General features: G+C 38.7%; 7 protein-coding genes across 13 annotated transcripts in view; 3 read left to right on the forward strand and 4 right to left on the reverse strand.

The window, feature by feature from the left end:
- The window catches only part of nhsl1b (NHS-like 1b), a 97,101-nt gene extending 94,939 nt beyond the window's left edge, over window positions 1-2,162 (forward strand). For all 4 annotated transcript variants that reach the window (XM_068576923.1, XM_068576924.1, XM_068576925.1 and 1 more), the window contains one exon: window positions 1-2,162. This exon is cut by the window's left edge and continues 446 nt beyond it. In XM_068576923.1, the coding sequence (XP_068433024.1) occupies window positions 1-230 (230 nt within the window). In that variant the 3' untranslated portion in view covers window positions 231-2,162.
- A 1,632-nt stretch (window positions 2,163-3,794) lies between these two features.
- Window positions 3,795-7,741, reverse strand: hebp2 (heme binding protein 2). The gene is made up of 5 exons (XM_068577075.1): window positions 7,661-7,741; window positions 7,274-7,387; window positions 6,466-6,601; window positions 5,523-5,703; window positions 3,795-5,349 (listed from the first exon to the last, which is right to left on the reverse strand). Exons 2-5 carry the CDS (start codon window positions 7,358-7,360, stop codon window positions 5,166-5,168), a joined length of 588 nt encoding a protein of 195 aa, XP_068433176.1. The 5' UTR covers window positions 7,361-7,387; window positions 7,661-7,741; the 3' UTR covers window positions 3,795-5,165.
- Window positions 7,742-8,817: 1,076 nt separating this feature from the next.
- Window positions 8,818-18,474, reverse strand: cmtr1 (cap methyltransferase 1). The gene is made up of 24 exons (XM_068577734.1): window positions 18,314-18,474; window positions 17,278-17,382; window positions 16,830-16,981; window positions 16,475-16,633; window positions 16,016-16,108; window positions 15,824-15,895; window positions 15,446-15,540; window positions 15,115-15,187; window positions 14,816-15,014; window positions 14,601-14,719; window positions 14,347-14,443; window positions 13,613-13,745; window positions 13,082-13,261; window positions 12,945-13,001; window positions 12,770-12,827; window positions 12,598-12,666; window positions 12,264-12,395; window positions 11,819-11,944; window positions 11,495-11,586; window positions 11,237-11,305; window positions 10,704-10,751; window positions 10,490-10,602; window positions 10,252-10,360; window positions 8,818-10,086 (listed from the first exon to the last, which is right to left on the reverse strand). The coding sequence occupies exons 2-24, from the start codon at window positions 17,375-17,377 to the stop codon at window positions 9,951-9,953; spliced, it is 2,481 nt and encodes an 826-aa protein (XP_068433835.1). The 5' UTR covers window positions 17,378-17,382; window positions 18,314-18,474; the 3' UTR covers window positions 8,818-9,950.
- Window positions 18,475-30,849: 12,375 nt separating this feature from the next.
- Window positions 30,850-43,360, forward strand: si:ch211-225h24.2 (uncharacterized protein LOC564539 homolog). 2 transcript variants are annotated; one of them, XM_068576796.1, is made up of 4 exons: window positions 30,853-31,286; window positions 35,920-35,985; window positions 40,777-40,892; window positions 41,770-43,360. In XM_068576796.1, the coding sequence occupies exons 1-4, from the start codon at window positions 31,200-31,202 to the stop codon at window positions 42,203-42,205; spliced, it is 705 nt and encodes a 234-aa protein (XP_068432897.1). In that variant the 5' UTR covers window positions 30,853-31,199; the 3' UTR covers window positions 42,206-43,360. The 2 variants fall into 2 exon arrangements, with proteins under 2 accessions (XP_068432898.1, XP_068432897.1); XM_068576797.1 differs by lacking the exon at window positions 35,920-35,985 and having other exon boundaries at window positions 30,850-31,286.
- Window positions 43,361-45,518: 2,158 nt separating this feature from the next.
- On the reverse strand, window positions 45,519-54,793 carry fbxo25 (F-box protein 25). 2 transcript variants are annotated; one of them, XM_068576794.1, is made up of 11 exons: window positions 54,686-54,793; window positions 53,659-53,836; window positions 50,001-50,095; window positions 49,415-49,464; window positions 49,198-49,290; window positions 49,016-49,109; window positions 48,267-48,451; window positions 47,685-47,867; window positions 47,229-47,372; window positions 46,148-46,174; window positions 45,519-45,714 (listed from the first exon to the last, which is right to left on the reverse strand). In XM_068576794.1, the coding sequence occupies exons 2-11, from the start codon at window positions 53,781-53,783 to the stop codon at window positions 45,625-45,627; spliced, it is 1,086 nt and encodes a 361-aa protein (XP_068432895.1). In that variant the 5' UTR covers window positions 53,784-53,836; window positions 54,686-54,793; the 3' UTR covers window positions 45,519-45,624. The 2 variants fall into 2 exon arrangements, with proteins under 2 accessions (XP_068432895.1, XP_068432896.1); XM_068576795.1 differs by lacking the exon at window positions 46,148-46,174.
- Window positions 54,794-58,654: 3,861 nt separating this feature from the next.
- fam110c (family with sequence similarity 110 member C) lies at window positions 58,655-59,704 on the reverse strand. The gene has a single exon (XM_068576576.1). The coding sequence runs from the start codon at window positions 59,702-59,704 to the stop codon at window positions 58,655-58,657; it is 1,050 nt and encodes a 349-aa protein (XP_068432677.1).
- Window positions 59,705-68,147: 8,443 nt separating this feature from the next.
- acp1 (acid phosphatase 1) overlaps window positions 68,148-70,821 on the forward strand; it is a 10,646-nt gene continuing 7,972 nt past the window's right edge. The window contains exons 1-3 of one of the 2 annotated variants that reach the window (XM_068577593.1): window positions 68,148-68,204; window positions 68,974-69,047; window positions 70,141-70,254. In XM_068577593.1, coding sequence (XP_068433694.1) covers window positions 68,162-68,204; window positions 68,974-69,047; window positions 70,141-70,254 — 231 coding nt within the window. In that variant the 5' untranslated portion in view covers window positions 68,148-68,161. Of the gene's footprint in view, window positions 68,205-68,973; window positions 69,048-69,955; window positions 70,070-70,140; window positions 70,255-70,821 lie in introns of both variants that reach the window. The other variant, XM_068577592.1, reaches the window with a different exon arrangement.

Here is a 70,821-nt window from a genome sequence, read left to right on the forward strand (position 1 = left end):
GCGGCTTTAGGTACGGGCGCTCTCGCACGCCGCCCTCTGCCGCCAGCAGCAAGTACAATGCACGCAACCGAATCCTCAGCAGCCCGATGACGGTGATCTGTGAGCGCGAGGGTGAGCTGGCTGAGAGCGAGTACGGAGACACTGCAGGGAGTCTGTCAGCACCTGCTGCTCAGACGCTCCCTGTATTCAATAACTCCAATGGCACTTTATCTGATGAGAGCAGAAGTTAAAAAGCAAGGACCGCCCCTTAGATACAAGGAGCTAAACTCACTCGTCATAAACTGGCAGGGGGCAGGAAGAGGAGCCAATAGGAGGCCCCCGAGAGACACCTTCCTGAGCCCCGCCCCCTCAGCGTCACCTCGCAGGCAGTCAAATGTCAGGTGCTGATGTGAGGTCAGAGGTGGCCCCGTCATGGACCAGGCTGAACTTAGTCTGAAGTGGAGATCTGCTGCATCTTTTCATTACTCCGATGAATTCTCAATCTGTCCTTTGTCTGGTGACCCGCCCATTGTGTTCAAAGAATGGTGTTGCTTTTACTCCTGGTGTTCTTAGTTTGTTTCCATTTGTTTTGCTATTTTAATTTTTTTTTTACTTTTATGTCATTAACATGCAGGAATCTTTTAGTTTCTTCGAAGGACCAGGATGAGATAGCGAACTGAAGGAAGTGAAAAGTCACAAGTTGTAACTTGTGCTGCTGTGGTGCTACATAGCTAGACATTTGGAAAGAGTGGAATGTAGAGCTGGACGCTCACCTCGTGGATCTTCTCAGCTTCGGCTTCTCGTCCGTTGGCTCTGGAAAGTGTTTGAGAGCGCCGCGGTTTGCAAGTGTTGGCTTCAAGCCGTTCACAATATTGTGAAAAGAACCCGAGGAGGTGGCACAACAGACGGCTCCTCAGTACAGCTTCAGATACGGTTATTGGCAGGTTTTGCTTACTGCTCTTAGGTCAGAGGTTTAGTTTGCAGAGCTGGTGTGTTCAGTGTCCGTAGGAAGAGCAGGGGACTCAGTGCTGCCACCTAGTGACGGCCAGGAGGTAAACAACTGGAGAGCGTAAAAATAATTAACCAAATCAATAGATTTACTCTATGAAAAAGGCTCATAAGACCTCTATTAATTGAATTTTAGTTTGTAGATTTTGCATTTATTGTGCATAGATCTTTTCTTTGTTTGTGACTTAAAAAACTATGTTTTAAAGATTGTTTTAATAAACAAGTGATGTCATGACGTGTTTGGGAGTTAAGTTTAAATCTATAAATGTAAAGACAGAAATGACACTAGAAGAGAAACTTGTTCTCCTGTCTGGGTCTTTTAGTGACCATGTTAGGTACCAAAGAGCTGACAAATGAACCGCTGGCCGTTAAACTGGAAGTGAAGACCTTCTAAGAGTGAGAACGCTGGTCCGACACCCAGCATACAGCCCAGTCGTTGCGAAATTTGCTGAAACCTGCTAGAAGCTTTTTAGGACTTAACAGATTTCTATAATGCTGTTAATCTTTCTGCTAAGTTTATCCTTTTGCAGTTTTATATATGATCCTGTATGTAAATACATAGAGAAAATGAGTTTTAAGTAACATTTTGACTTATTTTCAAAGACTGTACATTTTTAGAGTCCTGTGTTTGCTGGAAGGGAGTGGTTACCTTTTTGTAGATTATTTATTTTCACATAGCGGGGCTGTAAAAGGTGTCGTGATCACAGTCAACCAGCGAGGTGATGGAAGCACAGGGGAGAGTTAGGAGGGCCACATTCACTACGCTGATCCCACCAGGACATTTCTTTTTCATTTAAAGGTGCTTTAAGTAACAAAATGCCATAATGTCAAGATTTATGCTGAAGCCTTCTACTGCCCTTCATCTTGAGTCATGCAAACCCCACGCTGCTGCTCACAGCTGAGTAAATGTGGTGTCCTAAGAGTCGTAAACTGAGGTGACAGGCGTACGACTTAATAGCCTCCTAACAGCCATAACACCCTGTGGTTTAATCACCTGTGACCAAAGTGGGTCCAAGCTCCGACAATTGAGCACTTTGGGCCCGAGCTTCGTCTCATGACAGGAAAACGTCTCAATTGCAGAAGGCTTGTGAGGAGACTGGACAGAAGAAGAAGTAGTGGGAGTGGAGCTGCTAATGCTCTTGTGTCTGTATAATAAAAACAAGGTAATATTTAAAGAGCTGGGTTTCTGTGTAATTTTTCTGTGTGTGTGTGAGTGATTTGCGGTCCTCTGACAGTCCCAGCACCCTAAATCGCAGCCTCATTAGCTCCGTCGCCATGGCACCCATACTCGTCCATCATCTGGAAAGCTCCAGACGTTCACCCCCCCACCCCCCAACTCCTCCAGGGGTCATCAGTTTTGTCTTTTTCTGGACGTCCTATTAGCACACACTGAGTCACAAGCCCAGCCCACAATGGAGCGTTTCGCTGACTGCAGGACAACTTCCTGTTCGTGGCCCGTGACTCAAACGTCTGCACATACATTCCCCGAAGGACCTCGCTGCCTTTTTCAACGCCTCGGCATGTCCAGAGTTCGCTCCCAAGGGCGCGCCAACACTGACCGCCTCTCTGTATTTACAATGAAGCCCCCCCCCACCTCCTATTCATAAGAGTCCCTGGCTCTCTGACACTGCGTCCACCGAGCTGTCAGACACGAATCAATAGAAACTCCTCTCTGCCATAATCACACTATCGACACCTCAGTGCGTCCCCTCTCGTGTTGTAATCAAGACCCTCGTTTTAGTAGGAAACTAAAGGACTGTGTGGACTTGAGCAGCGTGAGAGTCCAGAAACAGAAGCGTCACCGCCTGTACTGACGCAACTGTGAAGTCATTGCTAGTTTCAGCTTGAATATTCATAGTGTGCTAAAATGGGTTGAAACCAATGGCAGCCTGGAAGGAATTCAATTCAAATAAATACTTAAATTTAACACACATTCAAACCAAACAACACCATATAATCATGTATAATAAATCACCCCTGGCTAGATCCTGCATCAATTGAATCAACATCAATAACCCGAGCACCACTTTCACTGTTTATACTATATTTACACACTTCATATACTTTGCATTTTTGCATTTTTATTATTTAATTTGCTTAAATGTCTTATATAAAACTCTGCTTGCTGCTGCCACAACCAAATGTCCCCTTGGGTATGAATAAAGTATACATCCTATCCCACAGTTTTGGTCATCAATTCTGCCTAATTTACAATATGTGATGTGGAAACAAACAAATAAAACACAACAAAAAACAATCACACTGCTTGTAAACAGAATGTCCAGCTTCTTCCAGTTGATCTCTGTCACCAGAAATTGAGTTTTGGCATAGAAGTATTTCTACAAATGTCCTGCCTGAAGGTCCCCACCGGGGGAACGATACGGTTAAAGCAGCGAGCCTCGTCTGTCTGCAGCAGTGCATCGATCTGACTGGGGAACAACAGACCGAGTGTCTTTGCCTCCAGAGGATAAAAAAAGACGTCTTTTCTGCTGAGCTTCTGAACATGATATTGGGAACAATTCTGCCACGAATAAAAAAGGAACGACTCAGCAAACATGAAGCTGACGACGGGAGACGGTGAGAGAGGATAAAGGGCGAAGAGAACCGTGGCGAGAATTTCACCCGGCTGATAAAAAGGTCACAAAGACGGTTTCTGCTACAGATCAGATGAACCAATCACACGAAAGCTTCTGGCTGTTCTGGAGTCTAACTACTTTAAAGAATCCCATCACAAAATACAGATGACTAAAATATAATCACACAATGAACATGAAGGTAATAAATGTTCAGAATCATTTGATGCTGAGATATATTTATTATTGATGAGATCAGACATTTTTCATTCTTAAACATTTAGCGGGAAGTAATATCTCCCATGATTAATACACAAGTACAATGCTTCTTTCTTCATTCCCTCATAAAGTACTAGTGGTAGTCTCCCTTCTTCATGATTTAAACACAATTTCATAGACATGTTCTCGAAATACGATGATTAATATGATCAAATGTATAAAAGGATGTAAATTTAAAAAAGTGTGTTTGTCAGTTGTGTCACTTTGTTATTGCACCACCAAGCACCACAAATGTTATATATTCCATCTTAAGATCACAGGCAGATAACTACACAATCATTAATTCATTAGAGGAATGTTTTGTTTTGTTGTGGCTGAGACTTGAGTGATGATATGACCGGTCCAGCTTTACGATGACTCAGCCGCTCACCTTAATGAGTGTGATAGTGGTGACAGTGATGTTTGAGATCAGATAAAACCGACATTTGCCAACATTATGACAGACTGAGTCACCTTCACGACAGGAAAAGTATTGGACAAGAGACAAAACCTGCCGTCTGAGTTTAATGTGGAAATCGTTATAGTCTCTGTATTCGTTCCTCCTGTCCAAACTGATCACAAAAAGACATCCTGATATGATTAAGTAAGTGAGGCTGAGCTACAGTCACACAAAGACAGAGAGAAGTATGCACTTAACTCGACTACCAGTAACTCTGACTGTTACCGGTTACTCTGACAGCCTCATAAGGGTTCAGGCTCAACTTGGAGAGCATTTGTACACAATAAGGCACCGAGGACGTTAAACAATTCTTACTTTGAAACAGACTTGAAAACATGTGAACATCCACTTTATTTCTTTATTGTGCCTACTAAGTTATTATGTTAAGGTTTAGGTGAAAACAATCAGAATAGCAATGAGAAAATGAGTGTATTTTCATCAAGTCATTCATTAAAAAACAGGCACTTGTGGTGTTTGTCAAGATGCACCAGCGACAGACAAGATTTCTGACTACTTGGCTCCACCTGCTGGTAATATTGTGCCACTGCATCCAGTTTTTCTTGTTAAAGTCAATGACCTCTTCGAGCTCTCGCAATCATGTGTGTGGTCTTTTTGTCAAGATTTTCAGTAAAGTACAATTCAGTAACATTTTATCAACAAAAAAAATAAAGCAAAAAAGACAGTCAGATGTAAAAGTTTTTTTATAAAAATGTTGGTATGACGAACTTTAACAGCATTTTCCCTTCTTTCTTCTAGAATAGAAAAACTGTTGATTCCTATAGACATTTAATTTAAGTGCTGTCCTGAGTGTTATCAAATGATAATGTAATTTTATTTATTCTTCAATAGACTTAATTGACATTTCTAGTCGGTGACCTTTAAACTTGCTACTCCTGCTCCTTCTTGAGGACCCAGACCTCGTTCCTGCGGTTGGTGAGTTTGAAGGGACTGTCATACCCGGCTGCGTAGAACGGCTTGTCGACGTAATGGACGCCGTCTCTCTGCAGGCTCTCCATTAGTTTCAGGAGCTCTTCACGCTTCATATTCTCATTGGAAAAACCACCAAACGACCTGAAAGAAGAAACAAGAAGACATACCATTGAGTTCTACATATTAAAGATTTTAAGTCGTCTTTATAAACTCTTTTTTTGTTGTATGGTGTGTGCAAACAGTTGGATATATTAAGTGAAAGAATGAACCAAAGCATGAATATAAAAGGCTCTATGTATATATATATACTCTACCTGACATAAGCTGTGAACTCCTTCCTGTGCTCCACAAACACGTCCGGGTCGCTCGGCTCCGGTGGGTTTTCCTGATGCGCCTCCGGGATGTAGAAGGACACAGTGAACTGAGATTCACACGCAGGGCCGGCTCCAGGGTCCACGCGGCACGACACGGGAGCCGTCATCTCCACTTTCACCTCTGAGGAAGTCAGGGACTCATTTTTAAAAATGCATTTGAGAAAGAAAAAAAAAAAAGAATCAACACAAACAGCAGACGTGTGGGGTGTAAAACGTGAAAAAAAAAGTGTAGATGCAATAAGCAAGAAATGAAAAATGAAGGTTGACCACATGTAATCAGCTTACGAAAGATGGACAGATATTACATTTTCTAAACTAACCCTCCGTTGACAGCCGGGGGATCAAAACTTCAGTAAATAAAGGAACCTGAGCAGATGGCAGATACACAACTACAATGTTTGGCAGATGTAGAGGATTAAACAGCAGGTTTACACGTCACACTCTGCTTACACTGCAGACCAGGGCACAAACAATCTACTGTATATTCTTATGAATAATGTGGCTGTAAACTGCTGAGGAAGACAAAAGGCAGCAGTGCTGTTGCAGACTGCTGAGCAAGAACTAAAGTGCACTTTTTTATTGACTCTTGCATTTATTCATCAACTCCCTTGTCTTCACTGAAAGTTATCTGTAACTTCCTTTTGCAACATTTCAACATTATAAACCTGACTTATCTGATTAATTATTTTTCATTTATATATTATTTATTTATTTATTTTACAACACCATATATACAAAACAGCACCTAGTTGACAACGTCTCTAAATTAAGAATATTACCAGCTTCACAAAAGAAAGTTATATCAGATTGTATCTGTTGTTTTTTCACCCGACACGGACGAGATCCATTTGGCATTTTAGGAGACAAAATGGATGAAACTCACTGTTGTGATTGTTGCCTTGAATGTAGTTGAAGAGCTTGCGGAAGCCGGTGTTCATGGCCGTATCCCACTGCATCCCACTCAGAGTGGTGCTCACCCAGTTAGTGGCATGGTAGGTGCGAATCTCATAATCTTTTTCCTGCAAAATATGCATACACACTGATTTTTAATTAATCCATTGATTATTTAATCAATTAAACATTTTGCATCATTTCCTATTAACTGATCAGCTATTGTGGTTTATTTACACATCACAAACTGAATATGTATGAGCCTTACAAAAATCATTACGCCACAGTATTTAGGTCATAGTGTTTATATGGGCATTGTATTTTGGTAAATATATATTCATATTTCTTATTGTTTGACATTATTTGTACTACCGTATCATCTGTTTGTCCGTCATCCATAAAGCACCCTGAATTAAATTAACCTGATTGAAAGATTGCATAAAAATAAAGTTTGATTGATTAATACTATGAAATATTATGAAATTCAGAACCAAATCATTTCTGTTGATCGACTAATCTTTTCAGAACAGAAAACTTTGAAGAATGCTTCAGATGTCACTATCAAAGTGCCATCCTCAAATGTATGTTTGTCTCGTTTTAATTATTTTTTCAAAGCCCATAATAATCCATTCATGATGATAGAAAATATATATTTTTTAAATCCCCACATTCGAGGGGTATAAGATAAGATCTACTGTAAAAGTAACATAAACTCACTTCTCTCGTTACATGTCACGGGGACAAACAACCACCAACACCAGGCCGAAGGTTTACTGGCCATCTATCAAGAGGTCATCTACCTTTTCCTTGTCCTTTTCCTGGTCTGCTGTGTATTTAGGATTCTGCAATCCAGTTGAGAACAGCGCTTGTCCCACAGCTTTCAGCATGGTCGGTGTGGAGGAGATTCTAAGTCTCTATTTAAAGTAAAATATCAACACACTCAGGACGTCTGCCAACCATTACTTAGTATGAATCGCAGGTAATTATACAACTGCATGAACCTGCTACATCAGGTCATGAGACTACGTATTACACATTTTTGCGTAAAAAACACCTTTATAAAAATACAGGTACTACTTCAGATTCGACTCGGCCATTCCTCACCGCAACACGTACGTTGAAACAAGGAAGTCACTTAAAAATTGTAACGTTATTGAATACAGAGAGAAGGAAATGCATAATTTTACCTGTCAACTATGGCTTGTGTAAGTGCCGTCGGGGTGTGGAGCGCCTTCGTGTTTGTTTTCATAGAATCGCGTCTGTTATATAAACCGGAAGTCAGACTGGCTGAGCGAGTGTCACTTCAAAATAAGAGCTCGGTGCTTTAAAGTCAGCGGTCGCTGAGTCAATACGGAGACAGAAAAGTCCAATTTGGCTAACATTTCAAATTAGTTTGTGTGTGTTTAAGTTTCCCACAAAATGGTCCAGGAAATACGCTTTGAGTTTGAAGGTAAACCAAAACCAGAAAACAAGTTTTAATTTTATTTTTATTGTTGTATCCGGAAAAGGGACAAAGGGCAAAAACACCGCCTGACTGTATTTTACTATTTGGTGCTCTGCCTGGACTCAATACAATTATTACACTTGTGTAAAACGGTAGCATTGAACTATCTACATTTACTTTTAATTACCAAATACTTGAGGATTTTATACTTCACTACAAGATGTTAAAAAACGTTTTACTCCACTACATTTTAGTAATTTACTACTTACTATCCAGCAGTATATGAAGTCATTACAATTACCCCCAGCTCCAACATTAAAGCTATGAACACACTCATATTCATAGTGCCATAATATAATATGCAATAATCTGAAATAGGCCATTCTGCAAAAAGAGTTCTTTTACCTTTGGTATTTAAAGTATATTTTGATTCTAATAGACATACTACTTAAATATTGAAGTGAGGATTTAAATGCAGGACTTTTAATTGTAGTATTTCTACAATGTGTATTATTTGCTACATTTACTTGAATTTCCTGACACAACATAGTATGTCAAAAAAAGTTTAGTATAAGTTTGTCAAAAATGTAATTGGATAGTATGTCTTTTTACCCGTTTAAATATATTTGATAGGCTATATAATGCAATTATTTTGTCACAGAAAAGTGTCTTAACTAAAATAACAGCAAATCAACAACATTTTATATGGTGCGCTAACTTGAAGATATTTACAAAATTATATCAATATTCCAACATGATCTCAAAGAGAATATTATTATTTACAGGAGATTATATATCTCCTAAATTATCATCGTCAGGCAACGGTGGCATTCAAACAGTTTCTTGCAGCCATGGTGATCATCCCTAACATGACAGTCTGAATCAAATTTCACCAGGCAGTTGAAAGTTATTTTTGGGAAGAACATCTCCCATTTATTTACTACATTATAAGTATTTACATCATATGGATGGATAGCTAACTTTACAGGAAAAAAATAAGTCATTTGCGGAATTTAAGAAAAACACAATCCAGGGGATATGAGGCACAATCACAAAGAGGAGTAAAAACAACCTAAAAACCTACAGGACACCTTCCAAATGCTTAACAAACAAATACACACACACACACACACACGAATGAAAGATAACTTATGAGTGGAACCAAACTGCTACACCTGGAACCGATATGAACGTTGAGGCGATGGTGGGGTAAAGTCAGAACATGAATAACGTGTTTGTTGTCTTTAGACTTCAGCTACAGGTTTGCAGGAGCGCCAACAAGGTGCCAGTTTTTGAGTTGTGAGTTGTAAGAGACCGAGCAAACAGATCATGGTCCCTGTGGAGAAGAGCAGATGTAGAGCAAGGCAAGCGAGACTGTGCTTACAGCTATGGATGCATAGTTTAAGATTTTTGTCACTCTATCCAGCATTGTCCAAATCACAGATTCAGCTCTCTCGTCATTGCTAATGTGATGTATGTATACGCACACATGCGCACACGTAACTGTACAGGGACATGCAATCATACGAAGAGACGATGGCGACAGCTTTTTGACGCCATATTGTTCAGAGTCGAGTCCTATTCATTACAATCCATAGAGCCATCGAGGGCGGTGGAAAAAGCGGAAAGACAAAGTGGTTTATCAAAAAGTCCGTCCAAACGTCACCGCTGGAAATAGCAGCAAACAATTCATCCCTTGAGCTCCATAACTCCAGTTACAACCTGGTAGTAATTTATCTTAGCGACATAACATAGAGGACTGAGAGGGCCTTGGTTATAAAACAGTTTACCAATTGATATTTAAGTGGACAAAAAAAACAAAACAGGGATTAATAAAAGCTGAATTCTTTTGACAATCATGATCTATATATTGGTAGATGTTTTTATCAGGCAGTATTTTATGAATCCCTCTTTTACTAAATATCAATTAATGCATTGTATGATAACCTTTTCTAAAGCTCTAAATCCTCCAAAATTTAGTGCATTATCTGTCAATGTTGTAGCTGATGAAGCTCCGGGGCTCTGTGAGCATTTCAGTGCTGGTAATTCTGGTGGACGAAGGACAAAACATCATCTTTGGACAGTTTCTCAGGGTCCATTCGTGTCTGAGAATCATGAACTATCACCCCGTCCACCCAGGCCCAGAAAAGCCGCTCGGCGTGGCAAACACTGCAGGCGAAGACAAAGAAAGGATAGAGTTCAAGCGTAATATCATCAAGACAGCTATTACATGCATGTCCTACAGAACTGTCAATTTCTCATATAAGATTTTAGATTGAATTGATTTAATCAGAAATTGATCAATTCAATATGTGCAGAGAAGACGCTACATACTTGAAGGGGGCAGCAGAGTTGGGTGGCATTTCATAGGTGGAGGTTTTTGTGGTCTTATTATAGAAGAACTTCATCTTGGAGTTTTTACTGTAGGCCATCGTCCACGGCTCTGAGGGATGGAGAGGGAGGAGAATGCACATTTTTAATTGAAATGCAAGTCATTTAAGTATTTTGCCCCCATATCCTTAACGCTTTGACATGGCTAAAACAAATACAAATACAAAAGACAAATACGCACCGTTGACAGTCTTAACGATGTAAAGACCGGTGGGGAGGAAGTGTCGGTCATCTCTGCCGGTGTAGGACAGACGTGGGATTCCTCCTGAACTCTTTGTCAACTTCATCTCAAGCCTGGATGAGCAAAGAAGAAAACACTGTAGAAAATCCTCAACATTAAGTAATTGATTATTTAAAACTTGGCCTGATGATGTCACATATTGGTCCTGTCATACCTGACAAAGATTTTCTCCATTTCTTCCAACCTGTAAACCTCCTTGACTCTGTTTGGGAAAAGACAGAGGTTACATTTAAGAACTCCTCTAGACATGTTTTTAGACATAAAAAAACATTCACCGTTAAATATTCATTTGTGTCTGAGACATGTTTATTATTTATTTTTATTAATAAAACTGCTTAAAATTACATCTATTCTCAATTTATGTGCACTGGAAGTTTCAAGTTTCTACATCAGATCTTCATTTTGGACCATGATTGGCCTCCAAACTCATTGCAATGTCAGAAAATCATGCTCATCTTCTAGAGTATTTTGATGGCATATTGACTGAGAGATGTGGATTTATGTGATCAGAAAATGTGACACAGGGTATAATGGCTAAACTTTGTTTTTACATTTCCACAACAATCAACAATATCGTATTATGTGGTATTAAGTTTGTGTGTTTTGCTTCTCATGCTGTCTACCCTTCCAGTGCATTCCACGAAGATAAGCGTCATTGAAAATTGTTAAATTAATTGAAATTAATACCTGATTGGATTCATGTCTGGTCTGCTGGGTTTGGCCACTGCCTTCACAAACTTCTCAGCCATTTGGATCCTGGACATTCAATGGACATTATTTACTAAACTTTCGAAACTTGGTATTAAAAGTACATTGTATTGCAATACATTTCAATGTATTCCTTAATATCTAATTGTAAAGTATACATATCTGCCTTACAATGAGATGATTTTGCAGCAATTTATAAAAGCCTAAGAATCAGTGATGAGGGTGACGTTGTCCTACCGCTGGTTGAAGTGCTGCCATCTTACATCAGTGCCGTTCAGTACCAGCGCGTCCATGACGTGCACTGCGTTGATTCTGCGCTGAGCTTTTCCCTGTGGACCCAATTAACTATATTCATACATGTAAACCATAATCACAAGCAGCAAACAAAGGGGGTTTATTCAGGCTTATTTCTGACGGGATACAATGATATAGAAAGCATGACACACAACAAAAGTACACATCTTATGAGAACAATTATTATTTCACAATTAAAAGAAATGGAGCCAAGCTAAAAGGTATTGGGACATTGGCTCACTTATTTAAGTCTGTTTTCCCACTCACCTCGCCTTTCAGCTCTTGGACAATCTCCACACTTAGAAGTGTATCTCTTGGCAGCTCTAGCTTGAAATTCTCCAGTTTCTTCCAGCGCATGACCATCTTCCCATCCCAGACGTATATCTGAGACTTCTGCAACCAAAGAGAAGAGGAGAGAACCAATGAAAGACATGAAATCAGCTTAAATCACAGGCTACCGTGCTTTTTAAAAAAAAAGGTCACAACTCTTCACCTTAATAAATATAAAGCATTAGAGGTGAATAGACTGAATAAATAGATAGATAATTAACTGAATTTGATAATACAGGCCTGGGTGCCCCATTACTGTGTGTAATATTGCATGCAGGATTGGAGCTGCTACTTGATTTCAAATGTGGAACATTTTGAAAAGACAAATTATATCTACAGTTCGAAGCCTTCATTTATTGTTTTGAGCCTCTTACTGACTCACCCCCAGTGCGAGAAGGAAGATCTGCTCTCCACCTCCCACAATGCATCTGTGGTCCAGGATATGACGCAACTTCTCAAGTGAAGTGGCGTTGAGGGATGCGAGCTTACACTGGAACGGCTCCACATCCGAGTGCTAAGAAGCAAGAGAGCAGGAAGACAGATATGGAGTTCACACTTCAAGAGGACAGAACTATATAATTTTCAAATCACAGAAATCTCAACCTTTGGGAGATACTGTTTCTTATTTTTAATGTATTTTCATTATTACCAGATGGAATTATCTGACCGCACACATTTATCAGAATTGTAGGGTTTCTCCAAATATATTAACTGACCTTGATCAGTTCGTAGAATTTTGTCTTTGGGTCTGAGGAGGCAGGAGTGACTCTGGCCTTGTCTGGGACCTGGGAGTAGACATACAACATATAATCAAGTGGAATAACGTAGAATGAAACTGCTTTTTTCAACAAACTCTTTCTGTTAGTTCTGTTTTAGTTCTCCACTCACCGACCACAGTTTCAGACACTTCTTTCTAATGCCTGCCTGCTTCGACTCTGTAAGGGTCCTGGAGAAATAAATGTCACTCAGTCAGACATGAACACAGACATGAACACCATCACTCATGGCTGTACTGCAATAGAGAGCAACAAATACCTAGATAAGTGCAAACAAGGTTACTTACGGGTCGATGACAAAGGCGTGGATCTTAGCCAAGGCCTTGATCTGGACTACACAGAGGCTGCAGTGAGAGTTAATTCAATTTCTTTCAGTCAATCAGTTTGATTTATTATGGCTATTAGTGATGTTGTGTGTCTGTACCTCTCATTGGAGTTGACCATAAACTGGTAGAAGTCGGTGTCTTCCTTGATGATGCTCAAGGGAACCACGTCCGTAACGTCGTCGTCGGTGTTCCTCAGCTGGTTCAGTTTCAGGTTGACTCTGAACATGTATTCCCTGACGGCCTCTGAACCGGGCTTCAGACCACGACACACTACGTACCTGTGGATGTGAGCGGAAAGAGTTTAATGGACGCAACAATTTTCTTTGTTCTTAGACTAAATCAAAAATTGGATAGATAACAGAGAGACTGTCCTATTTACAGTAGTTGAGACGTTGCATAGTTAACTTTTCTGGCTTAACCTAATTTTAATTCTGATTCTGATCACACAGAAAGTCACAAAACCAAATCTTAGAGCAAATATTGGGACATCCCAGTTGAGGGGGCTTATGTCGGAGAACATGCAGGTTACACATGTTACAAAGGGTTTTTAATAGCCCTACATAAGTAACCAAAGCCAAACAGGACTTCTTGAACATACTGCAGGCATTCACACACAGACGCAGCCTCACCTCTCAGAGTTGGCGGGTCTGCTGGTGACGGGCTTGAAGAGAGAGATCCTTTCGAAGCAGAGGTAGAGCAGGTAGACCAAACCCACACAGAATGGAGTGAAGAGGTCAAAGGTCTTACAGACAAAGTGACCACCTTGAGGAGACAAAAAGTCACTATCAACCATTGAAAAAGGAAAATTTGCCAGCTCTTACGTGGATGTCCAATAAGTGTTATTGGTAATAGTAGTCAATTAAAAGATATGAATTCCTCCGTGCCTGCTATTGTGATAAAGAAAGCTTGAGACTTTGCAGCTGCAAAATCTTGTGTTATTCCGACATCCAGCACTGTCAGTTGACGTGATTGTGAAGTGGCGGCTATTTCAGATAATTTGCGACTGCATCAGCTGGGCACGAGGATACGGCCGGCAGGGAGACTCGAGGAAGCAATGCATCCTGGTGCATGTAGGCACTGCCGGCACGACTTAACGAATAGGAGAGCTTGGCTATTTTCAGTTAATATAGCATGCACTAAGCAATTAAGCGAACATCCACATAAATGGTTGACAAGTGCACAAACATAAAGAAATGGGTACCATAACATGAATTTGATAAATGTACATCAGAGTTTTTAGGACATTTAGAAACATCAGTAGATGTCCACTTGGCCAGAGTTTAAAAAAAGGAGTCATAAATAAACAGGTATGCAGACTTACAAACTTGGTGACTCGTCCATTCATGCACATGTGTACACATACCTGTCCTGAGTGTAGAAAGGGCAGTGAGGAACTGACAGAGCAGCAGCTGTTTGCTCAGGATCTCCTGGATGTTTTTCTGGCCTTCCACAGAGAAACCCTAACAAAAAAAATCATTTCACTAAAAGTGATCAAATTAATTAACAAAAAGCTAAAAATCTCAGTTCAACTCACCAAGAGCAGGAATATGTGACCTCATTTGTGTTTGTTATCTAAATGTGAGATGCAGTGGCTAAAAGTATGTGAAATAGTCTCACCCCATCTGCCATGAGAATGTGCAGCCCTCTTCTTTCAGTACTCTCATGGACAAAGTTTCGGAAGGCAGTCATGTTTTCTGGCCGAGTGATGTCTCCATCCCCATCCATCCCTCCCTCACCTGGGGACACACACAGAAGGTCAGGCGTTCACTGAATCATTCATCAACTGAGACGTGACCCGTGTCTGTTCTGCTGAACGGGATGTGTGAGCGTACCATAGTAAGGCTCAAACAGCTCACTCGGCGCCGCAAAGAAATCTTCCAGTTTGAAGTCACAGGGTCCTTTCAGCGTCATGCCAAACCCCTTGGCGTGCCAGCGCCTCCTCCACAGTATGTACTCCGAGAAGCCTCCAGGCCCTGCGCAGATGTCGCCGAAATACAGCAGTTCACCCTCGCGGTCCTTTGTCAGAGGTTTCTAGATAATGAAAGAGGTTTGAATCACTGTTGTTTCTAATGAGCGTGCGTAAACAAAAGTTCAGTACAAGACATATTAACTGTTACTCTGAACAACTCACCCCTTGTGAATCCTTTGGGTTGGTGAACATTTGGTCAAAGCAATGGTCGATGTTGGCCATTTTCATCGCTGCTCTAAATACAGAAAGAACATAATACAAAATGTCACTGTGTTGAAAAGGGTCCATGTTAAAATGTAAACAGTTGGATTCTATTCAACTGATTTTATTTTGACAGAATATATATTGTAAACAAAGATTTAAGTATGTGCAAAAATATTAAAATGTACAAAAGAAATTAAGGTAAATAAATCTTTAAAGAAGCAAATTATGTGCACAATATTATCCATATAGATCATTTTTCAACACTGTTGTGAACTTTCTAAAGACTGACCTGTTGAGGAAAATACCTCCCCTGACAGTCTCGTAAGGGTTGGAGCGTGTCCGTGCTCTCCTCATCTCCTCGCTCTCCAGGTCATCAAATACTGTCTGAACATCAAACATACACAGTGGTTTACACAAAGAAAAGACCATTGATATCCTCATTCAGCAAAGCGGCCGCTATTATTTGTGCAAATAAAGCATTTAACCCGACATTCACACTAAATTAAGTAGCTTTACGAGGTTTGTGATTTTGCATGGTAAATGTCTTCTCGCTAATTTCCCCATCTGTTCCCTGAACATTAGATATATACTGCTGAAGTATTGAGATTATGTCATTTTATGTATAAAATAAAGAAGGAAGTAAAATAAAAGAGAAGTTAGAACTCACCTTGCACCTTAGTAAAGTGTGTAGAAAATCTTCAGTGCAAAACTCTGTCTCATCCTCAATCTTAAGTTTTCTCTGTAAGTGGTCAAAATAAAACATCAAAAACCAAACATGTACATTTGAAGTAAAATAGTGTGCCAGGGTGAACATTGTGTATTGATCTACGTGAGTAGAAACTTTAGTGTTTGTATTTACCGCTCCAAGTTTCATCCAGTCCCTCAGCTCATCTGCATCCGGTGTCTCTGTGGTGCATTCTGGGAACCAGTCTACCTTTTGTTCGGCACTGGGCTGGACAGACAAACAGAAAAAGATGCAAATAAAGAGAAAAATCAACCAAGATGAGAAACCAATAATGTTTTTTTTTTTAAATTGTTTGTTTTTATCTGGTATATTACATTTTCTTCATCACACACATAGCTAACCCATGAACTCCATCACCATTAATATTGATGTTTTATTGTGGATGTTTATTGTTTTATGTGCTTGTTGTCTGCTTTGTTCTCTGTATTCTTTTTATTGGAAAGTGCATTTGGACAATACTGCATGGTGATTCTGCTAATTTAATAAAATGGATAAATTGATTGATCGTTCAATAATAAATATTTCACTTAATTTAAAGAAAACATCACATGGTTATTATTTGCTTCTGTGTACCTCTGGTTCATCGCGCCAGTCAACATTGAGCTCCCCCTGAAAGCCCTGCAGCGTGAGACCAAGACCCCGTCTCCCTCGCTGGTTGGAGGCCTCCACAATCTCCTTGCGTCCCTGGCCAAACTTCCCCAGACCTTCACCTTCACGGAAGCCCATCTTGGCCTAAATGTATAAAATGCAAGAGAGATAAAGGGAGTGAGGAAAAGACAATGGAAAGCACAATTTGATCTGAATACTAAATAATCTAAAAATGTCCTAATCTAATAATCTTATATAGGTACAATTGGAAATTCTGCAACGGACTCTGAGACTGCCAAGAGTTAAATATCTAGTGTTACTTAGGGTTTCAGTATATTACCATGAGTTTCTGTGACACACTGTTGTACATAGAGAAATTGGAGGAGGCCTGGTTGGGGTCAGTGTCTTGGTCATCAAGGGATGATATGGAGGGCATTGAAAATCCTGGTCTCTGATCCTCCTGGTCACTGAGGGAATCATTTTGGCTGGAGTCTAGAACACAGGAGCAGGCAGACACACCAAAGTAAACAAACACACTTCACTTTAATAATAATTACTTCACTTAACAGCTTTGGGTCATCATGCTCATCAAATCCCTTTTCAGCATTTACAATCTTTTGCTGAAGTGTGTTCTAAAATGAGAAAAAAAAAACACCACTGTATAGTCTCCTCTGGAATTTGATCATGAGCATATTTGAAAAGAATAGACCCCTTAATATAGAACTAACTCATTTTTTAGATGGCAAATCATTGCTCTAATGACAGAACGCAAGTTAATATATATCTACCTTGTCTGGATAATTGCGACTCTTCATCTGAGCTGCTGTCTTCACGATGCCTCTTTTTCTCCTGCACTACTGTTGAGGCTGCTTCACCTCTTCTCTTCATTTTAGCTTAAATCGAGCAGAAAGGACACATATAATTAGATTATCTGTACACAAAAATCAATTAAGGACATCAAAAAATATATTTAAACATTTAAAATGATTTAGAGTTCAAAACATTAAAAAAAATGGTTTTAATATAAATAAAAAACAGAGCAACAGAATCGTATTGTGTACACTTCCAAAGAACAACGGCAGACTAAAACAGCAAGTATGACAATAAAGCATGTGTTGTGTAGGCAGCCAAAAGCATTGAGACGGATAGTGCTGAAGCTTAAACACGTATTCAAATAACTAATTAGTGGACACTGCATGAATTTGACATAAGGTTTGACCTTTACTAAACAAACAAAACGAAACAAATGTTTAGTTGGAACTGCAATGGTTGCCTTGATATTAATGCATATGCACTGACTTGCACACGTCCTTACATATGAATGCCCAGTAAACAGTATATCAATATGTATGAACAGGATCAACAGAAAAGGTGCAAAGCTGCTTTGTTTTTTTGCTGTTTTGCGGGTCATGAGAAACCCCGAGGTAAGCGCAATACAAACCATGTATGTTAAGGTTTTAGGTCAGATGCAACGTAACTTAAGTATAGCTTTACTTTCATCGCAAATGAATATTATCAACAAGTCTCGCTTGGTTATTTTGGGACATTTATCTCCAGTTAGCGACTTCCGTGTGTTAAACTTATAATTAAAAAAAATATGTTGTAGTTAGCGGCAGTCAGCTATCAAAGTTAGTTAATGTCGGCTCATGCCACTCTCCCAAGCTGTACTATTGCAGGAAAACAACACAAATAAAGTAAACAGACTGGTCTGCTTAGTGTCATAGTGGGTGTTATCGGTGTTTTCTGCGAAACGAAACTGCGCAGCTGTGTAGCAACTTTAGCCGTTAGCCAGCTAGCTCTTAACAGCGCCAACGAAAAACTCACTTCTGTGGCGACACAGCAGCGACAAAACGTTAATTCCGCATTTGTTTCGAGCTTTCCCCGTTGGATTTGTATTTGCATGGAAACTTTTGTTATAAATACAACGTTTTTTAAAGTTTACATTAGCCCGCGTTCTGCTTTTACAGATTTCAGGGGTCCTTCGTTTTTTGACGACACGCAATGATGACGCGCGTGACGTAACGTCTGTCTGTACAGGTGCCTGCGTTTTTGTTGTTGTTATTACTGTGTTTTATTTATTGAATTCAATGAATTTTATTTGTGACCTTTTCATTTATTACCTGTTGTTACTTGGGATTATGACGTTATTATACACATTAAATGTAACATGCAAAGGTAATTTATTTATATTGTTAATGAAATGCTGACATTTTAGAAGAGACGATGTATGAAAGAGAAGTAACGTCATTGTTGATCTTGGTGATATGACACTGTCGCACCCAAGGGACGACAAAAATTGTAATTTTAGGCTATTTACTGGCTTTTTTTTCATTCAATCTGTCTGTAATCACAATTAAACTGGCCTGGAGAATTAAGCTATGTACCAAGTGAAAATGGCAACTTCCCTTATTTGTGAATGCAGGCAGCTTTGATTTTATTGTGCCTCAAAAAATACTGCTACAAACTACTCATTTTTAAAAAACTTAATTTTTATTGTATTGTGTGTGTGTGTGTGTGTGTGTGTGTGTGTGTGTGTGTGTGTGTGTGTGTGTGTGTGTGTGCATGCCTGCGTGCGTGTGATTAAGTGAGTAGATATTCCTTTAATCAGTCTCACGTGCCCTTTACATTGGGCTTAATCTGTTCTTGGCATGTGAGTTAAGGGATCTGAGCTCCCCTTAAAAACAATTATTCGTCTATTTCCAGAAGTGCTTTACAATGGTTTAAATAATAAATAACTACAATAAAAAACATATAGCCTTCCTGTGAGAAAGAAAAGCACTCACACATATGTCAGCACAACCTTTATGGCTCCACGCTGTCCGCACAGTGAGTAAAAATATGTTTTCTCCCACAGGCTAAATTAATCAAATTTAAGTGTATTTTCAAAATGTGAGCGCTGAGCCAGGTACAGTAGATCCTATAGGATTATGTTTCAAGTTTCAATCTCTTCCTTTCGTGATGTAGCTTGAAGCAAACGTTTAACCTTTCAGTGCATTGCATGCCTTCATTGATGAGTCTGTGAAATCCTTCTTAGAAGAAACAGCGTCACTACCCTGAATTCGTGACACCAAAGAGACAAGCACTGATGCTCTGCTTCCTGATGGTAATTTCGAAATACTGAAAAAAAGAAGAAAAGTAATTTATGTTGAAAGGTGCGGGATGGACTTCTTTAGGATCCTTGGGGTGGCTCAATTTACACATAATTACACTATCTTTTTCAATTGTAACACAAATTTGAGATTATACAACGTCTACAATTTTAGTATGTACTTTTGGGTAAATTGTTTAATTAAATGTATGTTTAATTTAAATGAGCTCTCACAGAATGTGTGTTTGGCATTTGTTTTGCCTATTGACACACTAACAATTGTTTTTGCGATGCAATTTGCCCTTTAATTCTACCTAATTCCTAAACTCTCCCAGTGACCCTAGCAGACGTTGTTACAATGCTGCTTCGTCATTGATGGGGTTGTGTGCTTCTTCCTTACATAATTGGTGGCCAATGGATGTACATGTATGAACATCTCAGGTATATTAATCCATCACAACTCACTCAACTCGCTAATCCTCCACTGACACAAATGCAAAGACACACACCAACACAATCCAACACCATGTGACCAACTTACGCAATAAAACCAGGCTTTATCTACCACCTGTAGGAATTGGTCTTCCTCAAGGGAAATTGCCACAGTGCAGGTGTGTGTATCTGAGAAAAGGAGCGAGGAGTGTGTTTTTCCCGGCACAGGGGAGAGCTGCTGCCACACTCAGCCTGGTGCATAAGACAGAGGAGAGAGACACGGGAGGCTTCACAGGGATAAAGTTGCTTAGCAGACAGTCCTGAGGGCTGGTTGCAGTGGGGACTCTTGTGGTTTCTGCTTTGAAGCGCTGAAGAGAACAACAACAATGTTTTTTCGCATCCCTCGACTGACCCCTGGATATATAAGATACCTCCAGGTGTGTAACATGCTTTCGGTCAATTTCCTGCTTTATATAGGTTAACGATTAGTCTTGGACATCAAGAGACATCTGCAGTGTTATAACATTAGAACAAATTTTCTTAGAGCCTCTAACAACAAACAATTCTTTAAATCCAGAGCCTGCACATTTCTCTTTTGATACTGCTTCAGTAAAATGTTGGTGTTGCATTGATTGTTAACAAAACAAACTCAAGATTTCTCTTAAACCTTAGGTATGCATTTAAAATATATAATATAATATTCATACCTGCAGAAAAGTTCAATATAAATATAAAATATATTTGTATTGAGTGTATTGACTGACTCGTCACTGTACACAAAGTGCCCATGTGTGTGTGTGCCATGGCAGGATTTAGAATAGAGGATTACAGCAGCCTGTCTTTGAATGGATTTGAATTAGAGATGCTTTAGTTCCTTAGATTCAGCTAAATGCCCTCTAATTGGATCTCCAGAGGAATAGCATGAGATCCTCGTTCCCAGTCAACCTGGTGGGCATTTCAGAGACCTGCAACTAGATTTAGGAACTTACAGTAAGGCTATATGTCTTAAAAACAGATTTTGGTAAACCTTGTCAGTTCATCAGAGTTCATGTCAGATTATTCTCACTCACAATGAAATATGTCTGGATAACACAAATTACCAAAACTTGAGCCTGTTGTGTACTTTTATGACTGAGGAGATACACCTCTGTCGCTGTCTTCGGAAGATCGTGCATCTCAAAAGTGAACATCTGTATGTTCAGTTTTGTAACAATGCTTTTTCAGATAACCATGTATTCTGTAAACAAACATTTATCTCCTTAAAATGTAACTTAAAAATTCAAACCAAATTCCCAAAATGTTGGAGACTCACTGCTTTCACTGGACAGCGACTAACTTAACAGGGATGAGCGAAGAAAATAACTGAATTTATATCTGACTTTAGGAAATGTCTTGGATTGGCTCAAACGTCTGAGACGTCTCCAAACCTGCACAGGACTGACACTGACATGAGATTAAATATGTATTGAAACTTGATCAAATGGAGATCCTGGTGCGTCTTTTCCCTTATGGTAAGACTATCGCTGGGATTTGGCAGGCGTGCGACCAGGGTCACCTCTTTAAGGACTCTACCACAGCCAGAGCCAGGAGGAACGCTGCTGGCACGTTGCCTTGGTCGTCATCATCTCTGGCGATGATCGTGCCCGGTGGTAGATGTCGTGGCGTCATGGGTGGTGACCCCTGCTCTCTCTTTCAGACTCAGGCAGCTCAGACTGTGCTGCAGAGCCGTGAGGCCCCTGTGATGCCGCGCATGGCCATCCTGCTGGGCTTCATGGGGATCGGCATGTCCGGCTACAGCACCCGCCAACTCACACTGAACTACAAGCCGTCCAGCCACCTCTTTAGATAAGACGGATGAAGGACGGGGGAATATACATACACATGCATCCATTTCTTTGCTGAAGGTTTGACATTTCGGGAAAAATGCTTGCTCAGACTGTTTCTGCTGTTGCAGTGGAGACTCTAGGAAGTTAGCGGTTGTGGTAAAGAAACTGTTGCCACTTAACTCCCTTTAAACACTGCACTGCTGTTTTTACACAGAGTTATTTTATTACCATTTCAATTCTTTATGCTAAGCTAATTGGCTGCTAAATGGAGCCTTATTTATCGATCTCATCCAGAAAGCAAAAAAGCATTTATCTCAAAATGTCAAATTATTCGGCAATATGAAAAGACCAACATGATTGAAAGATGTGATGCTACCAGGTTTTTATTTAGTTTTTTCTCTGTGCATAGTAATCTCCTCATTGTGGTTCAATTTCAGTGTCATCCTGGTTCTGGATTTCATGATGATTGTGTTGTGCTTGAGATGAATAGTTTGTGGCCATAAGGCTTTGTTGTAAAAACAAATTCTCCCTATTTAAAACTGCCCAGTTAAGTGCAGTTTTTTTCTTGTGATGCAGTGGAACAAAAAGGTAGCTTTGGATGTTTCAGGTGACCTCTGGTTCACATTGAACTTGAACCACAATCCCCTTGCCACAAGTCCCTTGTATTATCATGGAGTATTCAGTCAGAATTTCCCATTTAAATTATTACTTTCAAACACATCAACAGTTTTAAAGTGCTTAATCTCTTTCAAAGTTCTCATTCATTTAATCTGCATTACTTCATCTTCTGCCACTTAAACAATGTCTATGTCGTAACAGAGAGTTTACAGGTTGCTACTCTTTCAGAGAACAGACATTGCGAAGTCTTGTGATGTTTGCTCTGATTAAATTTAGATGGAAATCACATCAGCAGCAGCTTCAAAACAGAGAATTCATGCAATTATATTTCAGGCTGATTTCACTCTTAATTCAGATTGATAACACGAGTTTTTCTGATATTTCTCTTCTTTGTGTTAGCGTGACAAAATATCAGAGGAAAAAGTAAGGAATTGCACTCAGTCTGTTTGGTGAAGCTGAACACCTGAAAATGCACAGAGAAAACGCTCAATAACCAGAAATATAGGAACTGTGTTACCCTCTGATGTATGAACGATGCTACTTTGCACTTTTTTTGTGTACATATCTTGCACATAATCATGTACGTATCACTTTGATGCTGAATGAGATTAATAGAACGTGACACTGGGTGCTGCCAGCCTGTGTTGTGAGCTGGACTGGGAGACATCCAGCTGGATTGACAAACTGCTGTGTTGTTGCCGGGCAGAGGAACCAGGACAGCCATCCTGGATACCACCCGAACCAACAAGTGAATCCACCCGGATTTCTCCCTGTTGCACACCACCGTCAGACAAGACGAATGTAGATGAATGACCACTACGGTCTCTTAACAGTGTCAGCCTTGTTTTGGCTGTATATCTCTTGTGCACAATGTTTTGTAATGGAATAGATATGACTTTGACAGCATATGAATGTATCACCGACTTTATAATGTGATTGTGTAAGATGATTGTGTGTCCTACAAAAGAGAGGTTATTTGTATAGTTTGAATAAGAAAAGATCAGCATGTTAACAGGTCACAAAGTGTGTGCGGGGATACAGTGATCCCTCGCAGATCCTCTTACGATCTTTTTTAGACTAGCTTATACTTACATGTGAGAAGGGTCAATAACCCTGAAATGGAGACATGTAAGAGTGTGACAAAGCAACAAGTCTTGTTATTTTATTTTAGGATTTTGTGCTGTAAATTAATAACAAGTACATTTTTGTACATCATGTGGGTTGAACTAGGCTTGTGCTGAATGGTGGTCAAATCGAGTATTAGTAATGAAGTATTTGATTTCTTGATTTGTCTTAACACTTAAACTAGGTTTTTGTGTTTATTCTTTAGAGTTCCCATCGTGATGTGAAGTATTACAAATGCATAAAAAGCACCTTTTAACTTGAATTATTTTGTGATATTTAATTACTCTGTATGCAAGAATAAATCTCAAGACTGAAAACAACATTGCAGATTTGTATGTGTCTCCTGTGACTTTACGAAGAACACCGTGAAGACAAAAGAATACTTCCTCCATGCTCTAGATGTCAGCATAGATTTTCAGCCATTAGCTCACACTGAGGCAACGAGTCTGTGAGCTTTACTTATCCATTCTCCGCAGGGCGAAATGTAGACTGATGGATATGACCCGAATGCCCCCGTACACTACATACTTTCTAAGTTGTACTTTATAAGACTTCACCGCAAACCTACTGAGTCTGTAACAACCACTTCAACACCGTTTTGATATACAAAGCAACATTTTGAAGAACTTTATGCACCAACACAGCTCTAAAGATAAACTGTGTTTTTTTAAATTTGTGTCTCACTTTTTTTGTGAGGTTTGTGGTTTGTAACTCTACACCTAGAGATCGATAATTGTTTTCTTGCTGAATCATCGTCTTTCGATCCAGGCAGGTTGATCTGTCCGCCAGACAGTCACCTCCAGTGTTGATAGCTATTGCTCCAAGTAAGTCAAGCTCAAAGTTAAGACAGAGAGGTCCGACCCAGTTAAGCTGCTTTGGAAACAAGCCTAAAACACAGAGAGCCAGTCAGGGTTACAGTTGTGCTCCTCTGGACTGAACAGGAGCGTTCAGGGTTTAGCTTTATAGTGAAAATGTGTGGAAATATACTGGGTGCTTTAAACACTGAGGAAAACACATTTGTTCGTCTGAGTTTTTCTCATCAGGTTTCCAGCCTCAGGGAGAAAAGGAGTCAGAGGCCGACAGACACAATATCTCACTCTTCGTTATATTTGATTATATTATATTTATAGTCAACTTCTTCATGGAATATTAAAGGAACATAATTGCTATACAACAGTATAAAGAAAACTATCAACAACATCAATACATCTGTAGCCCTCTAAAACAGAAATATATAGTAGAATATATACTTTAAATTAGCGTCAACTTTGAATCTTCTAAAATCCTATGAAGCGCAAAGACCAGAGTTTGGATTGACAGACAACTACAATGAATACACACCCACCCACACCCACACCCACACACACACACACACACACACACACACACACACACACACACACCCACACCCACACACACACACACACACACACACACACACACACACACACACACACACACACACACACACACACACACACGCGCACAGAGAGGTCCATTGTGTATTTGTTTCAGTGACTTCTCCTCAGGAAGCTCTTGTTACCGTCTCTTACTGCAAACAACAAAGAGCTGAATGTCTTTGCTACCAAAGGGATGGATAAGAGCGAGTGAGGGACACATCCACACGGTCTTTTAAACATTTAGAAGCTGTGTGTGTATGTCCATATGTAGATATGTGTATGTTTAAGCAGTGTATAACTTCCTGGAGGACTTACCAGTGGTATGTCTCTTAGATTCTGATGTTACAGTATTATACATGCACCAAATGAGAGCAAATACCAACAGTAGAACGCTCTGATACACAGCTGCACCTGTGTTAGAGTCTGTCACAGCTGCCTCAGGTGAATTAGAGATCATGTGGAAGAAATACATTCAAACCCCCCGTCCCCACAATATCTTCTGCAGATATGTTGTGCAAAGTAAATAAAAGGACAACAGGTTTATTGCACAAAGCTGCACAGACAAAGTCAAAAAGTGGCAGACCGGCTGCAGGCCATGTTAACACAGAAAAACAAGCATTGTGCCAATGTGTCAGTGAGCATCGTATTCATGGCAGTGTAGTCGCACATTCGAGCCCAAATGTAGCCAAGTATCGAGTAAACACCTCAGGGAAGTGTCCTCGAGCAAGACACTAAATCCCTATCTGCTCTTTTCCTTTGAACACTTTATAGAGTAGAATTCTCTCATGGGTCATACAAGCTGTGAGTTTACAGCAAAGGTTTTGTTTCAGAGAGTTGTGTCATCAACGGCTAACTTATTATTGAGCTTTTTATTTCCTCCATTACATAATTTGCTTCTAAATCATTGTATTTTGACAAGCTATTGTATGTGATTCATTTACATATAACAGGGAAAGCATGACATTGATTGTAAATTCATTAGTTCTTATTTCCCTGAGAAAGTACAGTTATCTATAAGTACATTTCCTTAGAAAAGAACAAGACCCCTCTTTAGAGCTGGACTGAGGAGGAGAAGTTTGACAAGGTTTATCTACAATGAAATATTTACAGTATGTGGCCAAAGTAACTTCTTGACGCTAATCAATGTTATTTTTTTTTATAAAAATGAATCCAATTTGAAAAAACAAACAATTTGAAAAAAGGAGCTCAATTATGAACTGATACATACTTATCACTCTTGTCACACTTTGTTCTGGCTTGTAAAGCAACAGTTTTGGGTCACTCTCAGCTAGTTTTCAGCCAAAGCAGGCAGCTGTTTTCAGTGAAAAAGCTCTGATAAACCCGGTCCATACTTTACCTTTCCAGCACCAAACAGAGCTGGTGAACAAAGTGGAGCATTTGGGAGCTAAAAAAAAGTTATTGCAGTTTAAAGTACCATAGATTTCAAAATGAACGATTACCTGGGAAATTCAAGTAAAGGTACCTGTTATTACTCTTATCAAGACACATGTAATTTTCATTCAACAATATTACAATAGCGTTAATATATTTTGTGTATTTCAAAAACTGCATATTCTTTGTCTTTCTCTCTTTATTCACACATAGAAATAAACACAACTGCAAACACATGGTCCGAGCATTATAATGCACAATTTGTACGTGTGCGCGTGTGTTTTTACCTCCCTTTAACAGCGGAAAAGCTTAGCCTTATTTAAATTGGTTTTTCTACCTTGAGCTCATTAAAACTCCTTGTGTTCTGTTTTTTTCTTCTTCTTTCTTTCTGTCTACTTCCGTGTTGTCACATAAATACAAAACAAACACGCACATTAGCAGAGCCATGTATATAACCTCAAGGTATAACTCACTTAGTGTAAGTACAGTGTGATTAGGTGTGCCTTGTGTGTGAGAGGAAATAGCAGCTGAGTGATGTTACCTTGCAGCTTTTGACCAAACACATGAAGTGTGTATTCTTAGACACATCCAATCTATTTTAAGTCTGCTGTGCAGAATTGATGAGGTGTGACTGAAATGACCTTATTGTGGATGTTAAGGAGCCTTTTACAAGTCTTTGATAAGGCTTTTTTTTTAGGTGAGGTCCATAAAAATACACAAAACTTTGGACACAGATGTTTTAAAGACATACAACTTTTAAGCCCAATTGTCTGAGCAAACAATGGAAATAAATTTATACTACAAAGCTCAACATTAGTAAAATAGCACATACTTTCCTTGAGTTTGTGCTGCGTTAATGACTCAGCACTTCAAATTAAAAAGCGTATGACACTCAGATATACCTGCTCTACTACCTGAAAACCCCCCAAGATGTTCTACTTTTCCACCGCCTCACCCCCACCGTTTCTATCTCTGACCTTTGACATTTTCTGGCAAAGACTTTTAGTCTCACATTCTTTTTCCCTCTGTCCATTTTCTGAAGGAATTCAGATTACATTGTACGAGCCGCTCACTGATGATTCTCTCTCAACAGACAGGGTGTGGGGGCACTGTTCGCAAGAAAAGAGTGAAAGATGAGCTTTTACATTATTAGTATTTTTTAAACAGGGAGTGTTTGAGCAGGAAGTATCATTCAAAAGCGAAAAGTGTGGTGATCTTTGGCTTGCAATTGTGGAATTCGGTACCTAAACTCTAGTATTTGTTTGGATTGCTGTGCAAACATGTTAAAAGGTTTAAGGGGAATCTCTCATTTCAGTACAGTTTACTGTTAAAACAAGCTTTCTATCTGATTTCATTGTTGATTTTGTAGATTTATAACTTAAAGAAAAACAAGCCTTGAATTTAAGTTACAATCAAACACTTTAAGAAAATGTACACGTAAAATGTGGACAGTAATTTGTATCCTGTAGCTGTTCAGTCCAACTGTTCAGTGAAGCTACAGTAGAGACTCTCACAGGAACATCGTTGAGAGTTGGCCTGTGAACATAATTAAAGCTTTAATCTCTGTTCTTGGCTAACACGTTTTGACAGTCCCGCGGGTTTGTGACCTCTGAATCTCATCAGATAGTTGTTGAGTCATGGTTAATCTCAGCCGGCTCCTTCCGTTTGCTGAGTAACCTCGACGGACTGAACACTATGTGAAAAAACATCTTTGTTAGAGTAAATATTGGTGGACTATGAATACAAAGTCTGGTGTAGAAAGTTATGAAACCTACTAATATCTCATTGTGGCTTTCAGTTTTAATTTGGTAATAATAAAACTGTAAAATTATAAGACTTTTGACTATTTGTTTGTTACTTTTGTTTAATTAAATCTGCACTAACAGATTTTTTTTTTGGCTACTTGTTGGAAAAACGAAATACTGACATATGCTGTGGTCCAGCTGATACGTCCAGCAGGAGAAACATTGTCATGCATTTAAAGTCATGATGAATGTGAGAACAATATTCACATAACTTATTGTTATTTTTGTTTGCTTCTATCAACTACCCAGGAAAATATCTGGCTCCTTCGCTGTTAAATGCTCCAATTTGTTCACCAGCCGGCTAACGTTGTCACGTAAATAAAACTCTTGTTAAAAACACTTGTTCTTGCATATTGGTTTCGCACAATTAATAATTTCTTCAGGCTTAGTTTAAACTGTACAGAATATCTGTGTCCATGTGAGTCATCAGAGGCAGGTTGGATAATCCCAGCTGTGTCCACTATGACTGTGTGACCCTGTCAGACCGGACCTGCTGTCTCACTGATTAGAACATGTGACGTAGAAGTGATTTGTACTGTGTGCCTCTTAACAACACATACAGTACATCATGACATGCTACAGTTGCTAAGCAGAGCTGGATTAACCCACTGGATGGGCTTGATATGTGAGGCTCTTACACTTAAGTTGGTGTTCCTTAATATGTGTATCAACAACTATAAGTTATGCTGTTAGCATCCATATGAAGAGGTTTGTGCACAAACAATTAATGACAATATAGTAAAACACTGTTGTAAACACTTATATCTGCAATTAACTACATTTTAGTGTTTTTTTTATTACTTTTGTCCCAGTTTTCCTAGTTTTTATAGTGCTTATGAATGCAAAATGCAAGGTTAAATGTTTGGTGTATTTAAAAGAAAAGAAGAAAAGTACAATGCTATATCATAAATTAGATTTAAAAAAATGTAAAGGCCACACTGAAAAGCTCATGGAGTCTTTTTTGCTTTGGTTTGGTATTCCTTTCTGTATTTTGAAAACGATTACAAACATGGTCCATAGAGTATTAAGTGAATAATTATTCCGTCCAACGCAGTATGAATGATGTCAATTTGTCAACCCAGATCTGAGCGTTTTAACAATGTGAGGGATTCCTACTTTGTGTAAAACGCTTTGTGTGGGGCAAAAACAATCAACAAGAGGTTGCATATTGGTAACCAGGACCACTGGACTGTAAATAACCACTGTGGAGATACACTGGGAATACACGTTCAAGAAAGGGGCCTCAGTTGGACAGTTGAGTCATTGATGACCTCAGAGGTCAAAGGTCACTGACCTGACTGATGACATGTGATGGACACATTTTACAGTGACAGCATGGCTTGTGTCAGTTTGCGCTAATGAAGAACTGCACCAAACCATACAAGCAATTAATTATGAACACTATACTGAATAAGGACCTTGTTCCACACACAGACACACAATTATCAGTTTAGAGCCAAGCGTTGTTTTGATAACTTTGACACACCTTGTATGACTGACAACACTCTCAACCTTTTCTGGGCAGAGCAGATCTCAATTTCTCCAAAACAGAGTCTGTGTGTTTCTTTTGCTTTTTTTCTCGTAAGTTCTTACACATCTAACAATCCACATTCCTGCCTGACTTTACTGTATAATGTGGACATTGAAATGGAGATTTAAGAACCCCTGAATCAGGTGAGAGGCCTTAACCGGAGCTAAACTGTGGCTATTTTAAGAGGTCAGCCCACCAGCATAATGTGTCATTTGTTTCCTCTGGCGTCAGAGGTGTGAGCGAGTGTGTAAAAGAGAGAGCGAGAGAGAGAGAGAGAGAGAGAGAGAGAGAGAGAGAGAGAGTGAGAGAGAGAGAGAGAGAGAGAGAGAGAGAGAGAGAGAGAGAGAGAGTGAGAGAGAGAGAGAGAGAGAGAGAGAGAGAGAGAGAGAGAGAGAGAGCTAAGGGTTTTATTTTATTCCAAAAACTGTCAATTTGAAAAAAGATGTGCTGAAAACAAACCATCCAGTTGTTTTGATGTCAAGGATTTGGCGATAACAGTGGAGACCTTGTTGAACAAAAATGAACGATTAGTATTCCACTCAATGATTGATTATTGATTTAAAGGAAGAACGTTTGACTATTTCCCTTTGTTTATTAACACACGGAGGTCCTATAGTTTTCCTCTTAATCTTTACAGGTCTCCTGATCTCACGTTCAAGAGTTACTTTGCATATTAAGAGTTTACTATGAACATTTGAGGAAATATGCTGACTTGTTAAAGATGAACCTGCCTAAGGGAATATAAAGTGCCTAAAATAGCTCAATTTTGACGAGCAACATTTAAATACTGCTGACATGTTTATGCATTAGTAGTAATAATACAATCGTATTCACTATAATGATATAGCATTTCCAGGCAACATTCAGCTGCATTTAAGTGCTTTTATTTTTTAATGTATATTCTGCAGACAATGCTTCACATAAGACTGCTGCCTAGCCTTCTTAAGATAAAGATCTGAGTACCTCTTATACCACAGAATAGCTCAGAATATGTCTTTCAAACAAAACACTGATGAATCTATTAACACAATTTAACTCTCTGCTGTCAAACAACTTCATGAATGCGAAGCTCAATGCTTGCGTTGGCCAGAGATGAGACACATGACCCCTTCCTCCTTCCTCCTTCCACCATGGCAACTTCAGGGGACGGGAGGCGATGGGAGGAGCGACGTTTGGAGGTCCAGGTGGTCGAGCCTGCGTAAAAACGCATCAAACACACGCGCAGCACTTACGAAATAGTGAGCGTCATGAAAAAAAAGTTGATCCGTGCAGCTCCTGGCACTCCTATGAATAAATAAGCTGTTTTCAAGGAAAACCTCCTGGACTTTCTGCGGGAGATACAACCAAAAGAGCGGAACGCGCAGCGGTGGTGCGTCGCTGCGATCTCTCTGGAAAACGGACCAAACGGTTCAGCGTGAACGTCAGACTTTTGGTTTAAAAAGGTAAACCTGAAAACAAGATAAAGACGGCTTGTCCCAGCGACCAGTGGCGATATGTTTAAGAAAAGCAAGAGTAAAGTGCTGGTGGATTATGCGTCAGAGGAAGACGACATGTCCTGGCACTATCATCACTCCTATAAGGTAAAGAGACGACAATGACAGTCAATTATGTTCGGGTTCTTTCTTAAAGCAACAGGGTTAAAATGGCTCAATGGGATACTGTGTAAATGTACTAGAATATATTATTACACTTGTTCAACGTGCTGGTTCACTTGTTTCAGGATGTTAGGATATCAACGTGAGGTAAAGCTAAGAGACTTAAAACTGTTTTAAAAAGTTACACAAACTATTAAAAGTAAATGACTAATAGACACAAAGAAACACAACTAGACAGACACAAATGTTACATGTTGAGGAACGAACACGTTTTTTTTGTCCTTGAAGCTGCTAAAAAAAGGTGGTCAAATACACCTCATGCTGTTAAATTGAGAATGTGGAGAAGAGGAAGGAGGAGGAGGAGGAGGAGGAGGAAGAGGAAGAGGAGAAAGAGGAGGAAGAGGAGGAGGAAGAGGACGACAAGTGCTCAAACTCTTATTTTGCCAGCTAAAGAAAAAAGTGTTAGAAAGTGTTTCAAAAATAATTTGATCTAAATTAGTGTCAATTTTAAAATCATATAACGTTTGAATTGACAGACATCACTTGGTTTTGGAAAAAAAGAGAATGAATACACACACACACACACACACACACACACACACACACACACACACACACACACACACACACACACACACACACACTTGCACAACGAACATGGAACTCCAAACGAACCCAGCCGTCCAATCTCATAAGGAATAGCTCACTGACATGTTTATTTCTTCTACTTCTTTCAGTAAAAATAATGTGCCATCATGAATCAAGGTTTTATGGTGAGAGTAAATCAATAGATTTATGAATTCGGGACCGTACTAACATGTCAATAAGATTGTGACACACTTGAATTAATAAAACATCATATTAACAAACTACAGAAAAAATTGAACCAAAAAAAAAAGGAAAATAGTTTTTAAAAAACAGAAGAAAATAATGTTAAAAGTTAATTGTGAAATGTTGTGAACTTGTAATACATCACTTCAGATTTTACCCACTGCCTTATGTCTAAATGTGTTATTAGCCAATCGGAAAGATCAGCCAACAACAGCAGCATTTTTCTTCCGTTGTTGTTATAATGTTGATATCTGTGAGCCTTGGCTGGGTTTTAGTGGCTGCTCTTAACTTCCACCCTGGGAACCAACAAATGAGGCCCTTCAGTCCCAAAGAGCTGATTTGGGTTCAGTTGGTGACACTGGCTACGGTGGTCACCAGAGTAACTTTGGATGATGGGAGCGGATCTGAGATCAGAGCGACATCTTCTCCTGACAGATTCCTGGGAAAGTCATCAGGGAGGTCACTTTGAGTAACCATGGACATCAAGTACATGCCGGGGTCAGAGGTCAGGTCATAAAATGTTGTAAACACAGTGAAGAGCCAGGTCCGGCCCAGCAGTGATACCGGATGAAGCAAGGATGAAGAGTTATGATAACACGGTCTAGGCATGCAGGCTGAGCTCGTTCACATCACCGGCTGATAGCGAGATGGATTATCTGGAGCCTTTTTGCGTCACAATCACATTGTAGGAATATTTTAACCTCTTTTAAAGTCTTTAGGAAAAGAAAAATGATACATGAATAAATACACTTTAAAGATAAAACATGGGACATTTCAAAGGAAAGTCAGGGTTCAACTTAGTCTAACAAATAATAATTATTTTCAGTATTTTCCCATTCTTTTTTTGGTTAATCAATCAATTGTTTTATCTGTAATATGTAATAACAAAAAATAGTGACAAAGGCTGATTACAATTTCTCCGAATGCAAGTTAGCTTTTTCGTTTTGTTTGTTTCGTCTGAACAACAGTTCAAAACACAAATACATACAGTTCATGGTCTTAGAAAACACAGAAAAGCAGCAAATCCCAATTGTGAACGTGGAAGAACTGTTTTTGTTCAATGACTTAAACAATTATTGATTTAAAAGATTTGTACCAATTCATTTTATGACTAATTAACTAATTGTTTCAGCTCTAAAAGTTAAAAGCATATTTTGCTACTTTAATTGGAAGTAAGATTGACCCACACGCCTTTGAACTTCTCTTAATCTTGTACAAAGTACAAGACCAAAATGTTATGTTTTCATAGTCATTACAAGATACATCATTCTTGTTCTGTTGCATTTGTTTATTCTCTGTTATCTGTTTTTTTTATTTTTGTGGGAGAGCAGATGGCCTCCATGTCTGGCCACTCAAATGAGTTAAAACTGTACATCAGCATCACCCACACGGACAGAGACAAACAGGCAGACAGATAGAGACAAGTATTAAGGGATGATACAGCCAGAGACACACAGAGGCAAAGAGGGAGAGCATAAAGGTGGAAATTCATATCTATCCTCCCTCCACAGTGCTCAAGGCGACTACAGTACAGGCCCTGTGCCGCAGCTTGCTTTCACTCTCTATTGAAGTTCAACAAGGCAGCTGTGAGCTTGCAGGAGGTACGTGTGTGCCTGTTTGTCTATGGCTTAAAGCGGTAACACACTTGAATACTTCAATAACACCACTCTAATACCACGGACGGGGCCTGCTTTGTGAAGTGGGATCATGAGAGTACAGATCATGTCTGAGCAAAAAACTTCAGACGGCCTCGCATACACATCATAAGTGCAGAGAAAAAGAAAGGCAAAGCTGAGTGGATCATTATTTGAAGGAGTAAGGATTAAAATCAAGCAAATCAAATGTTAGTTTTGTCTTCCAAAAAGTACCTTTTTACGTTTAATGCAATGGTTCAATATTAAAACTATGATTATTCTCTTTTTCAAAGATTTAGACCAAGAGGTTAATGTTTCTTTATCTTTATAAACCGATTCTGTAGTGAAATGCTAACAGTTCCCTGCTGTTATGCTAAGCTTAGATGACCATTGCCTGGCTGTGTCGCTTCATATTTAGTGCATATGTACAGGTGGTAGCAATATTCTCATCTAACTCTGATCAATAAAGTGAAAAGGCATGTTGTCTCACTATTCCTTTCGTTACATTTGGTCGTTAAAACATTTTCTGAGTCGCTTGGAGAATGTAGAGCATTGTTGGTGTGCAGTGGCTTTTTGGGAACTACTGCATCTTTATTGCCTAGTAATCTGGCTTCTAAAAGGACAACACTGTGGCAACATTTACACACTTGCATACAAACTCAGTCAAAGAAAGAGAGGCAGACGGAGAAAAAAATGCCCCCCTGAGGTGCGAAAGCAGAACTCTTGCTTTCTGTTAAGAAATGTTTTTACTCCCTGAAACACTACTCTCTCCCCCTGAATCTCCCCCTCGTCTCTCTCTGTTCCAAGTTGTTAATGCTTTTATGCCCTAACAGTAGTTTGCGATCAATGTGTGTGAGTGTGTCTTTGATCAGCTCAGGTGGCGGAGACCAAGCAGACTTTGCTCAGACATGTCCAACCACCATTTCCCCTCCCTTCTTTCTCTCTTTCCCTCTCTCTCTCCCTTTCTGTTAGAACTACTTAAAGCTTTGATCATTTTACAGGAATTCTGGCTCCACATCAGTAATCTCAGGCTCAGCTGTACGTCTGATGACTTCTTGCTGGCCTCTTCTTATGATTTAAATGTTTTAAAATCTTTTGGAACAAGTCCAAGTTAAGTCATGCGTCTTCACAGACAAAGCACAAGTCAACGACAACTGTAAAAGTCAGTCACAATTGTGGACATATAAATCCAGAATACATGAGACTTATAGGGCTGGATCTTCAGGAGAGGCATGTTATCCTCAGGATAGTGACGCTATTGCTTATTCCTGTGCACAGCATTGATTAGTCTATATTTTAGAGGAGTAATCACAGTCTGTCAAGAAGTATTTACGTGACTATGTGCCAACATTGTTCACTTTGTTTTGGGTTATAAAAGGCCTACCGGAAGTCTTTATTAACTTTCTGTTTGTTTAGGGAGTCACAACTTTATGGCCTGAATGTTTTGCTTTCTAGTGTGACGTCAAATCTCCATAACGCAATTAGATCCTTCTTTATTGTTAATATGCATATGTACAACTAAATTGTTAAAAATAAGAATAAACAAGTTATTATTTATGGAATAACTTCTAGATGCAGGATAATTACAGTGTGCACTGTTAACATATTGTGCAAGTCAGGTCTCACAGCAGTTAAGTCCAACTCAGGCTTACAGTGCTAGATAATCCAAAACAAAGTAATACCGTTTTTTACATAACATTATAAAAACAATGAAACTACAACATCGCTTTTAAACAAAGGATATATGAAAAACGAAAAAAGCCTGGAGACTGAAGCACAATAGAGCCAAAATAGCTCCACTTATAAACCCAAATCATGTACTGTTGAGGCGATAGGTCAAGGATTTATTTTTTCTCTCTTTTGTTTGAATGTGCCCTCTGACTTCAGTGGCTTCCCCTCATCTTGCCGGTCCTCCATTCCTCCATCCCGCCTTCCAAATGCAGCATGTTTATGTTACACCTCAGAGAAAGATTGCCCTCGGTTTTACAGGAAACCCTGCACACACGTCGCAGACACAAACATCCCTGCCACAAAATGTGGATAGTGTGTTTGTGCTTGGGGTGGTTGCTATTTGTGCTAACTCACTGCTGGTGTGTGTGTGTGTGTTTGTGTGTGTGTTTGTGTGTGTGTGTGTGTGTGTGTGTGTCACCTAGGACAAAGACATAGAAGGAGAGGAAGAGGAGGAGGAGGAGGAGGAAGCTGTCACTGCAGTATCCAAGGTAAACAGCATTACTCCACAGCTATTTGGACATAACACAGACACAAACAAACTATTTGCTTCCAAATTCATTTGAGTTACCCCCTAAAGATATGCACTTGTTTAACATGCGCTTATCTTCTCACACATCGACTGCACACACGTGTGCACATGCTCACAATATTGCACTTTTGACTCATGGTTGTGTAATTCTAAAATAATGTCTTACTTCATCAAAAACATCTTCTTTGAAGGGTATAGATGACAAAACTGTTGTTTTTGTACATTTGTCATGTTTTTTTTATGCTCAATTACTTATTTCCAAAAAACAAATGAATACATCTGTAATTTGCGAAGAAAATCAATTTGACAAATTCCTCTATAAAATCATTGGTGTATGAATGTATTTGGTCGAGAACAGCCCTAATCCTTTGATTAACTCAATACCCCCAATGCACTCATGTGCACAAGCAGTTTCTTCTTCAGATGAAAACTGAATATTTTTCCAGTGCAGCTGAGGTAAATCAGGAGGGTCAGAGCGCTCCTTTGTTTATCTGTAAACACACCAGCTGTGAGCTGTCATCCCCTGCTTTATCCTTAACCTTATCACTGGAAAATCATGTTGTTTGTTGTTTTAGCGCATGTTCGTGTACTTGTACTATTATCCTTATCCTAAAACCCACAGTTTAAAACCCAGAGAGGTCACTGTAGTTTAAACGATTTAAGACTTTGGGTCTTATATTTGTAGTTTTGTCCATCATTTTTTTAAACAGTAATAACAAGATTGTCATTTAAGTTGAATGCATCATTTGGCTCTTTTGATATTCATGATGTTGCAGTGACAAAGTTGATTGATCGTCATTGGACGGTGTTAAACGTGTTTGTTGGAAGCAATTTACATGTTAGAAAGTATGAATTAGGCCAAAGATCATTGTGAGTTTGATAGAAAAAATGACTTTGTTATTATCACTGTAAACTTGAATTTGTAAATAATGGTTTTATGATGCAGGTTTGACAAGTGGCCTTTTGTGTGCAAGCAGCTTTATCTGCAGTTGTGCCCACTCCAAACAATGTGTGTGTGTGAGAGATATATCTCCTGATGTGTATACCGACAACAAGTCTTTACTATGAGGTGTGGTCCTGTCTGAACAATGTATTGTCTCCGAACTCTGAATGCCTTCCCTTTATATATGCAAAGCTACTGTAGGTGACTTAGTTCACAGGACATATTTAACGGCTTGTCGTGTTTGTGAGGACAGGGGTGGCTGGGCTGGAGAAGGGAAGGAAACGCAGCATTCATTCTTGGAGCTGGGCTTTTTGGACGGGAACAATTACTGTGGAAGAAAAACAAGGCTGAAAATAGCTACAGACCGCTCTGACACCGTGGAAGGCTACAATTCCTCCACCATCGGCTGTTTTATGCTCATATTAGGACACACAAAGTAGACATGGCGTCCTGGAAGTGAAGGTCACCTTAAACTGTAATAGGCGGATTCCATTGACGTTCTCCAGTGCTGTTTTACCACTTTTCAACATTAAACTAATCAATCTGTAACTGCAAAACATTCCTGATTTCCCCCTGAAAAAACATGTGTTTGTTAGGCAGATGTCCTAAAGAACTTTTTTTAGAGCCAGCTAAGGCCTGGCTGGCACTAAACCCACTGTGAAACCACAATCTGTCATTTTTAAATGGTGTTCCTTGTTGTTCAACATGTTAATTAATGAGTAGAGGTCAGAGTTGCAGAAAAGTGAGAATTTGTCTGATCTGCAGTCTATGGTTCTAGTTTATGGACTAAATTATTAAAACAAAGACAACTTTATTGATGCTGAAAATAATCGCTAAATGCAGCCGGATACATGCATATTCCTCTCGCTGGAGTCAAGTAACACTTGAACTTCACAAATCTGATAATCATTTTCAAATGCCAAAAGATGCATGCATTGCATTATTCAATGTTTTCACATTGAAGCCACACATGTACGCATGTTCAAGTGATATTGTACATCTGGGATTTAAGGTTAATTGTGTATAATTTCAAAGTAAGAATTTGAATAAATATGATACCAATACATTTATCAACTAAATACTCTAAACAGTAGCCAATAAATGTAAATATGACAAAGTCATTGCAGTAGAAAAACAATGACCCGATTGCTGACTCTAAAACGCTGTTCTGATCTGATAACCATAATTAGCAACTTTTCTAAAATTCAAATGCCTCTTTAATCATTCAGTTTCCATCTCCGGCGTATGGATGAAGGAATTTGGTGCAATAAGAGCTCTATTGTTCTGCCAGGCGTGGAGCTGTAGGTAAATCTCCCCCACACAGCGAGCCTCTATGAGCTGCTGGGTTTACCTACTTTTTGGCCGAAGAGATTACTGGGCACTGAGCTGCTTTGGATCTAGAGGCCCGGAGGTTAATGTTGAAGAGAATGGTGAATAGGCAGGCCTCTGTATGTGCACACATGCATGCATGCACACACACAGCTGGACCTAAGCTACGGTTCATGCACACACACACACACACACACACACACACACACACACACACACACACACACACACACACACACACACACACACACACACACATATACACATTTACACACTGATACATTCAATCTGTTTTGGCATCTCTGGTTTCTTTTACTGCAAAGCTCGAACTACAGCGAATCTGATCCACGGTTCACACTTGATGGCACACAGGAAACGAGAGGCAGAGCGAGGGGAGAGACAGAAACAGTAGAGGCCGTGTTGAAATAGACGAGAAGAATGTTTTTGTCAATATCTTTAAATGATAATAAAGTGACAGCGTTCTTGCACTCGAGCATGTCCATGATGAGGAGAGGTGAGACGAACAGGACCTCATTTTCCGTTTATCAGCGTTATCAGCACCAGGGCCTGCCTCCCTACGAGATACCACAGTGAGCAGAGTGTTTACAAATCCATCAAACGTCCTCTTGAAAATGAGAAGATATCACAAGTGGGGTGATGAATAATTGTGTGTGTATGAACCGTAGAGCGTGTGTAGTATTATGATAATACCTTTTTATTTTTTATTTTTTTATATAGCACAAAGTGCTTCCACAGACCAACAAAGCATAGACACAACCTAAATAGCGTTAAACAAAAAAGGACCATACCATAGAGGCATTAAAAGCAACTCAACCCAACAAATAATTGCCAAAACAGTAGCAAACAAACAGATATATAAAATATACAAATAAAACCATGAGAATAAAATAACTGCATAAAAGATTGTTAAAGAAGATAAAAGGACGGCATCACTTAAAAGCAATTCTTTAAAAATGGGTTTTAATAAGTGATATAAAAGAAGTTATTGATTCTGCCAGCCTTTATTCCTCCGGTCGGTTGTTCCAAAGTCGAGTGGTCCTGATGGCAAAAGCACACAGTGATTTTAATTGATCACCTCATCAATAGGTATAGAAACCAAAGAAGCAGTTTCGGGGGCGCCATGGTTGGAGGCATTCATCAAACAGTGTTGTAAGAAGAAGAGAATGTTTTGACAACGGTAATGCAAAGTCAGTCATGGATATGAGTAGGAGTAAACGTTATGGCCTTGACAGTTGACATTGGGAATTCTTCCCAGGCACGAAGAGAAACGGAGCCAAACGTTTGTACCATACTCGCTGAGGAGGGCGGTATCTGTACTCGGTGGAAAGCAGCGAGGGCAGAGAGGAAATTCTGATGTGATGGGGGAGTTTCAGAGAAGGTGGAGGGTCTTCCACTGGAATGTGCTGCACGTTATTGCCAAGCGAATGCCACTCAAACGCTCTGTCTCTGTATTTATCTCGATAACACAGAATTTGTAACTTTAAGATTTTTGTCCAACTGCAAGTTGCCTGCAGTTGTATGCAACATTATTACTTTAAAAGAGTATCTTTTTGGGAATATGCTAATTTGCTTTCTTGTCAAAAGTTAGATATGTTGAGTTTTCTACACAAAAATATGCAGCTGGTTAGCTGAGTTCAGCACAAATACGGGGAATGGAGAAACCAAAAGCAACATAATCTGCTTAACAGTGGAGTAACTTGTGGATGAGAAATAGTCCAGCACACATTTACCCACAGTAAAACTACTGTAAGTTGTTTTTATACTTTGTTTTTTCTACAGATTAACTGGATTGATCCTATTATTCCTGTTTCCCACTTTGTTTTAAGCTAAGCTAACAAGCTACTAACCAGTTAGCTAAGATCATACCTTCCTCATGTCTGTGTGGTAAAAGTGAACTTAGAGCCAAGTAGAGCTTCGTGGATCGGGAAAACAGCAAGCATGTGTTGGTCAAGTTCTTTTGTCTTTGTTCTAAAATGAGGTTTAAAAAAGAAGCTCCAGGCATAGCTTCATATTTACCGACGTGACAGTAGTAGCCGATCAATTATATTGTTCAACTTTCACCAAAGATTTTCCAAAATGTCAAACAATTTCATTAAGGATGATAAGTGTTGCAGAAGAAAATGGTATATTGTACTTGTGATACTTATTACCTGTGTTAACTTGAAAAGACAAAGTTAAAATGTTTGTGTAGATGACTTATGTTTGACAGAAAGCACATTTCATTACTTCAGAGCCAATGAAAGCCATTGCAGGATTTCAAAACGTCCACATTCATCATTCTGAGCAACAAGGCTGCTTTTCTAAATTCCTGTAAAGTTGACTTTACCCTCTACGTGTAGCATAAATCACTCATAAAAAGCCATCAGAGATAACAAGCTAACATGCAACAGCTGCTGGTCATAATTTCATCTCTGCAATTCTAAATCAAATGCTCTCTTGTCTGCCGATTCCTGTCAGGAGGCCAAGGTGAAGAAGATCATGTCCAAGAAAGAGAGGAGGGAGAAGAAGATGTTCTCTTCTAAAGATGACGAGCACTTCTTGTTGACCGGAGTGAAGCTGGCTGACCGCAGAGGGTGAGGTTACACACACAACTTTGTCATTACTCACCTCACTCCAAAGAAGACATGTTATCTTTTTCCCAAAGTTATGAATTAAACCTAGGCCTATAGCATCACAGTGTGTTTGAAACAAAGACAGAGGCCCGCCTTCTAAAAAGCCTGGATTGTGAAATCGCCACAACGCCCCCCAACAGGTGTCAACATTTTACTAAAATATGTGCAGATGTGTATACTAAAGTACAAGGGAGGAAATCTATTATCTAATTCCATCCATATGATTATGATGGTCTTACACATAGATGCAGAGGAGGGTAAGGTGTCAACCAAATATAAAACACTTTAAAAATCACAAGTTATGAAAAGAAAACAACAACAAAATCAATTTTATTTTTCTTCTAAACAATAACAGACAAAAACATTCTGATATTGATTGCCAGGTGGATATGAGGCCAAAAAAGAGCTTCTGCACACTAAAGAGGTCCGCATTTCGATCCGTACCATATTACCACCACTAGTATATAAAATGTGTGTCAGACCAGCACAGATTTGCTGGTTTACATCATTGTAAGTCACATATACTACTTTAAAAACCCATTAATGGGCAGGTGCATGCAGCAAAAATATTTACAAACTTCTCAGTCACGTCCAACCACTTTTATTTGTTGGAATGTGAGACAAAGCTTCATTTGAGCTGTTTTATACTTACAGACCCTTTCAGGAAGTGGAACATGTATGAGGAGGAAACCCTAAATTAATCTCAGTGACAAACAACCGGGAATTCCTACAATGCCTTTATGTGTGGGGAAAGTTCCTGTGTCCAGTGTAAAGATGTGTCGTACACCACCCGCCTTTAAGTTTGTGCTTCTCTCCCTCTATTTGTTCATCTCTTAAGGTCTCTCAAGAAAATCAAGGATGATGAGAAGGAGAAGGAAAGAAAGGACAAGCCAGAGAAGGCCCTCTGTTTTTGGGAGAGTGTTACCATGACCATGAGGCAGATCTCCCCCACCAAAAAACTGGAGAAGATGGAGGGCTGGGAGCCTCCACACCTGGAGAACTCAACTGAGACTGTGACCGACGAAGCCCCAGAGGACAAGAGCTGGAAAGGGGACTCGCCGGTGCCCTTCCCCGATTCTGTCCTCCCGTTGGAACTGGCCTCCTGGGCGGGCCAGGGTCTGGAGGAGGACTCTTCCCGCTATGCGAATCTGTCGGACTCCAAGAATTCAACAGCTGCCATCAGGTGGACAGCCCGCGCCAAAGTCAAGTTGGCTGGCATCAGCAGGATGAGCAGAGGGATCGTGTCAGAAAGCGCTTGGGAGGGGTTTAAATAGGAGCCATCTCACCTTTAATATCCTCCCTCCTCACTTAAATACCGTCAATAAAGAGGATGAAGACCTGAACCAAGAATCGTCTCTGTAGTCTAGTTCTGGATGAAACCGCTGTTAACTGGTATTGGGATGCTGTTGTAAAGCCCTGAACATACATAACACTTAGCGTTGAAGTCCTCAATATGTTAGTTGTATCAATGGGCTTTTGAATCACTGATATAAACTGTAAATTAAAAAAAAAGCCTTAACTACTGTACCATTTGAACTGTGATATCCAGTGGCCTGACATTTAGATATTTTGTATTGCCAATAAACGAGAAGAGTGATTTTCATATGATTATTGTGGCTGTCGGTGTTAGAGAATTAATGATGAATATACAAACCTCCTGAAGACTTGGTTTTTAGGCCCTTTCTGACAATGCAGCACTAAGTGAAGAATGTGAGTCTGCAGCTCTAGTTTAAACATCGATAATGGGTTTAAAATGTGTGCAATCATGACACGATTTCTGAAATCATTTGGATCTGGAATATTAGTGTGTATGTTTGCAAGTGTGTGTGTGTGTGTGTGTGTAAAATGAGAGGTTTGATAGACTTGCATGCACATTTGGTTCAGCGAATCACAGTTAGCATTGCTCAAGAGAGTTGCAGTTCTGTTGTCGGGATCATGTGAGCGAAACAAATCAAAGCAACCCTCACGGAGTCCCAGTTTGATACATTAAATCTGTTGCCGAATAATTTGTTGTAACATTTGTAATGCTGACAAGATAAAAACCAAACTTTGTGTATACTTGTTTCTCGGAAAAAGCAGAGACTTCACACAGCTGTGCCTTGTATCAATACGATGACATCATGTATGTGCTGTAAATTTGAACTGGATCTTTCTCTGTGCACAAAACAATGTCTATGCGTGTGCAGATGGGTCGACCCAGCATGCACTTGTGCCGCATTAGAGACTCCAACTGGTTTCCAGTTACAATCCCTGGGTGCCATTAGCTTCACCAGCAGTTGCAGTTAAACAAATGTTTGTGTTCTACATTATGAAAAGTCCTTTAATGCTGTATTTCTGTATATTGTTTAGGCCTGAGACAATGAAGAGGCATTTCATTTTTACTGTGATGTATTTTTCTTTTAGGTGAATAAGAAATGTCATGTCACTGATCTTTGAGTCTTTTTTCTTCTTTTTCTTTAATCTTTCGTTTTTTAATCTTTTTACTGAATTTGTTTGATACTGAAGTCTGCTTCATTGCAGCCAGAAGTGAACACATACTGGTGCACTATGCATGCATCCTGTATTTATTCATTAAACATCTGGGTCACAGTCTCTTAAGCAGAATATAGATCTAGTCCGGCTGTGTGGCTCTCCTTTATTCAACACATTGCAGTCTGGAGAAAATTGGCATTGGCAAACATTGAGGGCATACATTTAAAAAAAAAAAACATTTAAAGTTACTGTGAGGAACTTTGATCAAGTTATGAAACGGTCTGAATTTAATACTGATGTCTCTTTATGACCTTTATAAATAAACGAGACCATCAGCGAAAAGATTGCCTATTTCTATGTAGTTATTCCTAATGCTCGTCATCGGTGCCACCGCTTTGTATTCTGTGCAAAAAAAACGGTGAAATCATGCAGGTTCACTTGAAGGTCCTTCAGCTCACACTTCAGCGAGCCAGATCTGTTTTAGCAGGGACGACCAAAAAACCCACACAAGCTGAAGTCCTGGAAGTAGCTTTAAAAGATAATTGTGACAAAGTGTGTCAACTTTTCTTGGCTAGTCGCAGAGAAATGTGAGCGGGCCACAGCAGCGAGTCAACTCCGTGTTGGAGAGAAGAGTTCATCAATAGCACATACCATTAATATTGAAACTGTTTTCAGATCAAATCAACAAAGAAATCTATATTTTGACAATACAAGTCTGATACAGAGGACACATCAGAAATGTTCTTATAAAGCGCAGTTACTATACTATTATGAACATTATTTTTCTGTAAAAAAACATATTTTCTCAATTTACAAAATACACGTACAGACATCCCGATTCATTTCTTCTATCTTTCCATTGAGCTGCCTTTAGAAGGATTGCAAATGGAGCATAAAGTGAAGAACAACAATAGGTTTTTAGAAATGTTTAATTATTTATAGCTAGTTCATGTCCCATAAAAGTCACGATGGTTCCACCAGAAGTATTGGGACGGCATCGACATAATACAAAAGTTGGAGGAAAAATACAAAACAATTTATCCCCATAAATATTGTTCAACATTTTCACTGTCTGTCACTTGACAGTTCTGACTCAAGTAGATTGTAAAAATCAATGGAGTTTTTCCATTATTTTCTCTTATTTTTAACACTTCCAATGCACACAGAGCACAGCAATAATTCACAAAGGACACAACATACAGATTGTAAACAGAGACTCAAACATGACATGCAGTCAGTTAAACCACCAAATTATTTAAATATCACCAAAACACACTGTAAATATTTCTTTCTCCCTTTTAACATTCAAAAAATAAAAACAACATCTCAGACATCACACATTACCACTTACCTACCATAAACATGCTACAATTCCTTGTTCATATAAACCCTTTCACATGTTACATTTAAATATATATATTTTTTAACCTCTTATGAATAGCATTTTTTTGTCAAAAAGAAGAATGTTTGTGCAGGAGGAGGAAAAACTATTAGCAACATTCTTAAAATTTACAAACCTTTCCTTGGCTTATGGCACTGGTTCTCAAACTTTTTTTTGTCACTCCCCACTTTGTGGGAAGATAAATGTTCATGGCCCAACGCCCTTAACAAAACTGTAACAATAGATCGGCTTTTGACCAAACGCCAACTGTCGCTTGTCAAGAATTTTGGCCGTGGCGCATGCGCAGCGTAACCTGTGAATGTAAACATTTCCACGAAAGAACAAGCATTTCACATGTATTTATTAATGAAGTTTATCTTCGTGTACTTTATACTTTTGTAGTATTTGAAGTTGTCATGGGGAGAGTGGTCGTCCTGAAACCACAAGGTGGCCGGTTGATCTTCTCATCGTTTGTCCTTGAGCAAGACACTAAAACCCCAGTTGCTTCTCAGCAGCACACCGCTCCTTAATTACTAAGAATGGGTAAAATTAAGAGAATAATTTCCCCACTGTGGATTAATAAAGGATTATAAATATATTAAAAAGAAAATATCCCACCCCACGCCCCACCTGTAATACCCCCACACTCCACTAGAGGGTCACACCCCACAGTTTGAGAACCACTGGCTTATGAAAACAATTGTGCGTCAGGAAATGAAGACATTAAAAAGTAATCTCTTTCAGTTGAAGCCGTTTGTATTTGGGTAAATGGCCCCGCACACGCTCTTGTTTTGGTAGAGAGAGTAAACGGCGGTTTGCTTGGTGACCAACATGGAGGGTTTAGAATCTGAAGAGGTCGATAAAGTGCTGTGGAGAGATGGGCATGAGGCAGCTGTCTGGGTCGTTGGCAGTGCATGGATGGCCACAGTCCTAGAAGAGTCAATCAGCACATTGTTAGAAAGACCAGGAAACCAGGGGGAGCAGAGATGCTCGCAGTTGAGACACAGCAACCAGTCGTTACTAAGAACATGGAAGGAACACAGATTTGTTGATGGATTTACAAAAAACTGATGCAATCTGTTGTTAGTATACACAGAGAAACATTTGTGTAAAACTAAATGACAAATGACCCTTTTATTTTAGACGCAATAACTCTCAACATTCAGAGGAATTTATAAACTTTAAGAATGCGGTTAAAAGGACATTAATTAAAAAGCCACAAAGGCACAAAGAGCGAGATTGTTTACTGAACACACCTCAGGCAAAACAGGATGACATCAAGAGAAACTGAGAATAGAACAAGACATATCTTAACACATGCGACCACCGGGGGAAACATGGCACAAACTGGGACGGAAAGTACCTTGAATAACAAAGCCAGGTGGCAATCCTTAAGGAATCAGGGAGAAGGGTAACCAGGAGAGCCGGGAAGGAAAGGAGACAAGCAAGGAGAGGGACGCAAAGAGGGCAGACGTTAAAAGGTACAGGGACCCAGTCAAGAAGGATAACAACATTGTGTTAAGTAAATAAATATGGGAGGAGGGGGGGATACTTGGAATAGCTGCATTTTACTTCCCAGTACTGTCAGTATGTGCAGATGGCTTAAGGTCAGATCTTATGCATCAACGAAAACAAGAAAGTAGTCCGTTTGAACTCGGACTGATATGTAAAAACAAATGTACTGATGGATAAAAAGGATACTTCTGATCTCATTGAGAATCTACGCTTATTTGTGTGACTCATTAGTTTCTGATGAATAATCAAAACGTGGAGCTTCTATTTTTTTTATTTTTAAACTGTCCTCAAGTTTTAACAATCATTTGATCAGCAATTAGTCAGAGCAGAAAGGTCATGTTGGGATATATTTTTCAAAAATATTCCTCAATATTTACAGTATTACCTTGAGATTTCAATTACTATTGAATTCCTCTCTCACTGTATGCAAGAGACATATTTTTTGTGTGAGAGGGGATGTATGGTTGGACCAAAAGTCTCTTTGATATTTTAGAAACAATAGAGTATGTACAAAAGTCTGTATCAAGCAATAATGGATGTTTTGTCTACAAGGGAACACAATGTGCTCTGGAACAAACGTGTTACTTGATTTGATAGACTCTCCTGTCTGACCTACGTACAGTTCAAGAGATATGAGGTATGTTTACTTGAACAGTGCAGGTTTCATTTTCTGGACACACACTCAGCCCCAAAGCAAAATTAGGTTTCTACAAAAGAACCAAAGGCTGTTTTTCTTTTGCTGCAAGGAAAAAAAGAAGTCAAGCGACACTTGTTTTTATGTCTGTTACCTGTGTTTTTATGTTATTTTCCTTTAATGTAATGTACAACCAGTAATTTCCTTCCAGTTTGTTGACCGACTGGCTGGTCACATAACGTTTCCTAGATAAAATGAATATTGGTGCAGGTGTGTATGCTAGCTTATTGTTTACCTTCCAGAAGAGGATGTTACAGTTTTTGCAGAAGTGCAAGGTGTCGCCGTACTGCTCCTTCATTGGATAATGTTTTGTCAGGGTGAAGTACATCAGCTTCCAGTCCACTTTATCACTGCTGGATAGGACCAAATTCCTACAGAACTAAATAGAAAGAAAAAGACAATTAAAAAAACAACTAAAACACAGGGGACAGGAATGTAAATAGAACTGGAGCAAAGTGTAATTAGATATCATTGACAACAATATTTCATTAACACCAATTCTGAGTGGGTGTGTATGAGCTGTGAAAAACATTGGCCAACTTTTCCCTCTAGTGGTCAAAAGGTGAACTACTTTACAGACATCTCTTTTATTAACTATTATTGTAACACTTTTAAAATCATGATCAAAATGTCAGATGTTGCTGCATATACTCATGTTCCCTGTCTGATTGAACTAAATATGTTCTCTCACCTGTTTGTCTGAGAAGTGAAAGTGGCAGAGTTTCTTCCACAGTATCCTGTCCTCACTAAGGCTGCGCAGATTAGGGATGGCCTGCCCGACGTTAATGATGTCATAAGCGTCAGATAACTCACAAAGGATCTTGTTCTGCATGTGTAGCGGCAAGTCGTTGAATGTCATGCCATTGCACATTTGCTGGGAAGACAATTAAGAGCAACACATTGAAATTAAAAAACTGGACTGAGCAGAAAAAGTTAAATATTCCTACATGACATGAGTCATAACCCACTGATAACGACGTGTTACAATTCATACACAGTAGAAAATATAATTACCAGTTTCAACAGATTAGTTTCCACTACTTCCACTTCCATATTTCATGTTCCTCACTCTGCATCAGCAGCACTGAGGTCAGTAGACGCAAACCTACAGCACTTGTTCCCTTTTAAAAGTCACATTTACATACCGGCAGCTCAAATTGGACCTGGAGGCGCGTTATGGACGAGTGCACACTGAAGCATGTCTTGGGATGGACTAAACACGATGGAATACAAACATACAAACGTACAACACAAACACCAGTGCACCTCCTACCTTGGGGATCTGCAGGTTGTTGACCTGCTGCTTCCATTTGTGAATGGTCTCCAGGCGGCACAACCAGATGTTGACGTTGCCCACGAGGACACACCTGCCAACATGGATAGTCAGATTGTGCAGCGTCATGCTCAGGTCCTGCAGCAAATCCTTGACAAGGCGCGGGTTGTAGTGGTCGTCTAGAACTAGTAGTGACATTTTAAAAACATTTTGTTTTTAAACAACGGATATTTAACGGTCAAAACATTAGCTGCCAAAACGAAACATAATGGAGCAAAATGTTTAGTTCTACCACTTTAATACCTATAACTAAATATAAGGGAAATTATAATTATTATAAATAAATGAATTGCTAAGAAGACCCTACCTTATATTAAAAAAAAAGAAAAAACTATTTTAGCAAACACAAATTCAAATTAACGCTGCATTGTTTTAAAAAGGTTTGACTTTACATGCGGCAGACTAAATCTATTTAAAGTAATGTGCTGCACTAGGCAACACAACCCCATGAACTACAGATACTGGATTTATGGTTCAGCATTCAGTGCAATAACACCAGCGTGACTTAACAGTAGTCTGAGAAACAGCATCTTCTAGTTGCTTAGAGGGTTACCATTTTGTAAAGGAATATTCTTTCTGTAAAATATAATGCTATGTTTACGAACATAAAAAGGGCCTAAATAAGGTGTAGGTTGCAAAGAAAAGTGTGCTGACAAAATATCTATACAATATCTCTCAGGTCTCCTTACCCTTTCGTACAATCTTCTCCAGTATATTGAAATAGTTTTTCTGTGCAGTTCCACTCAAAGAGGACAGATGGGTCCTGGCTATTAGCTGGAAAAGCTATGAGATGAAATCAGAGTTACACTGTTGTTCTTGTACGAGTTGTAAAACTATTTCAAAATCAACATTTGTGATGATCATCTCTCACTTTTGCAACATAGTTGAATCTTCTAAGGTCCTTAATAGCACTGGAAAAGTCTAGACGGTTGAGTGCTTCACCAAGCGTGGAGTACCCATGGCGCTGTGTCAACATGAAAATACACACACATACATTTTTGTTTAAGAAATATTGATTTCAAATTCATTTTGCTGTTTCAATCAACAGGCTTCATGTGAAATGTTCGAGCAACAGCTGCATCACTCACTTCTTTCGTGCTCCTGTTATGCACGTAGATCCATTTATCCACGAAAACAACTGGACAAGGAAAAAAAAACAACACATTATTTATTGGAATTCAAGTGTTTTGGTGTAGACGTACATACTGTGTGTCAAGTGGACATCCTTTGATGAGAGCCAGTGCAATTGAATAGCTTTGCCATGAATTTTTACCTTGATATGGATCATTATTGGCTAATGTTAACAGCTGGGAGTGAAGCACAAAGACACTGAAACAGGTTCAGCCAACTGTGAAATGGCTGAATGTGACTTCTTCTTTTTTTTTTGGAAACACACCTCAAAACCAGTGATAAACTTATTACCACTGATAAACTTAACAAATGTAATTCAACCAACAGATAGCGGTCCATACAATACTGCCAGCTTCAATACGACAATCTCAGGCGATAAATTAACAAAGTTTATAGGTGGTGGTCCCTTTACTACTAATTACAACTTGCTCTTCCCTTTATTTCTACTCTGCCATTTAAAAAATAAATAAATAATACCTTTAATTTCTGTACCACAGACTCCTCATAAAGTCAAAATAGAGATTATGCGATGCTGAAACTCACACTGAGACTTGGTGTTATTGTTGAAGAGGTCCTTTTTTCTCTTCGTCGTGGCGAGCTCACACACATCTTCAACAAACAGATCATCATCGCAGAGCCTGTTTGGACATAGGAGGCGTGGTAGGAATGTGTTAAGAGCATTTCTTGCGAGTGTGACCGGTGCTCCTGAAATACAATTACAAACCAAACCATTACAAACCAAGCCTAGGGGGAAGTCGGTGACTTCTTACTGACGTCCATCCTTAATGGCACAGAAGAAACCAAACAGAATGTAAAGACCCATAAATTCCTTTTGTAAGATCTAGTGGCTAAACTAGTGGCTTAGACAGATGTAACATGAGTCCCAATAGTTAAGATGTGACATAATCATTCACATTTAATCAACAAGGATGTGATCCATCAAGCTTACCACCTACAAACACTATCAGCAAAGATATTTGAGCAATCATTGGGTTAAAAGACCTTATAATAGGCATATTTAACTATTTTCAGATTTAAAAAAATAAAGAAGATGAATCGTACCTCTGTTTTTGCAGCGCTGGTGATGTGTTTTTTTTTTTATATCAACCACGTTCCCACAAAGTAAAAGGGATCATACCACATTTAACTTTTTATGGATCCAAGACAAAACCCTATTCATTTAATTTAATTTCAGACAGATTGATAGTAAGCTTTTGCTGCTTTAGAAAATGAAATGGTTGCAACAAATGGCAATCTTTTGTCCTTGCAACAGATCCCTGACTACACTCAATGAAAAATCAATGTTCTGTTTGTGAGCTTTCAAAACCTGGAGGAAATGTGTATACCAAGATGATAAGTCACAATGTGGCTAATTAACACACATGCTTTAGGATTATGAAACAAATTTACTTTTCTCTCCAACATAACTGAAGACATGGCTTTGCGTGTTTGTGAACAAAAGATCCATTTCTCTAATTACACAGGCACATGCTAGCACACTATCCAGCTTGGCCTTTCAACACAAGTTGCATGCGGAGCACCGGCATCCACAAAGACAATAAAACATCAAACACAGCAGCAGGGATGTTTAGGGATTTGCTGGTGTTTAAAATTGTATCCTGGAACACATGAGCTGGAGGGACGAGAGTGATGTAGCAAGTCTACATGGACCAGGAAGAAAACAAGTATGCAAGTAGGCTGACAACCTGTTACACTTCTCTTATTCACCGTTACAAAGATGCATTTAAGTTGCATTTATTGCATGCGTTGACATCTGCACGATGACTAAACTATCAATTCAGACAATGTCAAATACATTATTTGTCACAGACATTGACAGTAAAGTGTTTGCATATAATAATAAGTGACAGATATTTGTAAACATAAAACAATTCATTATGATCTAAACTACTTCTGTAACCCCGTCCACCATGCTAGTTACAATCATAATGCACTTCTTACTCTTTGACCTACATGTGTTAGTCTGCCAAATGTACCTCTGCTGCATGAAGTCACTGTCCTCTCTGACTGACAACTGTAATGATAAAGTATAGTATTGTAATGTTATGTGAAGATAGAGTCTAAACTGATTTTAATGTTTCTCAGAGATGGTTGAACCAGATGGTGGAGAGAGAAGGAGATCAAAGGCCTGTTGACCTTTCCTCACTTGAGTATATGCGGGTGGAGGGGCGGGGGCGGGGGGGGTCGTAAACAGAAAGAGGGTTAATTTTCAGGACTCAGTAAAATGTAACTTCTTTGATCTCAAGGACTGAAGGACAACAGGTTAAACACGTACCACAACTCAGTGTTTTTCTTTGTTTCACCGTGCCTTGGAGGCGTAACCCTCATCATGTGTAAAGTAGGGATGCGACTATTGTTTCATTGAATCTTTTGTCACAGACTGTAGCTGTTGCATACTTTTCCTTTCTTGCAAGAAAATCAGGAACATTACATAACTTTGATTCAGAGACCCCATTCCTCCTTAGCAGAACAACAGAGAAAATCTTTCATCACACAATGCATTTGGAGGGTGGCCAATTTGAACGAATGATGTCATAGCTATTTTTCCGATGGTGTGTCCTGTGCCTTTTTGTGAAGAGACTGCTGACAAGCCAATGAGGCGACACTGTAGCTTGAGGGAGATATCGCCAACTGGTGCCGAGTTAACCCCGTCAGGCAGAACACCCGCATGCTGCTCACTGTTTATCAAGCATTGTTTTCTTGTGAGCCGGTTAGTGCATCTGAACACTGAAGCTCATCACACACACAAACACACACACACACGCATACACACGCATACACACACAAACTTGTTTCTTTGAAAGTTTTATTTTTACTATAGCAGTTATTATTAGTATTTCTTCTTTCTTTTTTATGCACTTTTATATTTATTTATTTTTTATGAAACAAGGCACTTCAATTCATGTATAACTCAACTTAATTCTACTTCCACTTTACTGTTTCCTTCTTGTTTTATGTCCCTTTTTAAAAATTTAGAAAGGGACAAAAAAGCTATCATGTTTGATTGTGTTGTTATGACGGTCCAATGAAAATCAAGGTTTGGCTCTCGCCCCTTCTCTTTAACAGGGAAAGAGGCTGAACAGCTTCCCGTGAATAGTTAAACATGATATTCATTTGGCATGCTTTGGTAAAGTCTTTTGATCCTTGATCTGAATAAAGTTAGAAAGTTTAGTGACATTTACTTTAGAGTAAATGTTTGTCAATGGACTTAAATCATCCATTTTCTTAACCTTTAGATTTAAATAAAATACATGTTGTATAAATGTATGTATAATATAAATATTGTTTAAATATTTATTCATTTTTGGAAAATGTGCATCCATAGTTGAAGCTTACTTTTAGAGTCAAATGAATTCAAGCAGCTCAAAGTACTCCTAAGCCATGTTCAGTAGAGAAGGCAATGGTCCTTCCCCATTTTCTACACGCTACCACCGGCGCCTTTGCTCAGACCCATCTTCAAACTGTGACTTCATTTTGATGTCACTTTCACACCTGTAAAGATTTGTGACGCCTAATCGGGTCACAGGCAAATGCCCACAGACATACACACCTGGCAAAGTAGTCAAAACCGCCTTTAAGTAAGTACAACAGTTTACAACAGGTATTGTTCAACCGGGTAATTGTTCAGCTTTCTACTATCCTCTGTTTAACAAGGGGACTTCCTCTCTCTTGAATACTTTTGAGGTATTTTTTGGAAGTTGTCTGACAACCAAGTCAACACTCAAAGTGAGCCTTAGCAGCTGGAATCAATCATTGGAGTTACATTTTAAACCAAAGATGCAGGGCTATTACAATCTAATTTACTTTGGCTTGATTCTGAGCGAACGCCAATTCTGATGGCCATAGAAAGAAAAATACTTATATACAGTCATTTTGAGTTTCTTAAGTATTTTAGTTATCAAGTTATTGAAGTATTTGTAATACTACTGTAGAATAAGCAAATATATCCTTATAGGGAAACATTGTTGCATGTTGTAATGACTCCTCACATCTCTGAGTCTATGAAGGCACAAATATATTAAACAAAAATGCAATGAGAAATCTCTACTTTGATTACAGTTTATTAATTAAGCAATACATTATTAATGACGCATTAACCATATCAAGTTTGACTCTGGTAAAAAAAAACCCATTAAAAAGGCAGATATAGATGACAAAGGTGAATTAGATATGATCTTACCCTTTCAAGTCTATTTCTCTGTTATCTTCCAACTCGTGTCCATAGAGAAAAATCCTCTTCCAGCCGTTATCAGTCTTTGTCCAGCTCCATCCAGGCGACCTCCAGTCCTTGCCCAAGAAAGGCATTTTAGCTCTGAAGGGACTAGAGAAGGTCCCTGCGACCTAAAGAGCCTGGAGGGCTAACGAGATAAAGGAATTATTTGTGTACTCTGGGTTTTATGGAATCAAACAAAGGACATCATAACTAAGTGAAAATAATACATTAAAAAAAAATTAAAATGTGGGAAAAAGCTTAAATACATTTTCTCATCTTCAAATTTAAGTCAATTAAAACGAGAAATGTCTACTCTGAAATTGGATTGGTAAAATGAAAACGCTAAGATTCAAGATGAAAGGTTCAAACGTGAACATCAGAGAACATATTCTGTCCACGAAAAGTAAGTTGAAATGAGCGTCTGGGAACCTGGAACACTTTTATCCAAGTGTTTTTGAAATTGCGCCACTTGAATGTCCTTTTGGGCATTGAAAAGAGATTAATGCAAAACACATAAATTCAGATATTTTTAAAAATGCAGTGCTATTTAAATTAAAACAATACGTGTTAAGAAACACAGCGATGATGGCATTTCTTTGCAGCCATAGGTTCATTCTGTAAGTCTGCACTACTGGTTCTTATCAGGGTTTTTTATCTGAGAAACGCTGCTAAATAAACAAGAGGGCCAATAGATGTATGAGCCTCGTTTATATTAAGCATGTTAACGCGATATTACAGGTAAATACTCGGATGCAAAGTGAGCCAAATTGCTTTCAAAACATCCCTGACAACGACTATGACGCATTTAACTGAAGCATTTGGAAAAACATGACAGCAAACACTGTCAACGTCGTTTCGGCGCTCAACAGTAGAAAATGAAAACAAGACAAGCTGTCAGTCGGTTCAACGCACGCAGTCCCGATAGGACGAAACATAAAGAATACAAACTGCTCGTTAAAAGCACTGGGACTGTCCGGAAAACGGCTAAACAAACCTTCAGCGACTCGTTTGTTGTATCGTCTGTTTCTGTATCTGCTTCTTGCCTCTTTTGCCTGCAGTGCAGGACGTATTGACGGAAGTACACGCCGTGCGATTCGTCCCACGCCCCCCCTGCTGCTCTCTGATTGGTCGAAACGTCAGTTTGTATCGCGGCTGCCAGAATCCAGAGTCGTATAAAGTGAGAGTCGCGGAAACAGAAGTTAAAAATACTTGATCGTCACGTGATTCATCAGCCTACATTAAACATGTAGAAGTAAATATGGAAGTATTAGATTAATGTTATCAATAAATGGGATGAGAACAGCTGAAAGTTTGACTCTACCTCTAATTAGATTAAATAAATACAATTCATGAATAGTCTACAAAAAAAGGTAAAGTTCGTAGAGTCCAGTAGTTTAGGATCATTACAGCCATGGTTTTGTGTCAAGTCTCTTCAATCTTCTCTACTTGTTCCCCAAAATGAATTTTAAGAATTGGGATGCCCGGAGGTGCACCGCTGATTTCCAGGTCACAAAATTATAATGATTTTAATGATCATATTGATGATAATGAGCATCAATTAAACACTCATTTGAAAATAGTCATGTAATAGATATTCAATAAAATGTAAGTGTAGGTTTATAAACCAAATGTTATATAATCTATTCAGTGCTGTGTATAAAAACACATTTTCAACCAAAAATGCTTTGCACTGATTAGGGGTTACTTAGTTGGGACATCACTGAAAAAAAGGTTGAGAACTCACTATGGCACTGAGAGCATAAGAATATAAAAACTATTAAGACGCTCCTACCGTCAGTGAAGGGACACCCCATGATCCGCCATTGTATAACAGAGGACGTGACTCTCATGACACTGCTCTGGTTGATTTCCAGAGTCGCGTTGCTGATTGGCTAGCTGTAACTGTCAATCTTTTTTTTTTTTTTAATCCATACTGTTTGTTGTGGCCTTCATCTACACGTGACAGAGGACTGCGCACATGTACTTATGTTTTGATTTTGAGATGGGCTTTGAAAACAAACGGCGTTCGTGAAAGTGATAATAATGATGACGATTTGAAAGATTTGTATTATGAACTCATTATTGTATTAATCGCAGACCTTATACTCAATTAAATTAGGTCACTGGTCTTTTGTTGTGCTCTGATGTTAATCTACAGTACTGTCTTAAACTTTATTGTGAGAGTTTAGGAATACGAGTTCTGTTTAACTTAAGTTCACATATCTTTTTTTGTCGAGTTTTGAGGCATGTATTCCAGCTGCCTGAAAGCTAAAATATTACAATAAACATTGTTTTTTTTAAAGCTATGTGAGTTTTACATATCTGGGACCAAGTCCTCTCAATTCTTAGGCCTAATAAACGAAGTATTTTTTTTAAAATGTATCTTTCAACACAAATTGTGAAGGGTTCTGTCTATTTGAGGACTCCGGGGCATTGTTACTGTATTTTAACAGGCCAAAAATCTCAAGTCAATTTTTTTTCTCTTTGTAAAACAAGTCTAATGTTAATCTGTAACAGGAGTGATATGGTTTGACAAAATACTACACAAAAACCCTTTTCTTCCTCTAATAAACTAAAAATAGCCTTACATTTCAAGCATCCAATTAGACGAGTTTATGTGTGGTTATTGTGCCTTTGAGCCGTGATTAGTTTCAGTCTTGTTGTCAGATGCCACCCCCTTCAGGCTACATACAGTACATTCAAAAGGTTTTCAAAAGGCCTTGTTAATAATCCATTAATTGTATTCTGTATATTCAAAGTGTGCACACAATGTGTTGCAAGTAATACATTTCAACAACAGTTTATGTAAGAAACATAATAACTTTATCTGTGTAGCAAAATGTACAGAACTTATATAAAAGGCAGCAGCAGAACCATCGTCTTAATTGGTGGATTAGTAATAGTAAGCCTTTTACATAATACAAATCCCAATATAATAATAAATAATATAAGCCTACAGCAATGCAAGCAGGGTACATTTTCAGTCAATAACTACACATTGTGCACTTATGATACCCTTTTCTAGGTTGAAACGCAACGTCAGGTTGTCAAACTGAATCATCAACTTAATTTTAAGAAGTAGCTCTAAGTTTAGGGATCAAACAAGAGAGGGCATGACATGACTGGTCTTAATACAAAAGAGTCACCCGCGCCTCTGCAGAAGTGAAAGGCGTGTCTAAAGCATGGGTGCAGCTGAGTAATGAGTATATACTCACATAAATATTGTTTCTGAGTGTGTGACAGAGAAACAGAGTTTGTGGTTATTCCGTTAAACACAATGCATCAACAAAATGAGTTATAAAAGATTATTTGTCACTTGCAGTTGCCACCAAAAATGTATTTCAAAGGGCTTAAAATGTCCAGCAGTGTTCATTATCCAAATGCAAAAAAAGAAAAACAAGTATTCACAACTAATACAGAAAAAAAAGGCTTGTTCTTCTATTTGCAATTGAATACCTGCTTGTTTCTAATAAAGCATTCATTCCTGAGAGGCGCTGTTGCAAATGGCAAATGTTGTGCTGTTTAGAAAACCTAAATTCACCCCTTGCGACCTGAAAAGCAAGTGCATGTTTATCTGCTTTGACAACGTGGTTTTACTCAATTAAAACTCTGGGCTCAATATGCATTAAGTCATTGTTTTTTCATGAAAACGTGGAATATGTTTTCTCTCTAGACTATGTTTGTTGTAACTGTCATTAAGGCAACTTCCCGCTGAGCACACCACTGGAAAGTTGTGTGTGTCTGTGTGTGTGTGTGTGTGTGTGTGTGTCTGTGTGTGTGTGTGATGCCCTGTGCACCTTTCATTGGAAGACAAAAGGAACGTGCATTTTTTGGACTATAAATTTAAGAAGCAGGTTACGCAGGTATCACTTGCATGCTTGCAGTTGTCTAAAGATCTTGCAGAAGAATATTATTTGTGAAAATAAATATTGGACCCCATGAAATGTTTCCATAACATGAGCTCTAAGCCTTTAACTAGAATTACTGGTACTACAATATCAAAACAACAATGTACAGTATTTTATAGATGGGTTATTCATTGTAACTGATTGTGCTGCCTTGTAAAATGACTATTTATAAGCCACTAATAGCCTTATTATTCCTTTAAGTCTTTGAGTAATGATGACTGGGCCAAAATCTAATTATTGAGCACTTATTTAGCATTTACAAATGGATTAAAAGCATTCATGAGTGCGTTATAAAGATGAAGGAAGAACACCTGCCAACGTTATTTTCCCACAATCTTTAACCACCTTGTTCTTATTACTAGCATCTAACTGCAGTAAAGAATGTATTAACCATTCAAAAATAAAATAACTCATGCACTCTTTATAAAAGCTTGTAGAGAATTATTTAAGCAGATATATTTTGTATTCCGATTAATTATTATCGATGTTTATCAATATTTCAGTCAGTATTTTTTTTGTATTGTAATCCATGTCATCTTCTGGATTTGTACGTCATTGTTTGTCTTTAAGTGTGCACAACGTTTGGATCTTTATTGCCAGATTGCATTCCAAATTGCAGCTGTGCTGTACATCTGGAAAGAGTGGTACACAGTTTGATCAAAAGTAAACCACAAGTAAATATATATTTTCCAGATAAAAATGTTTGGAAAATAACAGCTGTCAGGTTTCTGTGTGTGACACGTTTATGCAAGTTGTGTCTGCTGAAATATGCACACACACACACACACACACACACACACACACACACACACACACACACACACACACACACACACAAACACACACACACACACACACACACACACACACACACACACACACACACACACACACACACACACACAAAAACGTTATGCACAGAAACTAAAGAAAACACTGATAAAGACATAGAGACATACATGTAAGGTAAAATGGTCAGATAAAAAAAGTGTTTTCCACAAGCAAAAAAAGCAGTTTGTATCAACTACATACAGTGGATGTCTTTGGTAGGCATCTCAATCGAGGTCCCTTAACTTTTTTCCAGTTTCAATAGCATTTTTGCAGCTGTACAACCATTTGATAATCCTCGCATTGCGCTCAATAACTGACGTCCCCTGATGTATCTTTTCATGTAACTCGTCCTCCAGGAGTCCGTCGCTGTGTCCACTGTTCCTGGAGAAGCCTTCGTCTGATGTAGAAACGCTGACACTCCGGGTGTTTATTGCAATATCATCTGAGCGCGCAGAGAAGTTCTCCTTCCCCAATGACTCAATAACCTCACCGCCCAGCCCACAATACTTGAAAAAAACATCAAAGTCTGCAAAGTTTTTGGAGTACCTGGAGCTAATGTCAGAGTGAGACCGACTGACCCCTTTCCCAGACCTTTTAAACTCAGGAACTGTTAGGAGACCAGCGGATTTCCCCTCAACAGCCGCTCTCACCTTTGTCCCAGAATCCCTGTTTTCTGTGCTGTGTTGATCTGCTGCTCCATTCCTTCTCCTCTCTGACGGAGAGGTCACTACTTGTGAGCTGCATTCCTTTGCTGTTCCTTCAGGTGTGGTGATTTTTTCCTCGTGGCACTCACCTTCACACTGCTTTTCTGTTGCCTCAGGTAACGGAACACTTTTATGCACAGAGCTGACCAGCAACTTGCGTGTTATATGGTGTTTCCGGTCGTTTGCTGACAGTCTCAGTAACTCACATTTGTGCCTGTAAAGCAGAAGAGAGTCTGGTCGTTTTTTGGAGCTGGACCGACGTACCTGCCCTGGCGAGCTGCGGTTTTGTGCACCGCAGGTAGCCACTCGTGAGTTACTCAAAGGATTCCCACCACGGTTCGAGCTCCGATTGGAAGACCCAGTGCTACTCACAGAGGCTGATCCGAGACTGATCACTGGCTCCTGAGTTGAGTTGGCCACCTGCTTGCTTTTGACATATTTCAGTTTGCTTGCAGCGAGCCTCTCCACAGCACTCATGCCTCCTTTTGTCTCACTCTCCAGTTCCATTTGCTTTCGGAGGTATTCAGGCCCCTTCTCCAGGATTTTTGTGGTATCACTTGTTGCCTCCATTGTGGTTTGAATGAACAAACTAGTTATTTCCAAAGAGTGAGTAATCCTGAAATGTACGGTCTTCCGAGGAAAAAGATTCCATTCAAGCCTGTCCTTTGCCTGGGCACGTATTAAAGCAGGGACTTCACCATGTCTGTTCAAACACCACATTACCCCGCCCATCCTGCGAAAGGAAGGCTGGTTTTAACCAAACACAAGCCTGTTCAAAGTACACCTGATACCATCACAAGTGAGAACAGTGACAACTGAGGTTGCTGCAGATTTTTTTCTCTTCATTTGTCGATGAGGAAATGCGGGCCTTTATACCTGTTGCTCAAGACAGGACAACATGCTATGCAATCTCCTCCCAAAAAAATGCTATGTTTTTCCAAAGTACCCTCGGCTTTCTCAACCACAGACACTGACTCATCAAATAAGCGTGACGCTCACTATAGTGCACATGTTGTGCAATAAATGCTTTACTCCGCCAATTCATCTTTAAAATATGCAGCCTTTATGTCTCCCACTGAGATTGTTAAATGCAATAGTAGTCTTTATCTGTCAAGGCTCTTAAAATAATATTGTGCAATTCTACAGACTCAAGGAGGAAACACATTTGATGGCTTATTACTTCAAAAGTATGGTTTTGCAATTGCTCAGTAACTGAGTTCACTGATCTTGAAAAAACAATGACACAAACTTGATTTTAAGGTTGAGTTGGATTCTGAACGTTTCCCTCATTCAAAACCGGTAAGGAAAACACCCTAACTATCAAATACAAAAAAACACAAATTCAACCTTTGTGTTTTATTGGACTCTTTACCCTTTGCAATGCCAATATTAATTGGGTCAAAGCAACAGTACAAGCAGTTATGATAAAAGATAAAAAGCTTGGATAAAGTCCAACATTCCCACATGCTTGTAAAAATATCAATAACTCCACAAGGAATAGTCAATTATTTTTGTGTACTGTCTAATGTGCAATTGGACTCTGCTTGCAGATGCCTTGGTGTTCTGCGCTACCAGACCATAATGCAGATTTTTCATATTTGCATATCGGTAACCTCAATAAACACATGAATATAAACATTAAAATCATCATTGATAAAGTCTAATTGCGTGTGAGTGTAAGTGTGTGTGTAAACATTGTAAACATTTGCGAGTGTGGTGTCACACAGTGGTACCTTGAAGGAGAGCCAGAGCAGCTGATCAAACAGATATGCAACATGTGTGTTATGAAAGAATTGCGATTGATAGTAATCGACCAAGATATAAAATAAAATCTTTGGCAAGAGCGAAAACGTTGAGTTTCAGCACAGCACGGCTCCTTCCTCACACTTTCCACCAAGTGTTGCTGAGGGAGTGACTGCACTTTGGCAACTTTCCTCAGCCTGACCGCAGACCCAGCCGAGGCTTTTCTCAAGCAAAAAATGTGGTCCCTAAAGGCAACGCTGTTCCCAAAACCAAACCAAACTCAACCACTGAATGAGTGCTTGGCTCTGTATATAAATTGATTACATCTTGAAGAGAGTTTATGTGTTTGCTTGCTTTTATCTGTTTATTTTTCTAGTCTAAGAAGTTATTATAAAAAAAAAAATGTGATTTTGCAATGGCAATAATGTAACGCTGAACATGCACGCCAATAATACACTTTTTATGAATAGAATATCAATTGAATTGAATGGTTGATCAGGTGACATTTCCATCCATCTCTTTTCCTTAATGGGTTTCAAAACATGTGACTGAGTGCTTTGATTAAAAAGCTCTGATAAAAAATCTTTGATGAAAAAGCGAGAAAAAAGCATGACCATGAATTTACATGACCTTTTATATGTGTTTATCTAATATTTAATGCCAACACTTCCTGTGTCACAAGCCCAAAAAGGCAATGACTGCACCGGACTTAAATTGATTTCCTGAAAATCACATGAGCTATTTTTTTTATGTTTTTACATACTTATCATATACCAAATCTGTTTTTTGTGGTGTTGCATTAATTAATTCTTATGATTTATTTTGATTGTATTCCCTAATGCCTAACTGAACAGTTCACTTGGGGATTCTGCAGTATTTACTAGTACTTTATCCTTCCCCAACCTCAGCTTCAAAGGAATTATGATCTTATGCCCTTGAGAGAAGTTCCCAGATTATGTGTTTTGGTGCTGAGGCAGAGGTATGCGAGATGTGTCAATGTCAATGAGCTCAAGTCAGTTCTTATACAGTGTGTTTACACTGGCTTCTTGTCTGAACAGAATTACGAGTCCAAGCTTTGATTTAATAATTTTAAAAATATAGGTGCATGAAATGCATTTAACTCATTCAACGCAGTTAGCAGCAGTCTGTCAAGGGCTGGCGGAGCAACTTGGGTTCCAGTGTTTTGCTCAAGGACACTTGAGCTGGAGAATGAACCTGGCGCTACCCACTGAAGGATTCAAGGAAACCTAGTTGACATTATGCAACACAGAAATGCATAACAAAATGCAGTTGTAGCACATTTGCTACACAAGATAAATATAACAAAACAACACAAAAAAAGTCAACTATAGTGCTTTTTTTCAAATTTCTTTCAGGAGGAATGTAAACAGCATCAACAAAAACTATTTTCTGGGCAGATATCTTAACATGAGGGAAACATTTACCATCAACTTTAACTACCAAGCATCATTGAAATAAACACAGAGTCGGTGTTACGCCCCCTGACTTAACTCTCTCATGTACCCTCATGAGAAGAGGGCTGTCAAATTGCTTCAGATCTGGCACACCTGGAGCAGCACCACCTGAGGAACATTAGTGGGCTGGATATATATATATATACGCCCAGGGCCAGTGCTCTCTCTCTCGTCCTCTCTGACTGGCGGGTGGTTAAACCTGTGGTTGTGTGGTGCAGTTTACTATTGGTAAACTGCACCATTGTTATTGGTAGGTGTTCTCTGCCATTCTTGTTCTTCTGTTTTGTGGCTAGACAGGGAGGTCAGTATTAGGTCCGTTCAAATAATATAAATAAATATAAGTTATATTTATTGCCTCTTAAATCGCTCACCCGCCGTTTCCCCTTTTTGTTCCACCTTTTGCCAAGGCTATTTTTCCCTATAAATGTGTGTTACCTAGGCGGGCCAGAACAGTCCGCCTCCTGCGGTCTGCCATTCAAGTGCAGCCTGATCCAGCATTGTTTTAAAAAATGGACAATCGAAAACAAGCTTAAAATGTAACACACAAATAAACGTTTGCACACACCCAGGGGTGCAAAAGGAAACACAACTTAATAAAAACGTTTGTCACGTTTTTTTTTAAGTGTTCAAGTTGTGCAGTCCCAGCATTGACAATCATTTGGCATGTGTTCTGACTTATCAGGGACATCTGTTTCTGCTTAATTGTAATAAAAGAGACGGGGAAAAACCTCTGGGAAGGATGAAGGGGATTAGAGTGAACATGAACACTGTCACCATTAGTCACTACTTCTGCCCGGAGCCTTCTCACTTTTATTTAATTTGTATATCATGTTGCTCGTTGGAAAAAAACATTCTAAAGTTTAATGTGACACCGCATAATTTGCTAAATATGTTTTTATTGAGTCATTCACAATAATTACCATTCATCACTGAGACGTGAATGAAACTGGTTGACTCAATTAAAAAAAAGCTTTCAAATTATAAAATATAATTGCTGCAGGCATCTTTTGTTTGCAGTTACTGTTTGACTCATATGTAAAGCAACTGATAATTGGTGATTATGTATGCAGTGCTAATTACCACAAATACAAGGTTGCCTCCCACTCAATTAGTCTGTCTATTTATCAGCAGCTCATCTTACTGTATTCCAGTAAACAATGTGTTTGCAGGACTACTGCTGCAGTGTTTTCTCATCAAAGGTTTTAATTTCTTTTTATCCAATCTTTTTCTATTGGCCGTAAGTCTGTAACACACTCTTCTTCAACGATCTAAAACAGTGAGGAGAATACATTTTTATTCAGAGACGATAAACTGTGGACATGTACAATTGCTGTTTTTATATTAGCACTAATCAAATGTATGACGTGGGTTGCTGGTATGACACCTAAGAAAAAAACTAATTTGACTCGGCAGTTGCTCTCTCTGGAGGTTTGTGAGGGTACACCGGCTCATTGTTTTGGTGTTGCTGCCCACAACTTTGCGGTTTTGGTTCAAAATGTAGTGCTTATTATCCAATACAAATGTCAACTGAAATGTTTTGGCACTGGCAATCTTTAAAAAAAAAAAAGATGTTCTCGGAAGAGATTTAGATCAATAAGAAGGAGAAGGGCAAACAAAAGTTTGGCAGTCATTACAATTGTGTTTTACTGAAAGAGGACAAAAGTAAAAAACTGGGAAATTCAACAAATCTAAATATAAGTAAAGAATAAAAAGAAAAAAAGTTTGTTCTAGCCTCACAAGCTGCCAACCCATCAGCGTCACTTAATTGGAACCTGTGAGCTAAACAGAGAAAGCATCCAAATCCAGATAAGCAACTGAGCTGCTCATTTCCCAAACATGCCCAGGCAGAACTCAAACTCTATCAATAAACAAGCTGTGTCATTTATACAACTTAATAGATTAATGCATCAGACAAACTGAAACACTGGACTTGCAAAAGGAAGCAGCTAACCTCTTCAAAGTTCACTCTCACTGCTGTCAACTTCTTTTTGGCTGCAGCCGTGATTTTTATTGAAGAAGATCGGCAACCCGCGGTGAGCAACATGCTCAGCTCAAAACAGCAGACGGACCAAGTTAACGCTGAGTGAAGCAGCTACACGCTCTCATGAGGGAGTGGAGACCAAAACAGAGCTAAAAGGACAATAAATATTGGACTTCCCATTTAGCTGGTGGACAGAAACTCTAAAGAAGTATTAACCGTGTTAACTAGGTTATGATTGTAGTTTACGTGCACTCTGGAAATATAGTTACTGTAAATATGCATATATGTGAATGCATCAGGTCGGCAATCTGAATTCTTCCTTACATACAAAATATATCTGCTTAAATAGAGGACAGGCAGGCAGACAGAAGCACAAGGAAGGTTAACAAATCAGTATCAGTCAAGACTCATTTAGACTTGCGAACGCCACTTTGTGTTAGTTCCAGTTGTAATCAGACATTATTTTAAATAGGAGGACTACACTTGTATACTATACACTATACACTGACTATTTGTCTTTCCACTTAGCTCGCCGCTTCGCCGTTTATTACCGGTCTGCAGGATTTTGTGTACTTGTGTGCTTACTTGTAAAAAGCTGGTTCGAAACCTGGTTAACTTAAGGCCAAGAAATCTGGCAGAAGAAATCTTCCCAAGGTTTCTCTAAACCACTACTAGGATTTTGGTTTCACAACCGTAAACTGACAAAGTGGCATAAGAGGTGGTGTGCTCAGTTGCACCTGTAACCACACCCAACTGTGATGTCATGCTGTATTGACACTGCTGTATTTTCAGAAACCACTGAAGGTCAGCATTAACTATAAAAATTAAAAATCCAAGATAAAATCACAATAAGGCAGTCACAATATCAGATTTTTAGAACATGATTGTCTTGGCCAGAGCAATTTACGATTTTATCGCAATAACGATATCAATACAAAATAAATTATATAATTATATATATTGTTAATAACCGTATATATCACACAATGTAGTCAGTAGTAGTAGTGTAGTCAATACAAGATAATTATTTTCTACTCAAAATGAATGAAACTACTGTTTTATTTAAATAAGAGAATCACACTTTAGTGGCTGTACGTTTTCAGGATAGTGAGCACAAACACAAAGATTAGATTATTTGTGGAATACCAATTTCTTTTAACCATGTTCACATTTCATTGATTAGTCTTTCACTGCAGTGAACAATTGCAACACGCAAGGAATATGAACCAGTGCTACTAAGATGTCAGATCAAAAGAAATGCCAGCCTTGACAATAACCAAACACATTCCTCGACAACCCTCTGCATATAAAGTCAGTGACATCAAATGCAAGTGTTCGGCAGACAAATGTTCTGTTGAAGAACATCTGTAACTTTTATCCCTTGAATCCATCATTATTTGAAGCAGAGGAAAAGCGAACTCTGGTATTGTCAAGTGAGGTTAAGATAACAAGGGGATTTTGACAAATAGCCTGTATTAAGAATATATGCAAAGTTTATAAGGTACACATAGCTAAACTACTGTATTCTAATGCAACAATCATGCAATACATCCTACCTTAATGTAGGTTATAATGTGTAGAGAGAGAGGTGTTGCTTCTGCATTATAGTTTTTATATATATTATAAATATTTTATATTTATACTGCACAAAAAGAGGGGACTTCAAATTTGACTTTAAGTCCATGCATGTGGGAGACTTTGACCAGCATTGTAACAGTTTGGAGGGCATTCAGATATTTTTTAGCATGCTGCAGATGTGCACATAAAGGTGGAGTGTAATTGTGAGAGAAAACAGGCCTGCCTGTTGGTTTCCATACAAAGCAATACAATCACATGTTTGCCCACACAGAGCTGTTGTGCACTGCATGAAATGTTTTAAGAATGTAAACTTGCTAATGAGAGGTTACGACCAGTAATGAAAATCTGCTATTTATTGGTTTTCTCAGTCAATTTGGAACATAGTTTCCCAGATCAAGTTAATGCTCTTAACAATAGTTGAGTCATGAATAAAATGAAAACCATTCTTTGCTAAATGCTGTTTGTTTTCTTGTCAGATTCCATGTTTATAGAACACAAATACAGGCAATACCATATTCTGACTTGCCTTTTATCCAATTGTTTGTTTTGTTTTCATAATCCAATTGGGCAGACATTATATGATAATTGCAATAATCCACAAATATTTTATTTATAGACAGATATAGGCAGATAAGAGAATGGCATAATCACCTCAGAGATCCTATAAATACAACGGAGCCAGGGAGAAAAAAGAATAGGGATTAATTCACATTAATTCACAGAAATTAACATTACTTTTTGCTGGGAACAATATTTTTATATATATATATATATATATATATATATATATATATATATATATATATATATATATATATATATATATATATATATATATATATATATATATATATATATATATAATTACTTATTCAGAATATTTTGTTTTTCTAGTATGACCTGACAAAATATATGACACACTTCTACTGATGTGCATGGAAGAGGAGGATTTGTTGTTAAGTGGAAGACATTCACGCTCCTTTTCTCTGCTTTCCCCCCACACTTTTATAATGAAACGGACGTCCCCAGATATTTCTCAGAGGTGAATCGTGGACTTAAACCTGTCTCACATGCTTCAATGGTTGTAGGTTGACCAACTAGTATCTATATCCTTGGAAGATAAGTGTTGCAGTATTTTTAATGGCTTCCACCTTGCCTTTGATATATAGAGTAATAGGGACACTCAGGCCTTGAATTACTTTAAGTCTGTGCACTTGTTCAGCCATGCTGATGCTGAGGACAATGCTTACTTGAAGAGAGAAAAGACAATTCAATTGTTTGATTTTGAACAAAAGCATATCCAAAGTTATTTTTTTTCTCCTTTTTTTAGTATGTGTGACATGCTCAAGCAGAGTGTTAATCTCCATCCACTGAAAGGGCTGACCCTGTTGGTTGAACTGACATAAACCACACATCATCAATGTTTTATTATTTTTTTTCTTGGCATCCACATTTTTTCCAAATGTGAGGCGAAACTCAAGTACAGAGAGAATGTTGTACAACACCCTGTGATCTGTTGTTATGAATGTCTCGTTTAAAGATTTTCTCAGGACCTTTGTAGGCCTTTCATGACTCAAAACATGACTCAAAATATAATATTGATCAAAGATGGACTAAAAAGGGTTCTGAAACAACTTATTTTATAAAGCGATAACTCGAAAATGGATTATTGTCACTTCAAATCTGGGATTGAGTACTTAAACAAGAACGTATTTGTGAATATTACGATTTAGTGAACCAGATTCACATGTATCATATCATCCCAAAATTGTGCTTTCCTGTCAACACAATACCAATAAATAAGCTTTGTAACATAGTTCACATTTATACTGTACTGTATACCTAATGATTAATAATAATAATAATAATAATAATAATAATAAAAAACATACCAATGGATTAGTTGCAAGTCATTAAAATTAATCAGCCTACAATCTAAAAATATCATCAGTTAAATGCATTTAATTATTTCAAATAAAAGTACCAGTGAAGCAAAATGGGAAGGAGTGTTACAATATATTGTTATTTATATTATTGAATTATTATTACTAATGCATTGTAAGCAGCTTTTAGTCAATGTTGATAATATAATTGCATACATGCATCTTAAAAAACAACCAATGATTAATTATAATAATTAATTAATTCCAAAAAGGTGTTGTAATCAGTGAAATTAACTAATGGGTAATGTTTTTGTTCAGGCGCAAGTTGTCCTTCAGCTGCGACGTCATACAAGACCGTCTAAACAACATGGCGGCCACTGGAAAGAAGTCGGTCTTATTCATTTGCTTGGGTAAGAGACATAATAAGTGATTTTTACCACCAAGAAGCTAACGTAATCGTCATAGAGTGTGACAGTATTAAACTAACATAACATAGGAACAGTAAACCGCTAGCTAAGTTGCTGCTGTGAACGTTCAAATAAACTTTTCACAAAAGTCACATTAATAACATGAAACATTTGTTAAAGCCAGCTGTGATACATCTTACTGTGATTCGCATATGAGTTGAGTAACTGTCCTGGGGGGCTTTCTTCTTTCCCTATTTGTACATCCTTATTTACTTTCCTCAACTCCTCTCTCCTCGCGTCTTATTTCCGCAAACGGGAGATGCATCGTCAGAGTATTTGTGACGCGTCCTGCAGGCATATAGGGAGCAAAACACCCCATGAAAACCCCAAAACATCTTTGGAATGTAATATTTCATCTCGTCGGTCATCTGCAATTATTTGGGCGTGCCATAAAAACAGCATGCAGGCAATTACGGTTGCATAGTTCTGTATTGTGGCCATTGTTTTTCTTTTTTCTCTCTCTCGCAGTTTAACATTACGCGATATGCATCAGGGAGACAGTGGACCCTTTTCTACCAGTTAACCTACATTTGGAAACAGATTTTGTAATCTCTTTTGCACTCAATATATTTCAACGTCAGATGTACTGTATAATTTAGCTGTGTATCTATATAGAAACAAAACACCACATACAATATTGTGTATACAATGTATTCTGTGGCTATATGTTACTTTTGGTAAAACCTGTTGTAAACTGTGTTGTCTTTTACAGGGAATATTTGCAGATCCCCAATAGCTGAAGCAGTCTTCAGGAAGATGGCAACAGACGCTGGTGTTGTTGATAAGGTAATGTAATGATTCATTCATTAATACATCATACAACAACAAATATAATACAGGTCACTGACATTTGCCCAATATTAAACTAACTTTGTTTGAAATGACAAGTACTGCACATTACTGCTGACCATTTTTTAAAGCATGCTTACACTGATTATTGTATATGTTGCTGTGGACGGGGGTAGTAGCGAAACGTATTTGAGACATCTAAAAGGCCCTTCCAAAAATGTCAATATATGTTTATGTTTACACTATACTTAGTATATTTCTTATGGGGAACTGAAGTGATTAAGAAACATTTCAGTACTGTTTTTGTCAACGCAGTCTCAATGTGCTGTCGGACAGCAAAACTAAGCGGCAAGAGTATTCTAAACATAGCATTCAGATAAAAGAATAATGCTTTTTGACTGCTGCCCCTTTCCACAGCTGTACAATGCTTTTGCTCCTGTGTTGGTGCCTGCATCTCCAAATTGGCAGCGTGCACTAATACACCAAACCACACTGCGAAACACGCCAACTCCTTTAACTGACATAAGTGGGAAACTAATAGTTATTTGGACAGATTAATGAAATAGTTGATTGAGGAATTTATTTGATTTAAAATCACACAATACATTACACGTTTTCATACTGGTTATCAACTGTATGGCAATATTTATATATTAAGTACTATTTGGTGATATGACACTGGGGGTGAAATTGTAAATACAGTGCATTATGAACTACGATGACTAGATTACAAATAAGGACATAATTAGTTTCATAACCTTTGTCTTAAACTCTGTTAAGTCTCACTTTTAATCCTGCCCTCAAGAGTACAACAACCTCCTGCAATAAGACCCACCATATGGCTGTACTTGAGGGCATGAATCATTGTTGCTGTGTTATTGTTCTCCATGCTCTACTCTGTCTAGTGGAGGATAGACAGTGCTGCAACCTCCAACTATGAGATAGGAAACTCTCCAGACCACCGCGGTCAAGCCTGCATGAAGAGTCATGGTGTGCCAATGCAGCATGTGGCCAGGAAGGTACGACCACCCACTTCTACATCTCTCTTAGCAGTAGTTAGCGCCCCCTTTTTTGTTCTCTGTTGTTGCAGTGGGTCATAGACAGTGGTGCCACATCTGACTGGAATTTAGGCAGCTCACCGGATGAACGCGGTCTGGCCTGCCTCAAGAAGCATGGTATTGAGACGAGCCATAGGGCCCGACAGGTACAACCAGACGTCCCGTGGCTCCTCTCACCTCATTCATGTTTGTGTGCATGAGTAGGATATTTATAAGATGATGCCTACTATATACCCAAGTGATATTGATATATCACTTGGCATACTGTTGTTTTTTCCAGTTTAATACAGGTTCAAATAAATTGCTACTTTTCTGTTTTTTTAACCTACATACTAAGCGCCACACGATTGCTCTGTCAAAACAAGGACAGGTTCATCTTTAGCTGAACTGGATGTAAAGTCCAGTCAATATTGCAGTTTGAGAGGAATGTCAAATATTACAAGTCTGTAATAATGATACCTGTTCAGTTTGCTTGTCTGTCTTTGCAAAACCCTTAAAACAAAGCTTTGTTGGGAGCCTGCCTTGCATAAGGTTATGCTTGGTGGCCAGTTCAGTGCACATGTAAATGATTACTTACTTATTTATAAGATGATGTCACCATCCATTTGGCTTTTTAAAGGATTTGATACAGATGTGACAAATTTTCAATGTAATTACACTATTACATTTATATGAAATATGGCGATGTCATGGAATATGACATCACCATATTT

This window comes from Clinocottus analis, unplaced genomic scaffold, assembly GCF_023055335.1.
Source record: "Clinocottus analis isolate CAN_PGR_092001 unplaced genomic scaffold, fCliAna1.0.p SCAF_15, whole genome shotgun sequence".
Classification (NCBI taxonomy): Eukaryota; Metazoa; Chordata; class Actinopteri; order Perciformes; family Cottidae; genus Clinocottus; species Clinocottus analis.

Coding starts and splice junctions, on each gene's coding strand:
- hebp2 (XM_068577075.1), bottom strand. CDS start 7,360: ATGCTGAAAGCTGTGGGACAAGCGCTGTTCTCAACTGGATTGCAGAAT. Junction 6,602..7,273: donor AGGAAAAGGACAAGGAAAAG/GTAGATGACCTC, acceptor CATATTTTGCAG/GAAAAAGATTATGAGATTCG. Junction 5,350..5,522: donor GAGTTCACAGCTTATGTCAG/GTAGAGTATATA, acceptor TTCTTCTTTCAG/GTCGTTTGGTGGTTTTTCCA.
- cmtr1 (XM_068577734.1), bottom strand. CDS start 17,377: ATGAAGAGAAGAGGTGAAGCAGCCTCAACAGTAGTGCAGGAGAAAAAG. Junction 15,188..15,445: donor GGAGGTATTTTCCTCAACAG/GTCAGTCTTTAG, acceptor TTCTGTATTTAG/AGCAGCGATGAAAATGGCCA. Junction 12,396..12,597: donor AATTCTACGAACTGATCAAG/GTCAGTTAATAT, acceptor CTTGCTTCTTAG/CACTCGGATGTGGAGCCGTT.
- si:ch211-225h24.2 (XM_068576796.1), top strand. CDS start 31,200: ATGTTTAAGAAAAGCAAGAGTAAAGTGCTGGTGGATTATGCGTCAGAG. Junction 31,287..35,919: donor ACTATCATCACTCCTATAAG/GTAAAGAGACGA, acceptor TGTGTCACCTAG/GACAAAGACATAGAAGGAGA. Junction 40,893..41,769: donor AAGCTGGCTGACCGCAGAGG/GTGAGGTTACAC, acceptor TCATCTCTTAAG/GTCTCTCAAGAAAATCAAGG.
- fbxo25 (XM_068576794.1), bottom strand. CDS start 53,783: ATGCCTTTCTTGGGCAAGGACTGGAGGTCGCCTGGATGGAGCTGGACA. Junction 49,110..49,197: donor GATTCAACTATGTTGCAAAA/GTGAGAGATGAT, acceptor TTCATCTCATAG/CTTTTCCAGCTAATAGCCAG. Junction 46,175..47,228: donor GTAACATCCTCTTCTGGAAG/GTAAACAATAAG, acceptor TGATTCCTTAAG/GATTGCCACCTGGCTTTGTT.
- fam110c (XM_068576576.1), bottom strand. CDS start 59,704: ATGGAGGCAACAAGTGATACCACAAAAATCCTGGAGAAGGGGCCTGAA.